The sequence below is a fragment of the Pinus tabuliformis genome, chromosome 1_1 (genome assembly GCF_031772625.1).
Source record: "Pinus tabuliformis cultivar Carrire ecotype Pingquan chromosome 1_1, CPIR1, whole genome shotgun sequence".
Classification (NCBI taxonomy): domain Eukaryota; kingdom Viridiplantae; phylum Streptophyta; class Pinopsida; order Pinales; family Pinaceae; genus Pinus; species Pinus tabuliformis.
Window position 1 is genome coordinate 945,826,865 of NC_142297.1, and position 72,089 is coordinate 945,898,953.

Here is a 72,089-nt window from a genome sequence, read left to right on the forward strand (position 1 = left end):
ATGAACAATTAGTGACTAGGTGACTAAAATAGTTAGTCACCATAACTTTTCCAAGTGAAATACTACAAAAAATGAGCAATCTTAAGTGACCGAACTAAAAATAACTAACCTAAATCACTAATTTAGTCACGAGTTAAAATATGTGACTAGATAATAAGTAATACAACTAAAAATAACTAACATGAATGACTAATTTAGTCTAAGAACAAAAATACAACTACCTAACAAGTACTACAATAATATGAATCATTTTTTTATGTTAGTCATTTTAATTGTGTAAAGCAATCTAAACATACAAGTGATAGGGGATTGAAAAGTTGTTAAAGATTGGTTGAAAGGTTATCCTTCCTTAAACACTTCTTCATCCTCACATGGTGTATAGGTGAGCCAACTTTGTACTATGCATCTCTAATAATTTGTAATTCTAAATATATATTTTTTAATAAAAAAATTATTTTATGTATTCATTAAAAATATGTTCATTGAATCTAATTGGATCTAGTTCTAATTTGAAATTAATTTAAAGGGAAATTTTAATTTTTAAGAATTTAATATCAAATAAAAACAAATTTAATTTCATATTAACTGACCTACATCCATCTTAACCCCGGATCTATCAAGCGTTGAGAGGGGTCCAATCTCATGAGGTGAAAACGTTTTTTTCTAGAGCAAAACTTGAGGAAATGTTTTCACCTTGAGATATTAGATACCTCTCGGCACTTTATAGTTATAGGGTTAATGTGGATCTAGGTTAGTTATATAATACTATATAATATCTATATTTGTATTTGTGTCTCTTTATTATTACCTCTCTCTATCTCACCCCCCAAACATACACACACTCTATCTCCCTCTCTTCCCCTTCTCTGTCTATCTCTCTCTTCCCCTTCTCTCCCTCTCTATCTATATCCTTCTCTCTTTTCCCTCTCAAACTCCTCTCTCCCTCACTCTCTCTCCATGACTCCCTTGTCGCCCCCCTCTCTCTCCACCTTTCTCCCTCTATGCTTTTCTTGATCCCTCCCTCTCCTACCCCTCTAATTCTATCTCACTCTCCTCATCTCTATCTTCCTTCCTTTCTATCCCTTATCTCCCACCTCCCTCTTTCTCTCCCCCCCAAATAACTTTCCCTCTCTCTCTTTATCTTCCATACAACTCTATAACTATCTCCCCTCTTCCCTGTCCTTCTCCATCTCTCTGCCTTCCCCTTCTCTTCCTATCTCTATCCTCTCCTCTTATTTCTCTTCTCTCCTCTCCTCTTTCCCTCACTCTCTCTCCATTTGTCCCTTCTCACTCCTCTCTCTCTCCACCTCTATCCTTCTATGTCTTTGTTCTTTCCTCCCTCTCTCTCCCACTCCAACTCCATCTCTCTCTCTCTCTCTCTCTCTCTCTCTCTCTCTCTCTCTCTCTCTCTCTCTCTCCCTTCCTCTCGCTCCCTCTCTCCCACCTCACTCTATCTCCCCCCCATCACTCTCTCTTTCTCTCTCTCTATCCTACAAATTTTTCACCGTCTCACTCCTCTCTCCACCCCCTCCCCAACTCTCTCTTAAATTTGATCACAATGTATTGTGTTTAAGAAATTATCTAAATTAGAAAAACTTAATTGGTTGTAAAATATCAAACCTATATTTTGGATCAATCATGTCAAAGAAAATAAAATAATGAAAAAATTTAAAAATCCATGCACTATATTTAATCTATTATAATTAGTCAATTTGCTTTCTCTCATCGCTTATATCCTTAGCTATGATGGATTGATGGTTCTATATATATATAAAGAACCGACATAGATCCATCTTAGCTTAATTTTATTAAAACCTTATTTTAATTTCTATGGGAATCTTTTTAGTAGTCGTGAGGATACAGGGTTTAGATATATCTCAAATTGTAACATTTTTCATTTTAATTCAATTAAAAAAATGTTGTGAAATTAAATTAAAATAAAATATTTTTACTATGAAATAAGTTATGGTTTTTTGGCATATGGCATTGATAAACAGTGGTATTGTAACAAAGTGGATTTACAAGTTAATATCCATGGTAAAGTGAGGGTGAATATACATGGTTAACAATCTTGTCATATTGTTATAAAATATTTGATTGTGAAATACTTTATGTTTTTTGGGCATGTGGTATTGTTATAAAAATATTTTGATTGTGAAATAGTTTTTTTTTTTGGGCGTGTGGTATTGATAATCCATAGTATTGACCCATGGTATTGTAACAAAGGCTATTTTTTACAAGGTAATAATATCTACCCTAATGTGGGGTGAATAGCCACAGTTAAGAATCTTGTCATATTGTTGTAAAATATGAAATAAGTTATGGTTTTTGGACTTGTAGTATTGATAAGACATGGTATTGGCTCATGGTATTGGTTGTCAAATATCAAACCTATATTCTGGATCAATCATGTCAAAAAAAAAAATAATGAAAAACTTTTAAAAAATCATGCACTATATGTAATCTATTATAATTTGTCAATTTGCTTGCTCTTATCCCTAGGATCCTTAGCTATGATGGATCTATGTGTTTATATATATATATATATATATATATATATATATATATATATATATATATATATATATAGAAATGACATAGATCCATCTTAGCTTAATTTTATTAAAACCTTAATTTAATTTCTATGGGAATATTTTTAGTAGTCATGAGGATAGAGGGTTTAGATATATCTCAAATTGTAACATTTTCCCTTTTAGATTCAATTAAAAAAATGTTGTAAAATTAAATTAAAATAAAATATTTTTACTATGAAATAAGTTATGGTTTTTTAACATGTGGCATTGATAAGCCATGGTATTGGCCCATGGTATTGTAACAAAGTGGATTTACAAGTTAATATCCATGGTAAAGTGAGGGTGAATATCCATGGTTAACAATCTTGTCATATTGTTATAAAATATTTGATTGTGAAATAATTTATGTTTTTTGGGCATGTGGTATTGATAATCCATGGTATTGACCCATGGTATTGTAACAAAGGCTATTTTTTAATATCTACTGTAATGTGGGGGTGAATATCCACGGTTAAGAATCTTGTCACATTGTTGTAAAATATTTTCGTTGTTTATGTTTTTGGACCTGTAGTATTGATAATCTTGTCATAATGTTGTAAAATATTTCCGTTCTGAAATAAGTCATGTTTTTGGAGTTGTAGTATTGATAAGCCATGGTATTGGCCCATGGTATTGTAACAAAGCCTATTAACAAGTTAATAACAAAATATAAATATAACAAATTAAATTTTATTATTTTTATTAATTTAACTTTTTGTTATTAATTGACGTCATATTTAAATGTTTACACTCATCCCAATATCATTTTTAACATCTTCTTTTTAATTTAGCGTCTTATGAAAAAATAAAAAATTCTTATTAAAAATAAATCATTTAACCCAATTGCAATTTATATATTTTATTTTATATTATAAATATTTCTTTTATTTTTTCTATTATAAATATTTCTTTTCTTTTTCATTTCGAGTTTAGCGTCGGGTTCAGATAAAATATTCACAGATTGCAACATCACATTGTAGCACTGTTTTTTTCTCTTCCTTGTCTATATTTGCGTGGAAATTCCAGAAGAAGGAAGACCATCAACGTGATCTATGGATTTCAATGGATTCGAATCCAGATGGAGTTTGCATGGGCAACACCTTAGGAGAGCATAAACGATTAGATGGAGCAAGGGCAAGGTCACTGATGATATTTTGGTAATTTGTAGATGGGTATTAATTTGGACTTTGTTCTTCATTTTTACTAAAGAGGATTTTTGTTTGTATGGGTAAATAATTTCGAGAGATTATATGATCAAAGAATAAATTATCTACAGTTGAGGGTTTAATGATTATGATATTTTGGTAATTTGTACATGGGTATGAATTTGGACTACGTTCTTCCTTTTTACTAAAGAGGATTTTTGTTCTTATTGGTAAATAATTTCGAGGGTTTATATGATGAAATCATATTTAGAGTTGAGGGTTTAATGATTAAGATATTTTGGTAATTTGTATGTGGGTATGAATTTGGACTCTGTTCTTCCTTTTTACTAAAGAGGATTTTTGTTCTTATGGGTAAATAATTTTGAGGGTTTATATGATCAAATCATAAATTTTATCTAGAGTTGAGAGTTTAATGATTATGATAATGCAGATCTTGATTGCGGCCAACAATTCATCAAAAGACAATGCACAAGTAAGCATTTTGCATGTCCTTATTGTACAAAGGATTTAATGATTATGATAGATAATGCACTAAGCATTTTTCATGTCCTTATTGTACAAAGGGTTTAATAATTATGATAATGCAGATCTTGATTGCGGCAAATAATTCATCAAAATACATGGACAAGTAAGCATTTTGCATGCCCTTATTTTATAGATTAGTTCGTTCGTCCCTAATTTTTCTTGGGTCATAATGCATTAAATTTTATTTTTCTTTTCACCTTTTTTTAGTGGTTGATTGTTTGTGTAATGGACTCTACCATGCCCAAATTAAAACGGCTAAAGTGATGCAAGAAAAATTTCTGGTAGGATGCAAATACTAGACCTTCCTCAAACTTTGTTACATGAAATTAAAATTTTCTTGTAATCATGAACATAAAATCTTTTATGTTTCATCCTTAGATTCTAATCTCAATGCCTATAGTTTTAAACCATGTTACTATATTTTAAGTAGAATATAATTAGATCCATTAAACCTTACAACTCTCCAGATCTTAGGTTAATTTTAGCTAAAAAGAAGGAACCTGAATGACTTTTGCAATTTAGATTCAATTCTTATAAACAATGATTAAAAATGGAAGAACTCAATGGTCTGATAAATTTTACTCTCCCATAAATTTCGAAGAACTTTGGTATTATTCAGAACCTAAACAGAGAGTAGAAGAAGAAGAGGAGCCTGGATGAGGTGGACCCTGACCTGCTTGATACTTTTCAAAAGTTGGGCATGCAAATTGACCAACGTTGTTGTAGATGTTGTTTTAGACAATGTTTTCATTGCTACCATGCATAGGTAGACTCTATAGTAGTTGAAGTTATCTTTTGTACGTTATAAGAGGTAATTGAGGAGTATATTTATCTAGTTAGGAAGTAGCTTGGCAGGGTTGTTGTTCTTGCTGATAACTATTATGTTACATTGTATTTTTATTTTTTAGTGATAACTCCTTCTATTAAATCTCCAAGCACACTTTGTCACCCATGGAAATATCCACTTATTTTAGGATGAATGAGATGAGAGGACTCTTACTTTTGTAGATGAGAGGAGTTCTATGAGGTGAGAGGAGTTATGTGACATATATTGAAGCATGAACTATACCAGTTTATGACACCAATCATCTCCACGCCATTGTAGTGGATCTCTATTTCACCGAGGGAGCAATGATAGAGTAGTCCACTTTAAAGAATTGGTATGTTGGGGATAAGGAATGCAGATGTGGGATTTATAATTTTATTACGAAAAATATGTTTTTGCGATGGAGACACATCAAGGATTTCATGGACATGAGTAGAGACTGGTTCAACAATCACCTGGAAATACTCAAGCATTGTTTTGAAAGGCAATGATCAATTGGAGAGTTCTATTCTGTTGCCTTGAAAAATAATTGTCAATAGGGGGGACAAAGATGATCCATATAGGGAAGAATTGCAGGAGTAGGATTGTTTCTAAAATTATATCTATAGGCAAGTCAAGGAACTACTACAGAGGACTAGTGCAGGTGCAACCAAATTATCGCAATGAAAGGAATTTTTCATAGTGTGATTTGATGCTCATGAGTGACCAAGAAGGTGAAAATACTTATCGTTACATTCATGTACAATTTAGTTTCATTATAAAGTCTCTAATTTCATTTATTGATAGTCCTTCTTGTGTCCTTGTCCCTCTTAATTTCATTGTGGTAGGATTGGAATGGGTTAAAAAATGAAGCATATCATTGAGTCAAATAGACACGCACATGTCACTACATGTCATTGTGCATACTCTTTATTTTTTATACAACTAGAAGTGAGAAATATGATGTGTGCACACACAAAAAATCCTAACATGCATGATGAATCCCCCTCCAATTTTATTTTCTATGGTGACATTTTATTTGCTTTGTTTATACAGTTCATCTAGCCACATAGTGGCCATTATCGAATGTTGAGGTATATGTCATATAAATCTTTTATAGTCTACTTTATTTTATATTAAAATATTCATCGTTTTTCATGTCTTATACTCTACATTGTATCTTCTTACATTTTCAGGAGAGGAACTCAATATTGATGGTAAGAAGCAACAATTAAAGAAAGAGGAGAACAATAACACTGGAGTGACAAATGGAAAAAAGAGAGAGATAAGAGAATACATCTAGTGATACCCTTAGAGCCAATATCTTGCATAAGACATACTCATAGAGACCGATGGTCAAGCCTTTAGAGTTGGTGAATTCACTTGCAATGCTTTGGCAACACAATGGTAATGTTTTGAAATGATGAAACAATATTTCATGTGTAAATTGTAGTCCAACACATATTATGTTGGAAACTCATATTGTAATACTTGATATTTTATATAATAAAATTTATATGGTTGAAATTATTTTTATTTGCACTTGATATTATTTAGTCTTGTAATTAACATATGTAACTTTGTGTTATCATATTAGATAAACATGCACATTGTATGACATTTTCTTAAAATTTAGTCGCAAAATCATACTAATTCATTTATGGTTATTAATAATAAACACATAAAATCAATATAAAACTACTAAATTAGTAGTTTATATTATTTAATGATGAACATGAATAAATGAAATGAATAGAAACTACTAAATCAATTATTTATATAATGAATGTGAACATACCAAAAAAAGATAAATGACTACTGCAAATGATAAATTTTTTAGTATTAAATGATGACTAAATTTTTCATATATATGACTATTAGTAGCTAATTTACAACATCTTATAACACAACTAAATTTTATTCATATTTCTTTGGTCATTAATTGGTTTTAAATGATGACTAAAATTTGCATATATATGACTATTAGTAGCTAATTTACAGTATCTTATAACACGGCCAACGTTTCGGTCATATTTATTTGGTCATTAATTGATTTTCTCAAGGATTCATATAGTAATATATTTTGTTATATATTTGGTCATTAATTACAACAATTGATGACTAAACCAATGAAAAATTAATGACTAAATATACTACTAGATGGTAAAATTGAGGAAACTAATTAACGACTAAGCTAAAAATGACTAAAAGTTGGTCACGTTATAAGATACTGTAAATTAGCTACTATTGGTCACCGACTGAAAAATGGTCGTTCATACGCAAATTTTCGCTGTTTTTTTAGTAACTAATTAGTCATTTTGTACTAGTGTTTGGGACAGATTTGAATATTGCATTCACAAATCATTTTATCCTAAAATGAAGTTGAAGTTCAAACCCAGCTCAGCATAATTCGGTGATGGAGCCATGCAATCACAAGTAGGTATAGTTTCTTTCACAAGTGACCATTTGCCTTCCCCTCATTAAAATTATCCATCCCCACAGAGTGATGTGGGAGAACATACACACCCTTTTGTTCAACTGTCACATCCTCCCACTATCACCACTCTTCATTTTTGTACAAATTTGGTTGGTAAGCCCATGTGTTGTCACATGAACTTGTTACCTCAACATCTGTCTTTGTGTTCTGTTGATCCTCGAGATTGCACTGTATTGTGTTCTTCCGTTCCAAACTCTACACGTGTTGTGAACGAGGATCAAGCCATCGACAGATTTGGTGTCTCACAACCAACCTGCGTTTTCATTTACGATGAGTATGACTAGGAATATGAACATCAACCTATGGTGAAGGATGGTCTCCTTCTGTCCACGCCTCCTCCACTTTTTCCTAACATCTTTGATGATTCTACTATATCTAATTTTCCTTGTGTAAATCCATCCATGGATGCATCTACTTCCGATCATTTGCAAAACACACCAGATGTCAGTCCATCATTTGACCGCAGAGAGGAAAAATTATTCATTGGAAATCCACTTGATTTTTCATCTGCTTTTTCCTTAAACACAAAGGGTGAAATTTTTTTCTTCTCATCTACCCCTCTGTTTGATTCATCAGATCATGAGGATGTCGATAAACTCATTAATCTTTATGATCATAGCTGTCATGATATATTTACTCCCGTATTCGATCACGGTGTTAATTCTATCATTGTTGACCATTCAAAGCCAAACGTTTATGATGATCTATCTGTCGATGAAGTGGAAAACCCAAAGGCCATCGAGGCACCTCAGCCCGACCTGATGGTTATGTCGGGCCCTCGCTTTCTTGAGGTTGGTTTCACTTCTGATCACGAAATTGTTGAACCACCCAAGACTCCTCATCCCTCATCCGTATGAATTGAAGATCAATCTAACACAAATATTTTGCTTCCCCCACTAGAACCACAGGATCATCTCGCTCATGCATTACAGGGAAACTTACACAGAAAGCACACTTGCATGACATAAGTTGTCTATGCTTCCCACGTTTTCTTGCATATCATAGTGAAGAGAGTTCACCTATTTAACATATGCACACATTGTATCACAACACCTTGGTAAGTCCACAAAGTGCATGTCATGCACTTTCATGTTTTTATTTTATGTCGATGGATTCAAACTCAGAGTCTGTTTGTCTTCATTTTTATATCTTTTATGTTTGTTGGTTCGATTAATTGTGTTGTTCATGAACCATGCCTTCACCAACATGGGTCAACCAATGCGCCGGTGTCTACATTTGAAATATCACTTCACGTGATCAGACCCATGCACCATTAGCTTAGGAGTAAGAGTAGTTTTTTCTTTATGTATGGTTTGCTTGCATGCATGTTTGCTTTCTTTGTTGGTTGTTTGTTTGCTTTCCTTTATTTCTTGGTTGTTTGTTTGCTTGCCTGCTTTCTTTTTTTGCTTGCCTTTCTTTCACATTTGCTTCTGCTGTTTGCTCTTTGGTTTGTTATTTTTTTTCTCGTTTAAGTTCATAGGTTAGTTTCGCATGAAACCATGGGTGAATCTTGAAACAAATAGGGTAAAGTACAAGAGGACTTGTGCATCTATCAATATTGGGTAATATATTGTCTTCTCTCTTTATGCAGAGCTTGTTGTCTTCAGTTAATGATACACCAATTGAAAATATGTTTTGTTTGAAGTGAACCTTGGTGAAAACACAACGCTTGCGCGCTAACTAGTACTTCCTACTCTAGTCGGTTGTTTAGGGTTAACGCTTGGCAGCTCAGATAAGTAGAGTAAGGTAAGTTGTAAAACCTTAACAAGTATGTCAAAGGTATATATAAATGTTTCTCTGAAGGAACAACCTCTTCTGCTCTCAATAAGTCGGGACCCCTATTCCACCTTTGAAATAAATAAGTGCTTATGCATAGTGATTGAAAAATGAATTATGAAAAAATGAAAATGTGAAAATTTTTGAAAAATGAATAAGGTGAAGGAAGAGAAAGGCTTCCTACATAGAGAGGTGATGCAAGTAACTCCATTGGGGTACTGACCAGGCTTGCTGGCAGCGTAGCGATTCTTGTGTTCCTGTGTGACTCCATCGAGTACTGTCCAGGCCTGCTGGCAGTAGAACAACACCAGAGATGAAACTTAAAGACTGACTATCATATTTCTTGTGCACCAATATACCCTTCATCCCCAATTGAAACAATTCTATTGACTTGGATTGGAATGTGTGCTGACCGATCAAGAGCATGGCAGGTGCTACATCTTTCAATTAAGCTAGTGTGGAAACCAAGATGAGCTAAGAATCGAACAATACTTCCTGAGTTAGAATTTATTTTCATGAAACAAGGTCCATTCAAAGAGATGGAGTTCTACCAGTGTGTCACCAAGTGTTGTAATAGCTACAACCACACTCCAAAATTTTTCTTTAGCTTCTTTTTGGAGCCTCCCTACTGACCATCCTTAGTAACATTTCTTGCACTAACAAGTACTTATGCCCGAGTTGAGTTTCAGTAGTTCATCAGCTTGTGTTTTGACAACCTGTTTGTCTTCAACCCACAAGCTAACATTCTGGAGCATGGTCATTTGCTGGTTGTTATGCTCACCTAGAAAATTTCCAAATATGGAGGGGAACCAGCCTTCTTATCCAAAATTGCGCAATCCATCTAGGTTTCCTGCTACTCTCTAGAAATGCATAGAACACCCAAGCAACCTTCCCTCTAAAAATTTCAAAGAGCAGCCCATCACTAGGCTTGCTCTCAAAAATTGCCACTTTTGGCTGATAGCCAGGGCTTCAGTCGAGAAATTGCGCAGAGCCTGAAGGATAGCCAGACATGCTCAGCCCAAAAACTGCGCAAAAGTCACACCAAGGCTTGTAGTCCATTGCATGTGATACCAAGTTAACCAGTTCCCTTCAGCACTCAACAATCTTGATTTGCATGCATGGGCTACCTTTCTCGAAAAAGAAAAAAGAAGCCCTAGATTTTAGGGATCCATTTTTAATAGCTAGTGGTTACATGCAAAAGTCGTTTTAGAAGCCTCCTGCCAAGTGTCGCTTTTTCAAAGATTTGTGGCATGCATGTCATAAACCTCGATCTTATCAAAAATATTTGTTCGATGCTTCAGAGCTCATTCCTCACATTGATCCTAGAGCTCCACCATCCCACATCGCATCTAGGAGCATTCAACACATTCAACTTAGCTTTTGATGGGTAACCCTTCTTTTAATGTCTTTTGCTTCATTTCTGTTGCTTTTTGTATTTCGGTTTGTGTGAGTGTTGTTTTCTTGGTTTCAATGAACGCTTACTGTCATTTTAATGCATGTTAGCTTATAGAAGAATTGTTTCAAGTTTTCATTGCATCTCACTACTGTCACATGTATGACACTATTTCTGCACTAACTATCACCGTGCGGCAACTCGCTTCACGCACTTACTCTTTTTTCTTATTTTCTGAATATTGCACTCATTTTTTTCATGCATGATAATTTACTCTTGTTTTCACTGAGCTTCGCCATGCATTCAGCCCTTTTATGTTTTCAGACACCTGTTGGCAGGTCTGGGCTGCCTTGGCCCAGACCTTGCCTTGCCCGGCTTGCACTGCACATTTCTGAGAGTGAATGCTTTGCCTTCCTCCCAGAAATTGTGCAGAGCTGGCCCAACACTGGCCTCCAAGCTTGCTCAGCGCAATCTTGAGAGGCAGTGCCCTGCTAGCCCCTAGAAAAGTGCAAATGCATTTTTTGGGTTGTAGCACTTGTGTTGAAAGCAGCTTTGGAGATTGAGGCTAAGATGCAATGATAAGACAGAAGGATTGCGCAAAGGTAGAGGGAGAAACAGAAGATGGGGGAAACGTAAAAGGAGTTGGAGGAGTTGAAGCGACAACCCAGGGAATAACAAGAGATGCGTAGAAGAGGGAAGGAAGCACAACATGAACAGGAACAACATGAGGCGCAACATGCACAAATTAATGAAACTGCGCCCATACAGGTTATTGACTCATCCAAGTAGTTGGCACAGAACAGACAGGGTGAGAAGTGACAGGAGAAATAATTTTCTCAAGAGGTTGAATAGATGCTAGAGCAGATGGACACATATATGGTTAAGCCAGAGTTAGGTAAGGACATTGACCTCATGCCTTAGAACCAAGAGGTCACCCAAACAACTTCACCACGTCTGAAAGCAGATCAAGTACCAAGTGATCAAGGAGACACTGAAATCCTTGAAGACAATCCAAAGGCGAAGATGCACAACATATCTTTCGACGAGTCACAACACAGCGTTGTGAAGGCACGTAGAGTGCCTACTCTAGATGTCCATGTATATCTTGTGTCATTTGAAGAGAGAGTGATCATGTCCGATGTGTGCAGACATCTAGCTGCATTGGTCAATTCTACCAAGGCATATGCCGAAGCCACCAGATCGAGTGTTAGGTTCTTGATTGTTGAGAACGACCGCATGGCTAAGGAGTTACAAGGGGCTAAGCAGGGAGGAGAGCAAGTAACAACATCCACTAGAGAAGAGTTGAGGAGAGTGATACTATATGAAGTATCATCTCTCGAGACATTCATGTGGAAGATGTACTTTAGATTCATCACCGTGCATAGTCAGTTATCCATCTCAACATTTGGCAGTAGCACTGTGCTAGGAGAGCATGCATCTTGTCAGACTTACACACTGTTGATGATCACATAAAAATATGGACGATGAGGTACAAGGGAGCTCCATTTCACTTGCCAAAGATGATGAAGCTAAAGGCGATAAATTTGAAGGTATGCATCCAGAGTCAGATCTAGATCTATAAGGAACTCCCATAGTTCATCACTAGTTTGTAGGCTTGACATGCACGAGTGTTCAGGAGCATGGATGTCATTGTACACACGCATTCGATCCCATCCATTGGCACACTCACCGAGGTGAATTCCAAGAACCAAGTCCGACGGGAGATGGGCATGTACTCTGAACAGTTGATGCGCGTAGCCGCCAGTGTAAACTTGCAGATGAGCGCAGACACTATGCATCAATACGTTGTTGGTCCGATTGCACATAAGACTATGATGCGCATGTTATCTCACGAGTTGGACATAGGTGCCAAATCAGTGTACCCGAATGCAACGGAGGCAAGAGTTCACTTTCAGAAGTATGTCACCCATAGAGTACGCGGACACAATAGTAGACTACCAAGCTTGGAATTAGTTTGCCACCGTTGATCATCGTGAGGATGTCAAAGAGTTAGTCTTCCCATAGCTGTCAGAGTCTTAGTGATGTCTTGCATAACTTTCTCTAGCCTATTTTGTCTCACATGGGTACATGTGCAGATTGTAATGTAAACCTATTGTAAAAGTGAAAGACTAAGTGTCGATAGTAGAATGTAATATTCATGTAGTTTGAAAAGTCATGAGGGTAGGTGAAGAGTCACAAAGGGGAATGTCAAGAGTCACCCCACCCTTTTCTATTTATAGAACCTCATAACTCATTGCACAACCTTTTGGGAGTGAAGCTTCATATAGGCATAACTTAGAGAAAGCAGCTTGGAGTGTATTGTAACGAGCCTTGGCTTCTCCACAATGGAGATCTAGTGCATCTCTTCAGAGGAGCAAGCAACAATGAATCTAATGTTCCACTATTTGGGCCAATGGAAGTCTTGATTGTATGTATGATTGGATCTTTCACTTATTTAATATAACAACACCAACACATTCATGCATATATTGTTATTGTAGTTTGGCTATCCTGGTTACTTTAATGATGTATGTATTTGTAATTTACGCATGTATGTATGGGATATTCCATATGTGTTTGTATTATTCTTATCGAAGTGTGTTGTTGATACAATCCATCACTTTGGATCATCGGCTATCCTGTTTTCTATCTTGTGATGTATTTCTGCTCGTGTGTTCCCTTTCAAGTTACATGCTATCACAGACTTCTAAGGGGCACACTCACTCCCCCTTCCACGTGTTAGACCCTTGCACGCACCTTCCTTGACTTGTTGCAAGGTCACACCCTTGCTACCAACAAGGAAATCTTACTGACCTCTACGCACAACCGTGGTCAAGGCGATATTGTACTACCCACTGCTAGGACTCCTACTCCAAACGGTTTGAGGTCTAGTTGGGACTTCTTACTGGGGAGATCCCCTAACTTGTTGGCAGGTCCAACATCGTCAATACCTCTGTAGGACATGTTTCTAGAGGTCACAGGGGTGTGTTAAATATAACTCGATCATGGTCCTGTGAGTCTCATTCTAATGAGTCAAATCCTACAGAATTTAGTTATAAATATGTGAAATTTTTTCTTGAAAGCAACAATTTTTGGACGAATTAAATTCCATTCAAGAGAATTGAGTAGGGTCTCAATGACATTTAATCATTCAGCATATTGATGGTTCACTTGACAATAATTTTGGATCCTAGACTAGGATCTAAATGCCTGACTATTGACACAATGGTTTCTTGGTGCATTTAACCATATATTGTGACTAGTATTAGGAACATAGTGCCCTGTTATTTATACAACATGTTTCTAGTACACTTGATAGCAAGTTTGTGCCCACAATAAACAAATAAGTGGTTGAAAGTGACAATTTATATACTTGAACTATTAATCAAGAGCATTCTGCAGGAACCATGTGACTATTATTTAGGGTTTATTTGACAACAGGTATGCATCTCAGATCAGCTATAGTATATTAATGGCTCATTTGACAGTACATTCATGCCCCGAGTCAGGAGGCAGTGCAGGTTTTCCATTCTGCATGGTGATGGTTAATTTAGAAATGGTTTTATCGGGAGGTAAGTCTGTTTGTTTTTTTCCCTGTTTATACACACACACACACATATATATATATATTCTACAAAGGTTATGTAAAAATAATGGATTTTTGAGCCTGAGAGGTATTTATTCCATTAAAATCACTTAAACCTTGCCAATGTTTATATCCCTCATAAGTCAACACCATACCGGTGGGGTAGATCATATTGAGGATCAAACCCTATTGTTCTATGACAAGACCAAGGACTAGGTAAATGAAGGATATGAACAATATCGAAAGGGTTCAATTCCCTCTCAAAGGTAGGTGTGCAAAGGGTAATACGGATAGGACCATACCTATAGTTAGCTAATAAGACTTATAAGGAGTTCCTAGTTCCTCCCATACTAACACTACTAAATAATTCTTATCTTACCATATCATAAGGAATAAGTAATCCCTACTCTCACTAATATATCTAAATCCTATCTACTCTAAGGAATAAGACTCCACATTCTATTTCTTGAGCATACTAGCTCGTTCTAGTCTCTAACTGAAAGGATCATACTAGTTCCTACTCTTATCCTATTGACCATACATATTAATTCCTACCCTTCATACTTTAAATACATATATAGTTCTATATCTTATTGTTTCCTACACTACACTTTATACTTTGAATCTACAATATATATATAGATACTTTCCATCTCCTAGTAGTTAATATAAAGTCTTCTATACTCTACCAGGGTTTGATTCCCTCATTGTTAATGGAGAGGAGTAAGAAAATAAAGATATGGAAAGAAGGTCACTCTCATAAAAAAGAAAGTCGAGCGAAGAGTGAACTAGTACTGACTCCTTATTTGTAAATGATAAGGGAGGAGCTTGCTGTTAATTCAAGCATAAGTTGTTATCCTGTGTTTAATAAAGAGTGTAGTTCTCAAAATATATTTGAGGTTGATTGATTGTAAAGAACACTTTCTGAAAGAAGAGATACTGTAAGAGGAGGTTATACTTTGTGTACTACAATATTTCATCCTAACCCCAGTACTTTCAAACACCCTTGTGTAAAAAACCAAACAGTTGCAGTAGGAAAAAGTAACATGGAAGTGAATGTAGACCCAAAGATATGCATATAGATGATAAGATCCAGTTCAATTACAAAGCTCTGGTTGAACGAGCTGATAAAGAGCTTAAGCCTAAAATGAAAAAATCACTTGGATCTGCAGGAGGACAAGGATTCTAATGTCTCTATGAGTTTTTGAAAAAATCATAATTTACTATTTGGTTGTAGGGGTCTTTGTTGGAAAGCACTTCATTCGTGAATTACTATTTGTTGTGGGGGCAGCAGACAAGTGGCTTCCCTCCTTTTTTCATAAATCCATCTTATCAAAGGAGTCTTGAAAATGATACTTTCCCTACAGTCGAGTGATTTCATTCCTTACCTTCATGCTTCAAGTAAGCGATTTCATTCCTCTCCTTTTGGTCGAGCTTTGCCGAGGGCATCCTCTAGGAACTAATTTTTTGAAGTCTAAGAGGGAAGCTACTATTTGAAAAGCTACTGCAGATTTGTCTAGTGAAAATGGATCTAGCTCTGGATCTACTGAAGATACAAAGAAAGAATAATGTTGGTAATATTTTTCTTCTTATAAAGTCTGAGCCTAAACTAGTATTGTTTATGAATACCCCTACACCCTCTCGTCACAGTAGAATATTATATAGTATTATAAGCCTAGTATTGTATTAATTTCAAATTTAGCCTACTTATATTATAAATGTCAATCTCAATGATGTAATGAGTAGTTTGGAGCACCTCTACATTGATGTATAAAGAGGTTTTTGAGGACTGCTATAAAGAAAAGTTTTTATTTCTCTACGTGCACCCCTTAAAACTCGCGTTTTTATTTCCTTGTGAAATATTCTATGTATGGGTTAGTGTATTTGCAGTTTGAAGAGCCTATTTTTTCACAGGTCTTCATGGTTTTATCAGCGATTGTATTGAGTTGATGGTTGATGAGTTAGCCCCTGCATTGGTTGGTTAGGCTCTGTCCTATGGTTGATCCTCACAAAGCTTGTGTAGGTGGTTGGTTTTATTGCCTTCTATTTCTCTAATGAATAGAAATTGAATCGGATTAATTTTGGAAATGTTTTATTCCGTTTCAACCGAAAGAAATAAAATACCAATCAAAGTGATAAAGTGATTTTCTCTTAATTATAAAAGAAAGAGATAGGAGTCAAGATTTGGATATTTATTTTCTAATTTGTTCAAAGGCCACCTTAATGGATCGTATATAGATATTAAAAAAAAAAATTCAATCTAGTCGCAAGTAAACCCTGAAAAAAAGAAGGTAAGTGCGAAAATCTTATAAAGATGCGTCTTTTCCTATAGAAAACCCTAGTGTTTATGGGTTCTGAGGATATGTCTGAGTTCTGAAACTCTATTTGATTTCTAAAAATAGCTAGCTAGTTCTCCTGTATTTCAGGTTCTTATAAAAGAAGGCAAGGGATGAAGCAATTCGTTTGTTCGTTCGATCCTTATGTAAAAGAAGGCCAACGGGGAGCAGGATAATGAGTAAGAACGACGGGTTCAGAGGTTAAGCTATTAAAAATCCATGATCCGATCTGCTCGTTTCATATTTTAGGTGGGGAATTCCAAAAAGCTTAACCAGATATGAGTTTTGAGAAATCTAAACCTCATTTGTTTTGGTTCTGAGGCATAATAATCCACGGGGGCCTTGAAGTCGCATTTTGATTAAGTGAAATAACTGTTGAAGAGAGCATTAAATATGATTCCCATCCATCCAATCAGGCAGAGTACTGGAAGGGTACAAGAAACATAACGAGGGAGCAGAAGGTTAGGTGAAAAAAGAAAACAAAAAGTAAAGGTGTGGAAAAATTCCTAAAGTAACTTTGTTTTGGTAAATTCTGAAAAGATTATGAGATGGGTTTTTGTCTATAAGAAACCTAGGGTTGTGGGAGGGGGTAAAAGGCCTAATTCCCCATCTTGTTCAGAAGATAGCAAAAGTCTTGTCAGGTTCTTTCTCCATCCAGTTGTGTCTCCGACTGAAGTTCTGGCTATTGATAATATTTCTGAGGCAGCAATTCCAAGTTTCCCACACCCACTGAATATTCTTGGCTTAAGCTCATCATGTTCTATGTTGAGAAGGTAATGCGCATGAGGTATGATACATGTTGTTGAACAAGATGCTATAAATCTTGGTGGTTGGGTAAACAAGCTGCTCTAAATCTGATTGATCCCTCAAATTGTTATCGAAGACCTACCCACCCCTTACAGTCTAAGCTCTATCTTGTTTGCAAACACCAACCTGATCTCTCTAGTTTTCATTATGTTCCTAAAGAAGAATATAAATTCCTAAAGGAGCTCCTCCCTCTTGCCACGAAGCGGGTTGTTAGTAAGGTGATGCGGTAGGGTAGACACATGACCTATCTAAATCTCATGGGTGGTGGTAGGCAAGTGTACAATGAAACATCTTAAGGATCTGAGTTCATTGCTATAGGATCTGAGTTCACTGCTTCTCCTTGTTGGAAATAATAATCCCAACCACCACAATAAACAGCCAGACAACAGCCATACATGTCAGACACTTTTGCAGCCATACATGTCAGACACTTTTGCAGGTTGCGTCTTTGCTTGAAGACATTTTTGCAGGTTGCATCTTAGCGTGAAGATAGAAGGACCGAAGCCAAACGCGAACCATTCAGAAACTCATAAAAGGAATTTAAAGAATTTATGTACTTAGGTAAACTGATATGGACAAGCATTAATTCAACAACCTTTCCCACACTCCAGAAACAACTGTGCGACTTTGATCACACTCAACAACAACATCAAAATTAATTTTGCTATGTCATGAATTAAATGTAAAATTGTCTGTTGAGTTAAATATGAATGTAAAATCCATTTTTATAGCAGGGTAGAAGAGTGAGACTATGTAGATAGGTTAGAGAGCAAGTAGAAAAAGAGCGCAGTCTCTGTGGAGAAAATTGTGGAGCAATTTTTGGTGGGCGCATAAAACAGTTGTTACTGTGTTTTACTGTGTAGTGTTGCGCATAAGTTTAAATCTTTGTAAAATCTTATTTTACTTTGTAAATGAGCCGCAGTCTCATGTAGATGTATTTTCATGTTGAAGAAATGAATACTAAGTTTTGTGTTGCTCCAAACCTATCTTGTTAATTTCACTGTGAGTATTCTTTAAGTCTCTGAAATAGTTTAGAGGTACGAAAAATTCAAGCCTGGAAAATAGTCTCGCGGTGCACGAACCTAGTTTCACGAAAGTCATAACTCTTTTCCCCTCCCGTCTGCGAAAACGAAAATTAGATTCCCGAAATATTTCTAACATGGTATCATAGCGGGTTAAACTCTGTTAGTGTAAAAACTAGTGTTTTTACTAACAATGAATTTTTTTGAGAGCGGATTGTGTTTAGCATATTTACCAGCAGGTAGAAAGTTTTTTTTACGCTCAGAAATGGCAACATCAAGCAAAAGATTGAATAATCCTCAAATACCTTAGTTTAATGGCAAAAATTATGATTATTGGGCTATTACAATGAAGGCCCTGTTTTCTTCTCAAGATATTTGGGATTTGGTGGAGAATGGTTTTCAAGAACCAGCAGATGCATCAGCATACAATGCGTTATCTCAACAAGGAAGAGATGTGCTAAGGGACAACAGGAACAAGGATTCAAAAGCCCTATTTTATATTTTTCAAGCAGTTCATCAAAGTATTTTCCCAAGGGTTGCAGCAGCAACGAAGTCCAAGCAAGCATGGACATCCTCCAGACAGCCTACCAAGGCATGGAAAAAGTCAAAACAACAAAGCTGCAAATGTTGAGGAGAGATTTTGAAACACTTTTTATGAAATATTCTGATAATATAGACTTGTTTTTTTACACATGTAAGTGGGTTGGTTACTCAAATCAGGTCTCATGGTGAGACACTTTAGGAAAGAAGAATAGTTGAGAAAATTTTGAGTATTCTGCTAGCAAGGTTTGAGGCCATTGTTGTGGCCATAGAAGAGACAAAGGATCTCTCATATTTTTCAGTGGATGACCTTAATGCATCACTGATTTCTCATGAACATAGATTAAACAGAGTAGTAAGCTCCTCAATGGAGCATGCCTTCAAGACACAAGTATAATTTGTTCAAGGTCGAGGCAGAGGAAGATCATATGCTAGAGGAAGAGGAAGAAGCGCACACAGAGGTGGAAGAAATAGCCCTTCAAGCTCAAATGGAAGAGGCAACAATCAAAATCCAAGTCGAGGCCCAAGCCAAAATCAAGCACAAGGTCAGTGCTGGTATGATAAATCTCAAGTTCAATGCCATTACTGTAAGAAGTATGGTCATTATGCAAATGAATGTAGAAATAAGCAATATGATATTAGTAACAAACCAAGTGTAAATTGCACAAGAGAAGATCAGAACCATGATAGCATGTTTTTAGCTTGTAAAGTAGCACAAGAAAAACAGAGTGATATATGGTATCTAGATTCGGGGTGTAGCAACCACATGTCAGGAAACATAGAAATGTTTTCTGATCTAGATGAAAGTGTGAAATCTGAAGTGACATTAGGGACTGATAGCAATGTCTCTGTCATGTGAAAAGGAAGAGTTAATATCCTAACAAAGAAGGGGGAGAAGAAATACATCTCTGATGTTTACTTTGTCTCTGGTCTGAAACATAATCTCATGAGCATTAGACAGCTCATGCAAAAAGGCTACAATGTCTTCTTCAAAAATGATGTGTGCACAATTTTGGATAGGCCTCCAAGCAGATAGATGATTACAAAAGTTTAGATGACAAACAATAGAATGTTTCCCCTAAAGATAAAATCTGATTTGCAGAAAGAAGGCGCACAAGCACAACTATCTATGAACTCACAAGAAAATGGAAGAAAAGGGGCAGCTGCCACACAAGTAAACTTTCAAGCAGAGGTAAAAGATGAAAACTGGTTATGGCACTTGAGACTTGGATATCTCAACTTTGGAGGTTTAAATTTGTTGCATAGGAAAGGCACGGTGAAGGTTTTACCACTCATAGAAAAACTAGACAGCATATGTGAAGGATGTATCTTGGGCAAGCAACATAGAGAGACATTTCCAGCAGGAAAGTCAGTGAGGGAAAAGGCACCTTTGGAGATTCTCCACTCAGACTTATGTGGACCAATGCAGACACCATCAAGTGGTGGCAGCCACTATGTATTGACCTTCATAAATGACTACACAAGGAAGACATGGGTCTTTTTCCTAAAACAAAAAAGTGAAGTGTTTGAGCACTTTCGACAATACAAGGTTCTTGCTGAGAAGCAAAGCAGGCATTTCATCAAAGTCCTTAGGATAGACAGAGGTGGAGAATACATCTCAAACAACTTCCTTCAATTTTGCAGGGAGCATGGAATTCACAAGCAGTTTACAACAAGATATACACCGCAGCAAAATGGTGTGGCAGAAAGGAAGAATAGGACCATTATGGAGATGGCAAGGAGTATGTTGAAGGCAAAGCATTTTCCAAATGACTATTGGGCTGAAGTTGTCGCTTGTGCAGCATATATCTTGAATAGATGTCCAACCAAAAGCGTCCAGAACATTGTTCCTAAAGAGGCATGGAGTGGAAGAAAACAAAATGTCACTCACATGAGAGTTTTTGGATGTGTGGCTTATGCACATGTCTCGGATAAGTTGAGAAAGAAGTTAGAAAGCAAGGGGGAGAAATGCATATTTGTTGGATACAGTGATGAATCCAAAGCATTCAAACTCTACAATCCATCAACCAAGAAGGTAATAATCAGTAGAGATGTGCAGTTCATAAAAGAGGAAGCATGGGATGGAAGTTTAGAAAAGATAATCAATGTCAAAGCATGCATACCACATGAGGACAGAGAGGAATTAACAGCAGCAAGTAATTTCTCAACAATGACAACCTCTACTCCTATTCAAGCGCAGCAAAGCAGACAGCAAGCAACGCCATCAACAAACAATAGGAAAGTTTCGCACAGCCAAGCAAGTGCTTCTCCAAGCACACCACGAAGCACGACACCAAGTGGCATGTCAATCCCATCTTCAACAAGCACAAGAAGGCCAAATTTGAGAAATTTAAATGAAATTTATGAGAAAGATGAAGTTGATAGTAGCGCAGGTCTGAATTCCTTATTTGCATTATTTTTCCATGTAGATGACCCAATCCACTTCGAAGATGCAGTGAAAGACGAAAAATGGGTTGCGGCAATGGAGGAAGAAATAGAAGCAATAGAAAGGAATGACACATGGGAGTTAGTGAGCCTTCCAAAAGGAAAACATGTCATTGGAGTGAAGTGGGTCTATAAGACCAAAAGCAACATTGAGGGAAAGATTGGAAGGCACAAAGCAAGGCTAATTGTCAAAGGATATAGGCAACAGCATGGAAGAGATTACGCAGAGATGTTCACGCCAGTCGTGCGGATGGAGACAGTGCACACAGTTGTGGCGATTGCCACGTAGCATAAATGGACAATGTATTAGATGGACGTAAAGTCACTGTTCTTGAATGGAGTGCTGGAAGAGGAAGTGTATGTCGCGCAACTGCCTGGTTATGAGATTGAAGGCCAAGAAGACAAAGTGTATTGGTTGAAGAAAGCTTTTATGGGTTGAAGCAAGCACTGCGCGCATGGTACAACAAGATAGATGCTTACTTGTTGGACAATGGTTTCGACAAAAGTGATGGTGAGCCTACTCTCTACATGAAAGAGAGCGAAGGTAAGATTCTCATTGTCATCTTATATGTAGATGATTTGATCTTTACACGCAATGATCATTTCCTCATCGCTGATTTTAAACAAGTCATGAAGAGTGAGTTTGAAATGACTGACTTGGGATTGCTAAGATATTTTTTGGGCATAGAATTGAAGAAAACATAAAACAACATTTTTATCTCTCAAGCAAAGTATGTGGCAAAAATTTTGCATAGGTTTAAAATGCAGAATAGAAAGTCCGCACCAACTCCAACCGTCGTAGGGTTGAAGTTGAGCAAAGAAGATTGTAGTAGCAATGTCAATCCGACATTATACAAAAGCATGATAGGTAGCCTGATGTATTTGACCACCACTAGGCCAGATATAATGTATGTAGTAAGTTTGGTGTCAAGGTTCATGGAGACACCCAAGGAGACACATTGGCAAGCATCGAAAAGGATTCTGAGGTATGTCAATAGGACAAAACAATATGGTGTTCTGTACAGAACAACCAGTGATTTCAGGCTGGTTGGTTACACTAACAATGATTGGGCAGGCATTGTCGATGACAGAAAGATCACGTCAGGATATGTTTTTCATTTGGGTTCCGGAGCCATTTCATGGGCCTCCAAGAAGCAACCAATAGTGTCACTATCAACAGCAGAAGCTGAATATGTCGCAACAACAACAACAGCGTGTTAGGCAGTTTGGATGAGAAGGATGTTGAGGGATCTTCATCATGACCAAGAGGGCACGACAACTATTTTCTGCGACAACACCTCAGCAATTGCATTGTCAAAGAATTTTGTCTTCCACAAAAGGACCAAGCATATTGATGCTAAATATCATTTTATTAGAGAGTTGATTAACAATGATGAAATTGTGTTGCAGCACTGCAGGTCACAGGAACAACTTGCTGATATTTTCACAAAGCCATTGGCAGGAGAAAATTTTTCTTATCTCAGAAACTGTTTGGGAATTTTCAATGGCAGCAGTTGTGATTAAGGGGGAGTGTTGGAAATAATAATCCCAACCACCGCAATAAACAACCATACATGGCAGACACTTTTGCAGGTTGCGTATCTGCTTGAAGACATTTTTGCAGGTTGCGTCTCAGGGTGAAGACAGAACGATCGAAGCCATACGCGAACCATTCAGAAATTCAAAAAAGGTATTTAAAAAATTTATGTACCTAGGTAAACTGATATGGGCAAACATTAATTCAACAACCTTGCCCACACTCCAGAAACACCTGCGCGACTTTGATCACACTCAACAACAACATCAAAATTAATTTCGCTCTGTCATGAATTAAATGTAAAATCGTTTGTTGAGTTAAATATGAATATAAAATCCATTTTGATAGCAGGGTAGAAGAGTGAGACTATGTAGAGAGGTTAGATGGAAAGTAGAAAAAGAGCGCAAGTCTCTGTGGAGAAAATTGTGGAGCAATTTTTGGTGGGTGCGTAAAACAACAATTACTGTGTTTTACTGTGTAGTGTTGCGCAATAGATTAGATCTTTCTAAAATCTTATTTTACTTTGTAAATGAGTTGCAGTCTCATGTAGATGTATTTTCATGTTGAAGAAATGAATACTAAGTTTTGTGTTGCTCCAAACCTATCTTGTTAATTTCAGTGTGAGTATTCTTTAGGTCTCTGAAATAGTTTAGAGGTGTGCAAAATTCAAGCCTGGAAATAGTCTCGCGGTGCGCAAACCTAGTTTTGCAAGAATAGCTTCACGATAGTCATAACTCTCTGCCTCTCCCGTCCGCGAAAATGAAAATTAAATTCGTGAAATATTTCTAACACTGCTACGGGCCAATCTAATATTGGTTAATTCACCTACATACATATGGTGGTGCGTAAAAAGTGAGATCCTACCTGATCATGGTCATTCATTGGGTCAAGTGGATTAGTTCCGCATAACATGACGGATGTAGAGGTCGAACTCGTAACAGGTAATTTCCACTGCTACTGAGTCAATAATGTGATTTAACTTACAAAGGAAAATTTTGTTTATTGAAAAGTTGATACTAGATTTATGACAACGAAATTGCTAGAAGTATGGAAGTGTGAATAGGAAATTTAATTTAGTAATTTCTACAACTCATTACAAGGATACCTTAAAACATCTGAAAGCTGATTTTGGTAAATGACTATGGGTGAATCCATAGTAGGATGGCCAATTAAGACTGAGTATCCAATCAAAATAGGAAACAAATTAAAAAGAAAGGGGTTACTGAAACCCTGTAGAAGCTATCTAGAAGTCAAACCAGTGGCATTTGGAAATTATCATGCAATATCGTGAATTTTGGAGATTTAATATGGGCAGGACTCTGTAAACTATTCTCGGTAGCTTTTGTTTCTTTTGTTAAAAATTGACAACCTAGATAATCCGGCTAAACCACGAATATATATATATATATATATGTGTGTGTGTGTGTGTGTGTGTGTGTGTGTGTGTGTGTGTGTATTATGTGTGTTAAAAATGTTATTATACAAAAAATAAAAAGGGACTATCTATATTGCATTGAAAACTCACAACATAATCCAAACAATTCGGTATGTCAAACACAGTAACAGAAACCCAAAAGAATAATAATATGTTGTAGTAAATAGTATGCAGGACAGAGTACATGTCGTTTTTCGATGGGTTTGTACTATGGTGAACCTGTAACCCTTGACTTGTTCGAAGGTGACCTTAGAACAAGGATCAGAAACAACGATGCGTACATACCATGTTCTTATGAAATCACCATTCCAAAACAAGAACTTACATTTGATAACGGACGTTGTTGTGCTATATAAACAACCGTTGGAAAGGTACTATTTGGGGAAAACCCAACTATAAAAAAGATAACTTAAAACAATTACAGTCTCTTCGAACAACGAAAAATCCAGAGATTACATTACATTCCTGTAATGTAACCCAAATTAAAATAATGCTACTAACAAAGATTACTCTCAAGGGTTTGTAACCCGAGGTCGACAAATTCTGCAACCAGCAGAAAAGGAACAACTCTAACACTTTGTGAACAAACTGCATGAGGAGACAGGGTAAAAATTTAAGCTAGCACCTGGAGCATAGAGAGCAGAGAGAAACACCGCATTAGAGGTACCCTTGACTTAACCAAAACTTTTGGAGAGTGCCTGGAGTTGGAAGCAGAAAACTCAACTGTATTATCCAAACGCTGTTAGAGGTTTTTTTTGTTGCCATAAGTTTTTTTCTAAAAACACTGTGTGGTAGTAAAAGAAAAATAAAGGAACACCATTACCTGTAGAATCTTTCCAAAGGAGAAGCAATACCAGAATTTGCCGCACAGGAGAAGTTAATCTGTGAACCAAACCCTAGGATAAATAAAGGAGAAGATACCTAATTGTAACTGACCGTAACTTACCTGTCTTCTCCAATCCGATAATAGTGATTATTTTAATCATCTAACATCAAAATTAACGTAAGTGGGATGGGAGGGCCTTCTTCTTAGAGGAGAACCCCTTAGGGCATAATTAAAATCATATAAAACTAGCATTTGCACCAAATGTTCCAAAGGAAATGCCCTAAGGCATAAAATGAGAAGAATCATGACATATGATATTAGAGAAGTGGATATTTTGTTGACCATTAATTAAGGAGCCTTGATTATTTAGTATATCATGATATTGAGTAGGTTGAATGCCTAGGTCCAATCCTTTCAAATAAATGAATCTTAGAGAAGTGGATCTTTTGTTGAGCATTGATTAAATAATTATTTTAGTTGACATAGAAACTTTAATTTGCTATTGAGAGGTACCATGGTGAACCCCTATGGTAGAACCACGAGCTTTCCTTTATTTAGCATGATATTATGCGAGACTTGGTTATGTATTTGACCAGGTAGAGGCCTAGGTTATGTATTTGACCAGGTAGAGGCCTATAAATAAACACAAAAGGATTTTTAACTCTATTCCGAAAAAGTGGAAAAAGGTTATTTTTCAATATTGAATTGTCTCACTTCATCAAAAACTTGCAGTGTTTTAAATTAAAATAAATTTATACCTAAATAACTATAATTTTAATATTAAAAACATTGTAAAAAAATTAAAATATTCATGTAATTGAATTTTATTTATTTTATTGATTTTTATTTAAAATAAATAAATATATAAACTAAAATAAATTTATATATAAATACCTATAATTTTAATATTAAAAACTCTGATTTCCTCTTTGTGTAGGAAAAGAGCTTCCAAGTTCCCTATCGAATTTAATGAATCCATACATACTTCCATGGTGGTGCACTTCAGAATATAAGTATTTAATTATTTAAGGAGTATAAAAGTTTTATTTATTTAATGTTGCAGATATAACCAAGTGGGAAATTCGCATTCAAAATTAAATAACCATGCCAGAAACATTAACTCTCCATATGAGATACGTTTCAAGTTAACCGTGAGATTTGGAGATACTCAGTGGACTTAATCCCATTGTCCATGATACATACTCGAGTTTGCACTGGAAACAGTCACACTAAAGAAATTTGGAAGGTGAGAGTTTTTCATATCCATGATGCTAATGAGCATAGACTCTTATTTGTTGGAAAATAATACATTAGAATTTCTCCATGTTCATGGTTCAAAACCCAACTTCACACTCACTGAATAATGTTAATAGGCAACCTGGATTTGTGAGCATTGTGAAAATAATATGTGACTCCATTTCAAATTCACTTTATATTGCTATTTTTAATGGACTTGTGTGAATTCATCTCCTTTGCTTACAAAGTCACTATTGGTATCCTCTTCGTCTTAGCTCTTCTCATGGTAATGAAGGGGATCATTAAAGATCCAGAGCAGTTGGAGGATTTCTGCATTGCAAACACCAAGTCTTATGTTTTTACAAACAAATTTCCTGATCATGATCCCACTAAAGTTAATTCTCAACACTTCCTAACATCATTCATACGCATGCCAGTGAACACATCAAGCAGTCCCACAGGAGCTAGCTTCACTAGGTTTAATCCACAAAACTTGTCGGGGCTCAACACGCTCGAAATAATGTTGGTTCACATAAACATGGCTATGGGAGGTTTAGTAGGTCCAAATATCCATCCTAGAGGTAGGTAAATATTGCAACTGTCTAAAGAGGTATCCTATTTTATTTAGATAAAAAGAAGCATGATGTTTCCCTATTTTATTTATTTTTGACATAGTCACTTACCAAGATAAAACATAAAGGGTAAAACTAATTTTAACATATATATCATTGAAATATAAAATAAAGTTTGGGATGGTTTTGATATGTAATGGAAATTTTTTTCAAGGTCTCACTTACCGTGGAAGAGTGATGAGTGATGGGAAGCTTTGATTTAAAGAAAGGGGTCCAAGTGATCAATAAAAGGAGATTTATAAAAGGAGTCATGTTAAGTCAAGATTTGAATGACAATATATTGATGTAAGAATTGATATCAAGTAAAATAAATTCGAAACCAAGTTAAGTGACTCACATATTGATGTGTAAAAGGGTGCATGTTCTATGGTACCTAACACCCTAACAAATTATGTAAATTCATTACATGAGAATTGAAGTCTAGTTGAAAATGTGGAGTTAAAATAAAAATAAGGCCATGTTAAAGTTAAAAGTCAAATTAATGTTTGGGTCATGTCCATGGTGTGTCAATTAAATTTTTCAAGTCAAAGTCGTATTTTTTTTTTTTTATCTTGACATCACTCCATCGAAGACACATATTTTTTGTAAGTAATTGCAATTTTCTTGTTGGATGGAGACATTCACCTACTAGAAACAATTTATGGAGGTGTAGTGGAAGATTTAGATTAAAAAGCATATGTAGAAGGAAATTTAATTTACTTGACTCAATGTAATGCTTGATGAGTAAAGTCTACCCCCATTGAAGAGGCAGTGGCCCTAAAAAACCACTTTCCATGAAGTAATAAGTTATGCTAAATAACTACTTGTTATGATTGTTGTGAGAGAAAAAGGTTTGTGGTCATCCAAAACCACTTGACGGAATGTATGTTTGTGGTAATTTGGAACCACCTAAGGTTTCTGTGGTTAAGGACAAGCCAAAAAATCCAAGTTGATGATTATATTGGTATATGGGAGTTAAGGGTATAAATATCTGTTGATAAACTACGTAAGAGAAAAGGTTTCCTATAGAAATAGTGGATACAGTGGTAGAAAACCCATGCATTTAGGTGGATGGTAACCTTTTTATATGGACTTAAACAAACACATTATTTATGTGTTTTTAGGTATAATATGAAAATTGAAGATAAATGAAGATGAAATAATAAGGCCAAAGAAGAAAAGTGTAGAGGACTGAAGATGAAGATGGGACCAATTCAAAGGACAATTGAAGATATTCAAATCACAATAATTTGTTAAGGGGGGTTATAATGGAATAACTCCTACTTGTGAAGTAAATTTAATATCTAAATTGTGAAATGAAAATGTAATGATGTAGACCAAACATAGAAGTCTATGGAAGATTGAGATATTGGGAGAAATGAGTGAAAATAGGGATGAATATTTATCGAGCGATATATGGAAAGATTTGAGCATATATTCATGTTGGTGGTTTGAAAAAATTTATCATCCATGATGTATTTGTTATGCTAGCCATAATTATATATAGTGACCATCTTGTACAATATAGATATACACTAGAATGTTTGGTTGCTTCATGATTGGCCATTAGAGCCAATAGAGGGTGGCACCATCAAATGAGGATTTAGAATGCTTTCAAATTGCTTGCTTTAATTTGTTAGATCCATTGGGATTTCTCTAAATTTGCAAGGTTGTTAGATGTACTATTATTGACAAAGGTGTAGTTACCATTTTTCTCACATATAAAAATTAATATTGGTCGTTGCCCTCTTCAAATTGTGTGGCAAGGACATAATTTCCAAATTTTAGTTTATATGGCCAAAAATATATTAATTGGAAAAGGATATTAATTTATAAATATTTTGGGGAAGACTTTTTTGGAAAGGATATCGATTTTTAAGTTTTTTGAGGAAGACTTTTTAGGAATGGATATACTAAATGTTGAAGTTTCTAGGCAAGGTTTTTGTTTGATTTTATTATACATTAAACAATAACTTCATTTTGGTTCCTTCATTTGTTCAGTAGGTCATAGAAATTTCCTAATTAGAAATAGGGAATACGGGTTTCGATCGTCACCTTCATGGCACAATGTGGATCCCCTTGGATGTGTAGAATACAAAACAAACACCCCTAGTTAATGTTCTAGTCAACACAAGTGCCATCAATCCAAATAATGCAAAAATATAAGGTTTGACTTCCATATTTATCTAGAAAGCACAATTGAGGTCGATATCACACTTTTGATGGATTGAATTGCCTAAGTTTAGATGTTATATCAATATGTCATTACTCCAGGAGATGGAACATAAATTTGTTTATTATATTTTAGTTTTTGTAAATAAAAATAAAGAGTAGAAGAAAGGGAACATTTTATACAACGAACTTTTAAATAAGATATGTGAATTTTCATGTTTCTATGTTCATATATTACTCTAAGTTTTAGAAGATAATAGTCATGATGTGGATATGAAAATTCTAGAGGGACCCCATTGTTTGGACATGTGCACTATTATATTTATGTGATTTACTGTATATACATTTCACTATTTCCAACGTATAGATTTATTCTTGGGAAATACTTTAAATTCTTCTCAACTTTCTATTATTTATCAATTGTTTATGTTTTCTTTGAGGTCTCATATGTTTGATTAGTTGTATCTTTGCTTTAACTGAAGCTTGAATCTGCCTTTTAGTCACAATTCAGAGTGGTCATCAAAGTACTATTACCAATGCTATCTAATCACTGAGTTGTGATAAACTGCTATAAATTTCCTTTATACTAGTGGAACCATAGTGGATACTACTTAGAGTATTGAAGCTTGATTGCACGTCTTCCATATTTCTTAGCTAAATAGTAATTATTGGATGAATGTTTGTTAATCTTCTTTTAATCATTAACTACATAGTGAACAAGGTATTGTTACATAAGCCATTTACCCATATAGGCAATGAAATATTGCAACTTGATTTCCTACAAGTGAAGCTATTATAGACTTAGATTAAAGGATTAGGCCTTATTTCATTTGAATTTTTATGTTGTTAAGTTATAATTCATGTTTGTAGAAAATTGATAATACTTCTGTGATGCCAATCTAACAGCTTAGTCAAAAGCTCTAAAGATTAATGTCATGACAGTATTACCCAATAAATAAAAAACACAACATATATTTTTAAAAATCATCCCCCCACCCACGTTATATATATTAATCACTTACGAATCTGTTGCAAGCACAACTAAACTGTTTAATATAGTGGTGGCATCGTCCATATGTCTGCACTGACGTTGCAAGAAAAATTAAACTGTTTAATATAGCCCCGGGTCCTGCCATTTTCCATACGTCTCTCCTAAATTGCCCATATGTCTGCAGTGATGTGGCAAGCAAAACTAAACTGTTTAAAATAGTGGTGGCATCGTCCATATGTCTGCACTGACATTGCAAGCAAAATTAAACTGTTTAATATAGCCCTGGGTCCTGCCATTTTCCATACGTCTCTCCTAAATTGCCAACATGCTACTGCAAAGTCAACAAATGAATGAAAAATCCACCCTAAATTGTCTGTAGTCTTTTACCAAGTCCTCGGAACAACAAAAACGTGGTGGGTCATATATTTGTTTAAACTTTAGTTTTGGCTGCCTCCCCAAATTATTCATTACGATGCAAGCGCGCTCATACATTTGTTTTATAACTATAAATTCTCTACTTCATCGTTACAGAACCCACCCTTCAAATATTGACATTTGCTTGTTGGAATATAGAGACATTCATGGAGTCGCAAGAGCAGAGCCAAAAGCCTCATGTCGCAATATTCCCTGGGTTTGGGTCGGGCCATCACATCCCACTGCTCGAGCTTGCAAAGCAGCTGATTGTGTACCATGGCTTGACTGTGTACCATGGCTTTTCTGTCACCTTCTTCACCGCCAAATGGATGGACGGCTCTCCTCACCGCACCCTGCCATCTTCGTCAGGGGACATGATCCACTTCATAGAGCTCCCTGATGTTCAGATCGAAGGGGATCATGCCGAGATGAACATTTTTGTACGCATGCCCTTACTATTGGAGAAAGCTAAAATATTAGTGCAAGATGCTCTCACATCCTTTTCGTTTCCTATCTGCGCTTTCATCATCGATTTTTTCAGTACACCCATGTTGGATGTCGCCTCCAAACTGGAAATACCTTGCTACATATTCTCTGCTTCTGGGGCTTCTCTCCTCTGCATCATGCTCTACCTTCCAACACTTGTCCACAACATTGAAATTTCCTTCAAAGATTTCGATTTCCCAATCGAAGTGTCGGGCCTTCCACCGATTCCCGGAATAGATTTCCTAGACCCTCTTCTAGACAAATCTGATATTTCATTCAACTGGTTCATTCAACATTCCCTTCGGCTTCAGGAAGCTCGTGGAATTTTGATAAATACATGCCAAGAAATGGAACCAGAACAAATAAAAGCTCTCAAGGAAGGAAAGGTTCTGAGCGTTGTTCAAATGACCCCTTCCATTTATCCTGTTGGGCCGCTAATAGCTTCGCCTTTGTCGGAATCTAAAGAGAAGTTTGAGAAGGAGGGCTGCCTCAAATGGCTGGACCGCCAGCCCGCCTCGTCAGTTCTGTTCGTTTCTTTTGGGAGCCGCAACACCCTGTCAGAGAATCAGATTCGGGAACTAGCTTTGGGGCTAGAAGCAAGCATCTTACATGGAGTGCCAATGATTGCTTGGCCTCCCTTTGCTGAACAGAGAATGAATGCCTTCCTTCTCGTGAAGGAGATGAAGGTGGGCATTGAAGCGCAGAAGGGAGCAGATGGATTGGTGAAGAGAGAGGAAGTGGAAAGAGCGGCGAGGGAATTAATGGAAGGAGAGGGGGGAATGGAAATGAAGAAGGGGATGGCAGAATTGATGGGGAAGGCCCGGTTTGCAATGGCGGAGGGAGGGAGTTCATAAGCCGCGCCAACGCGGCTTCTGTTTGGAAGTAAATGCATGCCACTAAAACACCACCTGCTACTTGAAACTTGAAAGGTCTCGCTTGATATGTCACATCTGGTTGTTAAGACGGTTGACGGTTCTTATGGACTGTCGCGCCTGGCATTGCTCAATTCAAATCAAAGGCTAATGATTACCCAATCATCTAACAACAAAATTGAATGCCACATATTTTGACACGACAACAGTTTGAGGAGTTCATTTCAGACGAAAACGCCTTACGGCGTAAATATTAAATAATTTTTTTCCCTTTAGACACACGTCAATAATGACAAGTCAAAGCATCCATGGTCACTTACCAAGGGATATTTACAACCGGGTTGCATATGTATATTTCGTAGAAGAAAATCACTAGATTTTGTTTTGATTTCATAGGTATATTTTAAGGAAAAATAAATCATATGATTATGATGAACGGTGAATTCGATCCAAAAGGAAAACAGACTCTCAAACACAAGAATATCCAGTAAAAAGTAATACTTTGAATTTGACTTGATTCGTATGTATAGAAGTATATGTTACAGTCATGTATATGCTCGTAAAAAAGATAGATGTGTAGTCAGGACGACTCGCGAGGAATTTACTCTGCCAAATTGTAAAAATGTCAATTTGGTAGGGAAATAGGCTCTGCGGACATGGATGCAATACAGGCCCATCCTTTGCTTTGTAAATGTAATGCCATGAATTGGTCTGATCATGTAGAGAGAATACTGAGACTGTTCAACAGTGCCACCCTACTAGAGATGAGAAATCTGACGAAGTCATTGATTCTCTGGTCGATGTCGGTGACAGCGCTTTCCAAATCTGTCGTGGACATGCTGAGGGCATGGATGGAGTCCCTGATTTCATCCTGCATGTTGAACGATGACTTTGACATCTTGTTAATGATGTATCTGTCCAGTAAATTGTTGAGATTTCCAACTGTAATATCCGCCCTGTTCATCTCATGCAAGAGGAACTTGAACGATGATGACGTCTTTCTCTGCATCTCCATAGCTTCCTTTAACTTCCGTTGCATCATGTTGGCCATGCTGTTGATGTCCATGAGAGGAGGAAGACTGTTGGGACTGATCTTGTTCTTTTTGTTAAGAAAACCTACACCTGCCATAATGACGGGCATGATGTGTTGAAGGAAAGAGCAGCCACAAGTGCAGTGCAGACAAAAATGGTAATGGCCTTCGCTTCATTGATGGCTGCTTCAAATCCTGGTCTGCTCGTTGATGTTGCTGTTGCTGTTTTCAAATGAAGGTTGTGGGCCATTCTCTTCAAAGTAGACATGCATTTGGCTAATTTGGCTAATTTGGACTCCATGTCCTTGTTCTTCCTTAATTCCTCTATGCAATTGCCAAGGGAGTTCTATATACCTCTATGCAATTGCCAAGGGAGTTCTATATAGTGATATGGGGTTTAAGGGTAAGTTTGTTGGGTGAAACCCACGAGATGAGGGTTCAATTCTCATTGAGTATATATATGACCGGTTGTGTCTTGGCTAGAAGAGTAGGAAACCCGGGTTCAATTCTCATTGAGTATATATATGACCTGTTGTGTCTTGGCTGGCTAGAAGAGTAGGAAACCCCACGAGATGAGGGTTCAATTCTCATTGAGTATATATATGACCTGTTGTGTCTTGGCTAGAAGAGTAGGCAACCCCAGATATAAGTTTCAATAGAGCCTAGGTTTATAGTGGCAGCCAATTAGATTTGATCCTGGGTCTGTTCAGGATAACTCTCACCAGTTACCCATTATTCTAAATTAAAAAAAAAAAGTTTTGCCAAGGGAGTTCTGTGCTTTCACCACTTGATTATTCATCATGTGATCATCATGACTTAATACACTCGGAATCTGGGAATGGGCATGAAGTAAGCCAGGGAGGGCTATCTGTACTGACATGTTCTGCTTCTTTATTTCTGACATGCTCTCTTTCAACAAATTGCAGACATCAAGCAAATTGACCAGGTCATCCATATGTTGGCTTAACCATTTTGCGTCTGTATTATTGTCCATCAGCATGTGCGGGTACAATTCCTTCAGACTGGAATAGATAAAAGCCACGACTTCCAGCGCTTCTCCAAGCCAAGCTGCAGAAAAATTGTATGACTCTGTCTCCTGTTGTTGCTGCATAAGTATTTGCACCTTAGCTCGAAGTTGGTACTTAAAATCAGCCACGATCGGGTGCACTCTACAGGTCGGCATGCTCCTTGACCTCTTATGCTTGCCGTGATTACGAACAGCAGCAGGAATCAATGAGTGCAGAGCCGCCCCAAGAGAAATGAGGACAGAACTCATGATTGCGATCAATGCTCAATCGCTTAATTTCCTCCCTCTCAGGAGCCGGATCTGCTTCTCTCTCTATGAGACTGCGCTTCTAGTTTCGCGCTTCTCGGAAAATCTAGGAGGTATGTATTAATATAACTCAATTTCACACATCCGTGCAGATCAGGGAGCGCGAGGATAGCTAAGCATGGTCGACAGAAAGAATAGCGGAGAGGAGGAAGCGTGAGCCAGCCATGCGTGTTCCTTTTCTATGGACCGTATGTCTCCCTGCCCGGCAAAATGCCCAGCCAAGCCAAGTGGAGACGGGAATTTTATATATGTAGTGAAGGCCTCATCAGTCTATTGCTTCCAGAGACATGAAGAATCAAATAAGATTAGAGTGAGATTTAAGCAGCACTACATGTCTCTGCACATGTACATGGAGGGCACAGCAGCTAAATCACGTTGTTTCATTTATATGATATTCCTAGTTAATAATTGCTGGCAGTATAAATGTACGTTGTGTGGGTAGCCGGATGACAATGGAACGAAAAGGAAAGGAAGCCACTGGCTGGTCGCTCGGCAAGGAAACCAAAGGAAGCAGAATAAAAAATTTGCACAAGACGTGCGCAGGGGATTACTCCACCCCTCACACCGTGAGATATAGCGTTGATGGATGACCGTCTTAAACAACACTAGATAAATCGATCGATGTTTATGTTGGATTAAGTGGTTATCTCTAAAACAATATCTGGATGTTTATTTACCTATGATTGAAAAGGGTATATATATGGTTCGAGGGTCATGCTTTTGAAACGCAATTAATAAATTGCGTTCATATTTCCATTTTAGAACAACAACAAACATTTTATCATAGGTTACCATGTAGAATTATGCATTATAAGTTATTAGGCAGAATTGATAGGTATTGTAAGTGAATTTCTTAATTTCATGATGTGGCATAATAATGTAGGCAACAGATAATTTAATTAGTTAATTGATGATGATTATCATTAATATTCATTAAAATCAATATCGTTTATTAGACTCGTAAGAAATTAATTGAAATTCTTTAATATATTATGCAATGTTCGAAGTTAATTGAGAGAAGATTTTTTACATTATCATAGTTTTGTTGCATCATCATGACAATTTGTTCCTATCTTAGCAAAGCTTATTTTCTTCTTAACACTAGTCAAGACAAACAAACTAGTAAAGATCCATCCTAAGCATGGATTTAGCAAGCTCTAAGAGGGATCAAATCTCAAACCACTGTTATAGTGGAATCTCTCTCTCTCTCTATATATATATGTATATTGAGATGTATCATTGTTTAAATTGTGTTTTTGAATACATAAATGGATTTAATGTTTTGAAAGTCTCAACAATAGTCAAAATTGACCAAAAAATATACTCAAACGGGGCTAAAATGTAAAATAGTGAAGTAATTTGAAAGGTTTTAACAATAAGAATTAACTTTTTCCATTACTTTATATAATATATACATTGTTTTTTTAATATATACATAGTTGATATTGAAATCTTTTACTTAATATAGGTAATGAAATATTTTATATATAAACCACCTTGTATATAGTATTTTTTTAATAATATATTTGTAGATACATGCTAATATTACTTCAATGAATTAGGCATCTTTATTATTATTCTTATAAGGAAATAATTGATGTTTTTTATACTTTTAATTAATTTTTCTATTTTTGTGCATTGAAATATTTTATTATGGCCAATTATATCTATATATATATATGAAATTGATTTTAAAATTAAATTAATTCACATTCATATTCAAATAATTTATTTAAATTTTATATTTAAATATTTAAAATATATATATATATATTTCCAAGGCTCAAAACATAAAATATAAGATTTTTTTTATTATTACTATTATTATGATGTTTAATTATTGTATCTTGATATAAAATTATGTTACTTCATGTGGATATATAAATATTTTATTTATGGTTGAGAATGACAGTGAACGATTTTTACTTCTCCTTCACACTACGTCGTAATATCAACTAAGTGGCAGTAGTGAGATAATTGAAATCAACTAAACATGTATATTCATTAATATTTTTCATTATAGTCAACTTCATATTTTTATTTAGATATATATTTTTCTGAAGGAGCATAAGTTAACTCCATGTTGAGCATGGATGGAATCACTCATCACCCTCATATTGGGTTGTAGAATGCGCCTTTGAGCCCAGCAATTATGGTTTTCAAGATTGTGGTTGATCGCATCCTTATAATATTTTAGTTTCATTTTTCCTTCTAACTCTTTGTCCCTCCATAACTTCCTAAATTTAAAAGTAATATTTTTTTTAATACTATTAATATTATCCTTATTCTACAAGATGATCTATTCATTTATCTCTCAATGGTCTAGCCAGGATTGGGCATCCTTATGTCATTCTTGCTTGAGCCGAAGGTGGGGGTTTTTGCTAGAGTTAGAAGCAATTTCAGGAAACCCCTTGGCTTCAATGTTGTACAATTTCTTCTAATGCAGGAAAATTCAAAATTTCCCACACCTTCAACTTCTCTACTTCCGGGATATCAATACACTATTGACATCAAGGTGTCCATATACCTTTAAGATGAATTGGCCATTTTTGTTTACTTGCCACAATTGCGGGTTTTTTTTTGCAAAAATAGTGATCCAGATATCATAGGGATTTCTCTTCAATAGTACGATGGGTCGAAGGATACGAGAGCAAAGGAGAAATATATATTATTTGTTTTTGGTATCAAGATCAGCTAAGAAAATGTCAAATGACATATTTTTTTAATAGATTTTGTTTTGTAAAAGGGAAGAAAGTTTTTTTCATTTCTTGATTATCTTTGGAATTATTGCATAAAGGTTGGAACACACAATATTTACGCATTGGTGGAAAAGGGAAACCAAATCTACAACCAGAATGTTTGTGTTTTCTGCAAGTTTTTGTGTGATGATGAGTCTGTATTTGAACCATTTGATTTTGTAACATTGTCTAAGAACAAGTCAAATATAAATTAATGAAAGAAATAACATCAGTTTCAATTGAATGTTGATATATTGGTGCATCCTTAATCTAAAGTAATTCATGGTCATGTTTTGTTCCTCTACTTTGGAACTCTGTGATAAAAAAAAAAAACCTTGCACTTGTCTGAATAGTTCATTATTTTTTGTGATCAAAGTAAGTAGTGTTGAGATTCTATATCTATAGCTTTGACTAAAACTGACTCGGAAACTTCTGATCAATGTGTCAATGCATTCATTGGAAGCATTGTTAGGGTGGTTTTCTAAACAAATAGAAGTTTGTTTCTTCAATGCATCTATCAATGGATCCCAAAGATGCTCAAAACTAGTAAATGTGACAAAGAAAGTTGGTGGAACAAGTTGTCATATCATTGCAAATATGTCTTTTCGTATGCTTTCAAAGTAGTCAAGAGATGTGTGAATGCTTCTGAGACATTGATACAAAATTCTAGATTGCAATATTTTTTGAAGATTGTTTGGATATTTGACATCTCTAGCAAGTAGTTTTTTTCCTTTTAGCTCTCCTTTGCAAATGGAAATCCAGGATGACCTGGAAACTTGGTTTATCAATATATGAATTGCTTTAAAAAATATATATTTGTAATATGTGTTGAGAAATCTTTAGGCATGTGCAATAGTTCCCATTATGCAATTTGTTGATATGAGAAGCAATTCATGACATCAATAGGTCGACTTGAGCCATAAAACAATGTTGGGAAGTTAAGTTCTTCATGGAACTTGTCCTAGAAGATACCCAATGGATGAAACCCCTTAGAAGGGGAAATTTGTATTATTTTTGTAGAAATATCTTAGATTAAATGGGTCTTCAAGTACCCATGTACAAGTGTTTTTAATTCTGGCTCTAGATCATTGTCAGAAAATGGCGAATTTGGTTTGTCTCTTCTTGGAATATTACTATCATGATTTTGTCTACAATGATCAAAATTCTCTTGCCATTCATTGTTGATTACTATTTGTTCATTTCTATAGAGAGTTGTGTTGCACAAGTCATGTAAAGCAGTCATCACCTTGTCTGGTAGAATATTTCCGAACAAATAAGCATTTTGGTATTCTATTTTTCTCTTTAGCATTAATGCAACTATCATGCAATCGTTAATATTTCTAGGCAGAGCTATTTGAACTCTGTCCAAATTGGCATGAAAATTTATGATTGTGTTGGTCAACCCTTTCTGTGATTTTTTGTAGACAGGTTGCTTTATTTGTACAAAGATCATTCTTGGTGCCACTAATCTCTCTTCTAAAGATGTTAATTACGCAACATAGAATTTTTTTTTGGTTTCGAAAAATATGTAAAGGTGATGCAAATTTAGTCAATTTTCCATTGATTATTGTAGTATTACAATATTTTCAAATTTGTTGATTGGTTTTGATTTCTTTGACTTCATCTACAATTGTGAGGTTATGAAAAGTTAACAATGTGCTCTTCTTAATCAGTCACATGGCTTTTTTGAAATGCAATATATCACAATTACAACATGCATGTGTAGGTGTGCCTTGAATTGATTGCAAATATGGCTAAATCGCTTTAATTGACTATACTTTTTTTTTTCTCATGGGATAGAAAAGCACCATATGCATGTATTGTATGCTTCAATTAATTCAATCAAGTAGACTAGTTACAAGATTTATTGGAAGGAGAATCAAACACTAGTTTGATGTGTTGCTTTCCCAATGATGAACAAAGAGAGCCGTATTTTTATAGTGAGCAATGTTTAGGAACTTCAATATTTTTTTTTCATTAACATCTTATAGTGAGTTAACTGATTGTTTATTTGGAAACAAGATTTAGAAGCATTAGATTGTTTGGATGGAACACTTGAAAGGGCATTGAAATTTTGTGTTTTCAACACTGGTTGGAGAGGTGTCTCTATATTTTTAGCATCACTAGCACTATAAACATCATTAATTTCAAAAAGTGAATGAAAGTGTGCATGTGATGTTGATATTGGCACATGCATAAGACATATGACTTCAGATGAAGTCTTTGATGAAGAAAATCACAAGGAAACATCTTTGATGTTTGCACTCCAAGTATATATGTTAACATTAAGTATTTCACATATCCATTGGATAGAGAAGTGTTTTTCTTCTATGTTTTCATCTACATATGGAATTGATAGGTTAATAATATGACCTTGCCAATCATTGACACATTCGTCTTTATCAATGGGTTTGGCATCAAGTCGTTTTTCCAAGCATTTGATAGCTCTAACATAATTATGAGTGTAGCAATTATAAAAAGTTTGTGAATTTATTTTTTCTTGTGCCAAACATGTCAAACCAGGGTGAAAATGTACAAATATAAGTGAATATTGAGTCATATGATAATCACTGACAATGTGATCATGAATCAAGAATCCTTGTTATGATATGATTTTATTAATGGACACTATGTCAAATTGCATAAGAGAGCACTCATATGTAGGAATCCATGGAAAAATTGATCTAGAAAATGGAGAAGGAATCTCCATTGTGCGATGTAGTAGAAGTGGTTCAAAATGTCCACATGATGTGGGATTTTGGTTATGTAACAAATATTAAATCGATAACGATGGATATCTTAATTGAAGCAAAGATGGTTACCCATTTATAAATAAACAAACATTTGTTGCAATTAACAATCAATTCAAAAACCATTTGATGCAAAAAGAATCTCCGCGCAAGCTAATTATTGAACCGAGAGAAGTAGAAGTAGGTGTATACAATCATTGTAAATATGTCTCAAAATCAGTAACTTCGTGGAGATATTCAAGGTATTCAGTACTTAATTCATTATAGATTGATTGCAAAGAAACATCACATTCATGACTCAAGAAATGGAAAAAGTGATTTACAATTCCTTCCCATATTTCAATAGATGTATAGAGGAAGTTAAGGAGAACAACAAATGAGTCAAAAATATAGTCTCCTGGGTAGTAGAAGAAATATTGCAATCTATATAAATGGAATATGGATAATATGTGATCAATTTCCTGAACATGTGACCCATGCAATGCAAAAACATTTTTTTGTTGCCATAAATCCCAATGAGAAAATATGACAAGTTGCCTAATGCAATTTTTCTCTTGAATGCAAGAAGCACATAATACTCTGAGTATTCAACCAACAAGTATTATTGAAGAAGGTCATGAAATTTTCTATATAGAATGTACCCTACACACCCCTCCCCTCCTTTTTTTATTGAAAATAGAACAAATGTTAGTAATTTGCTTTTCCACAAAGAATATGAAGAAAAACTTATAAATAGATAAGGAAATTTGCATTGTTTACATGTATCCAAACATTGACCACAATAATATATATATATGAAATTTTGATTTTAAGCAAACACTACACATGAAGCATATTGGCATTAACTCTAAACTACAGATTTTACCTAAAAGAAGAAGGTAGAACCAAAACTTCACCATGGAACTAAATCAATGCATTTCTTAGCAAAGACATGTTCTCCAATGACAAATGATATATTGAAAAAAATGTATAATAATGTGTTTGACATAGGCAATGAATATATCAAGGAAAAAGAATAAAGGAACAATAACACGTATCAAAAAATTGTTCAAAGTATATAATATTCTCCTGGAATTAATTTTAAAATAGTTTTTCAATATATGTTATATAAGTGTCTACAAAGTTTTTAATGAGATATATTGAAAAAAAATGTATAATAATGTGCTTGACATAGGAAATGAATATATCAAGGAAGAAGAATAAAGACAAAATAACATGTATTAAGAAATTGTTCAATGCATATAATATTGCCCTAGATTTAATTTTAAACAGTTTTTCAATAAATGTTATATAATTGTCTACAAAGTTTTTAATTGGTTGTATTATTCAAGTACTTTGTGTAATTAGTTATGACCCACATTATAAAGGACCTATGTTATAAATTCAAGTTCTAGTTAAATTGTATGGAACCTAACCAAGGAAAAAGAGAACACATTATTTTAGTTCAAGTATTATTCAAACATTACGAATCTTTATGTTCAAATTATTCGTTGTTGAATGATGTAAAATGTTTCCCAAAATTATTTTGATTTAACAATGAAAATGATTTTTACAATAATTTTGATCTAGAACACGTGTTTCCTCCGGCAAAACACTCGTTAGTTATTGATTTATATAATTCTGACACTTAGGAGTTCGAGTTTCCCTCAACAACACACTAATTATATATTCGATAATATTTGTGCGTTTTGGAATTGCTTTTTGAAACATAAACATAACATTTGTGTGTACGTCAATAACATTTCACATCAATATTTAAACATTAATTATAATTCAGTAAAAAAAATGCACCAACATGAGAAAATCAATAATGATGACAGAAAGAAGAAAGAAAAATTGGAAGCATGCAAGCGAAGAAGAAAGAAGAAAATCAAGGTGAGAATGTTATTGTCATGGGTATATGTTTTGGTTAACTATGTTGCAAATTCGATAGAAATTTGTACTAACTATAAATTTGATCTAAAACTTATGTATATACCAAAAATTTTCAATGAATTCTATCTATCTATGTTCAAAATATATTTTAAATGAGAAAAAAAAATCAAAATAAAAAGGTCACAAAATTTCAAACAAATACTCTACAGTGTAAAATAGTAGACAATACACACAAAAATGATTTAACACATAATTCAGACCATGATGCACATAATGTAAGAAGAGAACTATAAAAATCAGAATTCCTAATTAATATTTATCATGTACCTACCTCTACAATGAAGCCGAAAGCATAAAATGAAATTGCATTGACAATTTTTTCACTGAATCGAAAAGGAAGAGACATAGAATTTCATATTCCACCATAGCAAATAACCTCGATGTAGAGAAGGATACCTGCACTAAATATACTTAAACCATCAATTGAATCTAAAGACTCTGTGAGTATATTTCTGAGGTGAATCCCTTCATGTACTATATTATTCAATCCCTTTAAGTGATCTGTTATAATTTCGATGGAGATTCATCGCAAAAATTCCCGATGAAGACATGTTGGAGCACAAAGAGCCTCATCATAAAAAAGTGGGGACAAGCTTTTGGAAAAAAAATGACAGGAATAATTCTGGTTGTGTAAGACTTTTTTCCCTTGGAGTTTGAATAGGAAGCAAGAGTGGCTCATCATGAAAAGCCTAGAGCCCCAGGATTGTTACTTCACAAGAATCCAGACATAGTTTTGGTCTGATTGTTACTACGAAATTTCTCATTCCCCTGGACTTTTTCCCCGAGCGTTCAAAAAGGTATTAGGGTCGCTTATTATAGAAAAGCCGGAGTTTGTGGTCCTATTGACAAAGCATGTCTTTATGTGCAAAGCTTCTATACAAATGGATGACAAAGAAAAAACAAATTCAAAAAGAAACATATAATTATCGATTTTCCTTTGAAGTGTAAAAGGGTAAAGATGTTTTTCCAAAGTTGGTTGTGTAAACTAAGAATGTGGCGATTATATGAAAATTTAGAAATTGCACTTTTGTAACTATGAATTAAAGTTTTAGAAAGTGAGATTGTATGAAAGAAAGTTTAGAAATGTCATCTTTGTAAACCTTCAAAATCAAATGTGTGACATTAATAACATAAAATTTCACCTTTGTAAGGCTTCAAAGTGAGAAGTATCACATTAATAAGATGTGTTGTGATATCACTAATTTAATTTGATGGTAAAACATTGTGTTATCACTAAAGTAATGATATAAATCAAATTATCGTTCGAAAAGATTTTTTGGCAGAGTGCAAGCACCTTGTTATAAAAACATCGGGGTCGAGATTTATTAGGATGGTCACACCATTACAATTGTTCGAGCATTTATGACATATCCATCAGGTTGAAAGGTCTCGGTGAGAGAGCAGAAAGAAGGTGCATACATACTACACTCCTTGACTTAGTGCATACAATGCCCATCACACTTGACCATGCAGCCCCGCGAATCTCAAGAGGTTTTTGAATGTTCCATTGCTTCCCTATATCTATTCCATGAAAACTTAATTTTCTTTATTTCTTGAAATTTTTTAATGTGTCACCACTACCGTATGTCAACCTCATGGAAAAACACCCTTGACATGTCTATCCATTGTGAATCTGTCTAACATCGCCTCGATTCTATCTAGGAAGGCTAAAGTTATCTTAGGTATGAGTGCACCATGCACACTAGGGATCACAAAAAGAAATTCTAGGGTGGTTTGGAATTTGAAATTTTTCTAAGGGAAAACACCTTTCTGGACACTATACTTTATAATTGATTTTTTTTGTTGTTCTTGTTCTCTGATTTGTGTAAGAATTAGGTTCTATATATGTAGATTATGGAAAATTGTCCAATTTTAGTGAAACAAGAAGCTCCTCACACAAAATATTATCTACCTCTACCCGTCTTAGGTTTAAGGGACTAAGGAGAATCAGATGCTCTCCATGTAATACCATTGTTGGGAAACAAGGAAATGTGATTAGGGTTGACAATGGTATGTATGTTTCAGAATCAGGTTGAAGATGAACATGTCCTTCTCTTCATCGAGGTTAATATTTCTCCTTTTTTCATTCAACCTACATGTTGTAAAATTTCAATGTATTTTTGCAGGTGAATTGAAATACATACCTAATCCTACGCAGAAAGTCAACCCTAAAAGTATCAACTGCATGATTTTTTCCTGAGGAAAGGATGCATCAACAATACTATAGCGAATTTTTCCTGAGAAAGGAGAGAAACAATACCACTATCGTCTCTCTTACAGGGACATGTATCACCTTTTATCCCTGTCTCACCACGCGTTGACAAAATTCAATTCACAACCATATCCAACTCTACTCAATTCATAAAATAATTAGGTGTATGATAATATGCACTATTTTTACTTTTGTTATTATGAAAACATTTCATTAATGTACTCTCCATCATATTTTTAAATATTTCCAAAATCTACACTTTGATCTAATTTGCTTGCATAATTTGTGTGTTTTTGTCACATACCCCCTTGGGCACAATACTACCAATAATCCCCTATGCTCTGCTAAATGCGGGATGTGGACTTTTATGTTCAATTACTTGACTTACATTCCAACACAACTTTTATGCCTACTTTACAACTCAATAAAAAGATTCAGTCATGATCTTTCAACATAATACACTTCTTGCATTCGAATTTCATTCCTTTGATAACCCAATACAAGAATTACTGGAACGTTATCATGAATACACTGTAGCTAGCATGATCATAGTCCTACAGTCATAGTAGAAAGTATTTACTGACATATATCTTATACATTATGAATAAATATCTAAAGCGAGCCTCAGTGGATGCAATTCATCCCATGATGCATAATGCATAGCCTAAACAACCTGAACCACAAGCTATACAATTTCACACCTTAAAACATAATTATTCAACTTACATAACTGTCTCATGCATAATTACTCACTATCTAAGACAAGATAGCACATAAGTTTAAAGATGTGACAATCATAACAATTATTGCATAAAACCACATATTATGTTCCTTTACTAATTTTATCTGGAATTACATTTATATGCAATAGTTGTCACACACGCCCATATATGATAATCTCATAAACAATGTTAATATAGGAAATTCTTCTAATGCATAGTGATCACGTGAAAAGTATTCAATCATTTCATAAGAAAAGAAAACCCAAGAAATTTCTCTCTTATTCTTAAATAATTGAAATCATAGAGAGTAAGGAGCCAACAGACATAACATCCCATGCAAACCAGATTATATGAAAGAATGTCACTTGGAAAACTAATAATTTCCACCCAACCTAGAATTGAGTTCTTCCAGTTCACCCCCGAGTCGAGAGTTCTTGCCATGGATCAACTCCCCCCTATTGATCTCTTTAATGGGTATTTAATACCCTCTTTCATGATATGGTTTCCATTAGCAGAGTCCCTCTTTTATGGATCTTTTTATCCATTTACCTAGGCTTTTCTCAGAAAATCTCGCCTTTCTCTCCCATGAGGCTTTTCCTCATAAAAGATTTCCTTTCTCTCCTATAAGGCTTTTATGTTTTTCTTAAACTTAACATATTTCTCCAGCTAAGTAACTTAATGGATATTTATCTCGAAATCCATTAAGCTTATCTAGAATTAGATCTAGAAGTGTTATCATGAAATAATTATCCATTCCCATTCACCAATGGGATTTTATTTGGAAAGAACCTCATCTCTTGGTGTCTCGTTTTCCAAGTGTTTTATATTATCTTTATTTATTTAACAATAAAGTATTTACTTTCATTGTTACACCTTGGACCTAGATTTTCTTAGCTTAGGTTAATAGAGTGTTACATACAACAGAGGGGTGTTACATACTCCCCCACTTAAATTTACATCGTCCTCAATGTATTATTGCATCTTACAATATTTTTTTCCTTGTTCACAGGCAGTTATTTTCTGAATTTACAGGATCCCGTGGCCTTTCCATCTGAATCATATCTTCTGATATATATTGGTTACAAAGGAGTTCTTGTTATAGACATTTTTGTGCCTAACAGAATGAAGCATGAAATGTCAATAATCTGAGGGATCCAAAGTCCCTAAACATGTTGTTCTTACCCCTAGAGGAACAACGTCAGCAAACCACAGCACTAAAAATCAGTTCTCCACCTGAAAACACTCAAAAACAAGCAGTTTCTGGATCATGTCAGCTGCTCCACTGAGCATCTGCGCTGAATGTCAACTGCTCCACTCTGTACCTGCACTGAATGTCAAAACTAATGAAGGCTACCTGCGCTGGGTGAGATTGGCCAAGTGGCACAGTCATTCTGCAAGGTGTCAACTGCCCAGGAAGCTTCCAAACTGACACTTGGGTCAAGGAATTCGCCTTGTGATGAGTAAGAGGGTCTTGATCTCCAAGTGGAAGCAAGAATCTCCAAGTGGACTCAAGAACTGAAGATTAACTAAAGTGGGAGAGGACACTAGTCAGCTTCATGCCAGCCTCAAGCTGACTCATCCTTTCTCCAAATCTCCTATATATAGAGCTCTCTCATGAGGTCTAAGGAGGCTGGAATTTTGTGCAAGTAAGGAAGTGTTGTTGGTTTGTGTATAGAACTATTGGGTGATTGCTTGAAGGAGGTGAAGAGGAGATTTCTTTCTGCTGGGAGGTGTTGCTGGATTGGATCTATTATGGTTGTAAGTCTCTCAGAACTTTACTTCTTCCATTAATAAAGTATTTGAGGTTCTTCTATATGCATGTGTCTTTATGGTGAATAGATGCTTGTATATTTGATTTATGCTAATCCCTAAATCGATTATGGTTGTATGCTTCTTGTAGTTTCCTTTTCTTGTGCTTTTACAGGATCTTTGGGTAGCTGGGCCGGTGAAAGAGCAAGGAGCTAGGAGCAAGCAGCAAGGAGTGAATATTGGACCAACCATTAGCGCAAGATAACGGTTAGTGGATCATCCTTCTCTTCTCTCTCTCATCTCATAAAGAAGTAATCTTGAATAGCTTTGCATTCAGTTGTTGCTGAGGTACTATCACCCTTAGAGTGGGATAGGGTCATTCCGTATTGGATACTTTTCCCAACAACAAATTGGCGACTCCGCTGGGGATCGTATCTTGTTGGTTACTTGTGTTTTTTTCTATTCATTTTATAAACAAAGAGAGTACCGAATCGAACTGTATTTGAATCTTTCGAATGCAAAGTAGAGGGCAGCTACTCTAGCTCAGTTTCTGGGCAAGTTTATAATTTGAAGAGCTGATCCACAAGGACTCTAATAAGCTCATAGTGATAGCTTTTCATCCTCATTGTCATCCCTTAGTGTGTCCTTGACTGATAGCTTCTGATTTGAGCAAAAACTGTGAATTTTTGAGCAATCTGTGACCCGGAAACCACCAGAAACGAAAGTTTCGTTCTTCAGTGCAGGTTGTACAAAGGCTGTTTGCATTTCAGCGCAGTTCCCGAAGGGGCTACCTACGCTGAAGGTCAAACAGGCAGTGTTCCACCTGCGCTGGACCAGTCCTGCCTTGTGCTATCGGGGTTTCCTGTTGTTTCTTGCCTTGTTTTCACTCTTGTTTTTGCTGTTTGTTACCAGTCAGTAGGCCTATCTGAAACCAACTTTCCTTGTCACTATTCTGCCTCAGTTGTATAAAGAAACTGTGTTTGTTCTTTATGTATTTCTTGTGCATTTACAGTTTCCCATAACGAAAGCGAACTATTCTTGCTGTGACCTCTTAGATCTAGACCTGTGATAAAGTGTCGTTTTGATCTTAAGAGTTAGTTTGTTTGTTGTTCATAGCTGATTGAGCTTTTGCTTTCGTCATTTGGTTTGAATTTATATATTTCTAGTGTCGAAACAAGTAAATCTTAAGGTGTCTTTTGATTTTGGACAAGCTTGTTTGCTTTCACTTGAAATTGAATTCAAAATTATACAACAGCTTTCTTTTTGCATTTCACCAACATTAAGAAAGAGAAAAGAAATACTTGCATTGTGCATATGCATTATGACAGTTTGCATGTTGATTTAGGGAAAATGAATTAGTGTGTGCTCTATGATCTGTGTGAAAGTTTGTTATCTTTCTTTTCCCTCAGTAGTTAAGGTTTTCAAAGTTGAAAGATTGAAAAGCTTGCTTATCATCTTAGACTGCATTTAGGAGTGTTATCATACATCTCGTGGTGATCCATAAAGGCAAACTGCTAAACAAGATCAACCTTAAAATAAATTGAATTTACATAACAACGCATTGAAACATAACGCAAACGGATAGAGGTCTAAGCTAGAGACATGTTCCGGCGTCGTTAAACGTGATATCTTAGCGTTGAGTGGTTGGGTGATTCCTCCACGGTGAAGCGATAAGTATCAATACGGACTTGTGCTCCCACGTACCGTCGCGTATATATTGGGAGACCCCTATAGGATCAAAGCCTTTATCCATAGGAAACCGTGTCGGCCGCCCTACTGATCGCAATGCAGTGAACACAGCATTCACCAAGATCGACCACCCGTACCGTAAAACGTATTCTGTGGTTTTGCGAAAAGTTTGGCACACCCTCTGCCTAGAACACCAGAGCAGTTTCTTTTGGCCTTTTTCAAACTCTATAACTGAAAAAGTCCATCCGAGCATTTGTCACTTCGGGCTCGTTAAAACATCGAAGGAGACTAGAGTCATATTTAGCTTTTTCTCGACTCTTAAAAAGTGAAAAAGCAAGTTGTGTCTAAGCGTCGTTATAAAATTTATTTTAAACGGAACATAATCACCTCCTATTCCCACGTTGATCTTAAGTTGAGAACATGGAACGCCCCAACCAAGGAACTCCACATGATGGAAATCCTAGTCCATTCTCCTCTTGGGGAGAAGTTGGTGCGCCCCACATGGCCACATTGTCGCTTCCAGGACTGACAATTGGCCTGCCTATTTGGCTATTCTCAACTAATGTAGTTCAGATCACCATGGTTCCTGAACAGTCAAGTCAACAGTTAGATCAGTCTAGAGCTGCCCACCAGCCTTCCACTTCTTATAATTCTTTCTCTAATCCTTCATCTTCGCAAGGTGGGGCTGGCAAAAGCTAAGCTCCCATGGAGAAGAAGGAAAAGAAGAAGAAAGAGAACAAGAAGAAGGAGCCTAAGGCGACTGGGGGCAAACAAAAGACATCTGACAAAAGCCCACACACAGCACAGACCAGGCCTAAATCGCCATGTGTCATATGTAGAGGAGACCACTTCCATAGAGATTGTCCCTGGGTTCCCCGGATACTAAGGGACTGGTCACCTCGTTTGCACAATTCAGGAGCATCAACCTCTGATAGCCATGTTGATTGCTTACCGTCAACCAGCGAAAGTGAAGGTTCAAGACAAAGAGGGGGAGCAAGATCCCCCTGCAGACTGTGTGAAGGCGGTCACGCCATCCACCGTTGTCCCTTCTTAGACGAAGCGAAGAGAGTTTTGGAAGATTGTCCGGTTTCACCGGTAAGGCTTCCTCCTGGATACAACAAACTCGTGCCAAGTCCTTCGTTGGTTGAAAATACAGCTGGCCCGCTCAAGTGGTCAGCTGAAGCGTCAGTCATTGAAAATGAACCTACTGAATCCAGACCAGACGAAAGTCTAAAGGTCAATACGGCAGTTGACCCGGTTCTTCCTTCAGAGGTTTCATCCTTAAATGACACCGTCACTGAAGATTCATCTTCAAATGACACCCTCACTGAAGAGAATAAGGATGACACCATCCAGATTCTTTTCATCAACACAGATTCTGATGAGCATCAGGGCAATGCGCCCATTCCTTTATCGCAGGAAGGAACATCATCAGGATCGTATCCGGCCGTGTATTCGGTCCCACCACCAAGCAACCTGGTTGTGTCCTTTGATTGGAACCAACTAGGCAGACCCCGGTTACCAGCCAGTATACCATTCAGAATCATAGTCCAAATTTATAGAATGGTGATGGCTAGAACTATCATTGATGAAGGGGCATCTGTGAGTATCCTTTCCTCTATTGCTTGGAAAGCATTGGGTTCCCTGGCGCTTTTGCCTCAGATAAGAAATCTCTCGGGTTTTGATAAAGGAACCAGTCGACCATTAGGGATCCTCCCCAATGTACCTGTTAAATTGAAAGGGAAGACCGTTCAAATGAATGTGATGGTCGTTCAAGGACCCTTGGATTATAACCTACTCCTTGGACGAGACTATATATATTGCATGGGAGCTATAGTCTCCTCACTCTTTAGAGTAATGTGTTTTCCACACGAAGGAAGAATGGTCAAGCTCGTAGACCAACTTTCATTTCCGGGATCACGCATCGCAAATAGTCAAATACCAACCCTCAATGGTCTATTCACCCAAGAAATGTCTCCACCCCCAGTCCTCCTTCCCGATGAGTGCGAGTGATTAGGAAAGATGGGACTGGAACCCAGGGGGCATGCATCCTGGTCTGCTTCGGGCAGAGGAAACCCTGGGTATAAGGTAGAATTTCCACGAAAGAATATGACTAGTCCGTGCCCCGTCCGAAAGAAGGAAGAGGGGTTGTTCTGGAACAGGATTCTTTTGTCAAAGTTATGTGTTTGATGATTTCTAGTCATTCACCTTTGTCTAAACAGGTACGCAATACCAAAGAAAGAGATTCCTTTGCGGCAGAAAATTGTAACCATCTTTGGGTAAAAGGCAAGCCTCACCCATTAAAACAAATGTTTTGAAGGATAAGTAGGGGCAGCCTCCAAAGAAAGAGATTCTTTTGCTGCAACAAATTGTAACCATCTTTGAGTAACCTAATGATAGACATCGCCGAAGAAAGAGTTTCATTTGCGGCAGCAAATAAAACCATTTTTTGGATAACCTGAAAGAGGCATGCCTCCCTCAATAACATTAATGTTTTGTCTTTGAGTAGTGTTCTTCTCTTGTCGCAAGTAGCTGTTCTCTTGCGATCTTGCAAAAGAGCTGTCAAAAGTTGGGCCGATGGGAAGACAAGTACCGCGTAAGACCTGTTAAAAATAACGAGAAGACAAGTATCGTTAACATTAGACTAGCAAGACGACAAGTAGCTGTGAACACCCAAAGAAAAACAGAGGTGAGGGAGAGGAGGGGCAGCCTTGAAATTGTATTTTATACCTGGGGGCATGCAAACCTTTTGGAGTGCAAGCAAAGAGCAGTTATTTATCTGCTTTTTGGATTAGTCGTTTCCGAACTTGCATAAAGAAAGGATGTGGGGCAAAGGTCAAAATTTGCCAAATTAGGAGCATAGCTTCGTGAGATAAAGCTCCATAAAAAATAGCTATCTCACAAGAGACATTTCTTATCTTATGACTGGTATTTCGAGCAGTTTTACCGCGGAATTTATGCTCGTTAAAAAATAGAAAAGCGAGATCCGAGCAGTTTTAGCGTCATAGTTCATGCTCGTTAAAAAATAAACATAAGCTTTTGAGCAGTGTTTTGGCGCATTCAAGCTCTTTAAAAAATGAACCCAATACCGGTAAATAACCATTGTGATCATAAATTTGTTAGCCATAAAAGCCTTGGTCGTGTTTGCACCCGCCACCTCCATGCTATTTGGCCTACTGTTCACTTCCATATGATTGTTTACCCATTTTGAGGAACAGCTGCGAAGAGTGATTTCACTTAGCCATCCTTGTGACACTGCCGTGATTGGAAAATTCCAACCTGTACCTGGAATCTGCTGCTATCCCTGTCTATCACTCGTTCCTCAAAAGACGAGTCTTCTTTGAGCTCTTTTCTCCTGACTCGTAAAATATGAAAAGTTTGCCGAGTTTTGGCCTTCCAGCTCGTTAAAGTGACCGGAAGAGCTATCCCTCCTCTAGATTTTAATCCTTTTGGACCTGAGGGATTATTGCACAAAAAGGTCGAGCGCTTGTTTTATTCGGCTCATTAAAGTAATCGAAAACTCATCCCTTCTGTATTGTTTTATACTTTTTCGGACTTAAGGGATTAGATGACGAAAAAGGAATTTTGGAGTTAACTTTCTATACCTTTTTAGACTCTCTAAAAATGAAAAGGACCGAGTTTTCCTTGTCGTTAGACTCGTTAAAATGATTAAATAGCGACAAACTTGTCTTTAGACGAGAACGAGTTTCCCTATCGCTAGGCTCGTTAAAACATAGCGATGGGCTTGCCCGAAGGGTAGGTTATAGAACAAGCATATGTTATCCTCCTCAAGCTTGACAAAAATAAAGAGGTACTGGTCAGAAATGACTGGGGAAAAAATTGGGAGAACCTCAAAGCTTTAATGGTAGCAAGTCGCTCTTGAACATGACACTTTGTCCTCCATATCACATCGGGTTGGGTTGTTTCATTCACCGGTCTCATCACCATGGTCCTCGCCAAACCATCCACATTTGGGGTAATGCTACCGATCCATCACATCAGTGTCGTTATATGTTCAGAAAGAGTCAACCGTGTCCCATCCACTGCCATACATTATCCTTCATCCACCCATGATCGCCACCCTGAATCATATTTCACAGATTGTTTTCACCTCCACTAAAATCATTAACTCCGTTCCGTGTCACTGATGTGGGATTCATTAAGGCCCTCCTTTGACGGATTGCTTCTTGTCGACTTCAGCTCATTATCCAAGAAGTTGATCTAGGAACAAAACCCCCAGTACTTTGAAGCTTGCATGCCTCAATGGCAAGTTTCTCGCTTCCGACGACAGGTATACATCAATGACCTTCAACCAGAAGATTTTGCGTGGTGTTCGACGCCAAGTCCTTTATTCACACCACGTGAATTGTACTGCAATACCTTGAGGGTCATTCTCATTATTGGTGATTCCTCTCGCGCTTGTTAACGGTTTACATTATTGACCGGTAATCAAGCGATGTCTTTCCATGTTCGACTTCAGCGCAATTCTCACATGGATCGACTTGTACTTAGAGTGAAGATCGAACGAGTTTGAAGACCCCGGATCTAGTTTCATCCATCCGGGTTGCGATATATATATTCAGGATATAAAGACATTTGTTATGTACATCATTGCAACAGATGATCATCCTACTCAAAGGATGATAATTTCAGCAGAGAATGATCAGTCTACCATCAGACGATCGTCTGTTCTATGTACCAAAATGAATTTATAAAGCTGAGCATGGGAATGCCCGCCTCAGCTAGATCATGAAAGCAGAATGAAAAATAATGTATTGTATTGTATTTTATTACAGGGCACCTCTCAGCGATTGAATGAACTTCGGATCCTCCTGATAAAGAATTTCACCCGATAAACGACCTCATACTTTAGGGGGCAACCGTTATAGACATTTTTGTGCCTAACAGCATGAAGCATGAAATGTCAATAATCTGAGGGATCCAAAGTCCCTAAACATGTTGTTCTTACCCCTAGAGGAACAACGTCAGCAAACCACAGCACTAAAAATCAGTTCTCCACCTGAAAACACTCAAAAACAAGCAGTTTCTGGATCATGTCAGCTGCTCCACTGAGCATCTGCGCTGAATGTCAACTGCTCCACTCTGTACCTGCGCTGAATATCAAAACTAATGAAGGCTACCTGCGCTGGGCGAGATTGGCCAAGTGGCACAGTCATTCTGCAAGGTGTCAATTGCCCAGGAAGCTTCCAAACTGACACTTGGGTCAAGGAATTCACCTTGTGATGAGTAAGAGGGTCTTGATCTCCAAGTGGAAGCAAGAATCTCCAAGTGGACTCAAGAACTGAAGATTAACTAAAGTGGGAGAGGACACTAGTCAGCTTCATGCCAGCCTCAAGCTGACTCATCCTTTCTCCAAATCTCCTATATATAGAGCTCTCTCATGAGGTCTAAGGAGGCTAGAATTTTGTGCAAGTAAGGAAGTGCTGTTGGTTTGTGTATAGAACTATTGGGTGATTGCTTGAAGGAGGTGAAGAGGAGATTTCTTTCTGCTGGGAGGTGTTGCTGGATTGGGCCTATTATGGTTGTAACTCTCTCAGAACTTTACTTCTTCCATTAATAAAGTATTTGAGGTTCTTCTATATGCATGTGTCTTTATGGTGAATAGATGCTTGTATATTTGATTTATGCTAATCCCTGAATCGATTATGGATGCATGATTCTTGTAGTTTCCTTTTCTTGTGCTTTTACAGGATCTTTGTGTAGTTGGGCCGGTGAAAGAGCAAGGAGCTAGGAGCAAGCAGCAAGGAGTGAAGATTGGACCAACCATTAGCGCAAGATAACGGTTAGTGGATCATCCTTCTCTTCTCTCTCTCATCTCATAAAGAAGTAATCTTGAATAGCTTTGCATTCAGTTGTTGCTGAGGTACTATCACCCTTAGAGTGGGATAGGGTCATTCCGTATTGGATACTTTTCCCAACAACAGTTCTACGAGCAAATCTTCTTCCATTACTACTTGTAACATTTGTTTCAAACAATTTTGTGAGAGATTTTAGATGAAGAAACTCAACTTTGTTTACCACAGTTATTGTCATAACTTGATATTAAATACTATTATTTGAATTATGGGTTATGTTGCCCGCCATGAAAGAAACTCATGTTCTTCCAATGCCTTTGTGTTCTTGTTGAACACTTACCTCCTGCAGTTTTCCTGCATTAGTCACAACAAGACAAACTAGCACATTTGGCTGATCAACATGTATAAAATATCATAACAGGTTAGCTCACACATAACCATCAAAATCATAACTCATATATAACCATCATAAATCAGGATCATATGTCATATGTATACTAAGACTGAAACAAAATATTGATACTTATCCTTAGTTTCCACCTTTGTCTTGCCTTTGTATGCACTCTGGATCGGTTGCCACACCAGGCAATCATCTAGTGACTTCTCCTCAACCATGTGCACCTACACATGCTATGCATGACACACATACCGCTATACATGTGATATATCATCCTCCACTTCATGCATCCATACCAGTACCATATGTATCATTTGTACAATATAGTACCACCTGTACACATGTACCCAATACCAAATTCCCATAGCATCACCTGCATGACATATAATTCATCCACATGTTTTCATTCACACCACTTTTAGGTAACTCCAATCAAACCATGTTTGTTTTATCGATTGGAGAATAAGGAATTCATGGACCTGTTTGACTTCTGCAACCAAAGCATAACTATTTTCTTTTTGTCAAAGCATTCAAGTGATTTTATTTAGCTAATATTTCTCACGTATCTTGTGGTTGCGGGGAATTTTCAACAAATGATAACATAGATGCATAATAGAACTTTATAAAACCCGTAACTTTGAGTTTTGGGATTGAGTCTATCCCATAGACGAGGTTTTAATAACAACAGAATATGACCTCTGCTTAATCATAAAGCAATTGACTATTATAGTTATTCTAGTATGCACTCCAATGTTATATTTGAAGTTAAATAACCATCTTAACCTTGTCTTTAGCCAAGAAAACAATTATTTGGTACTTAAAATTACTCCACACATAACCTATTTATGCCATCTGCTTTCCTCGTTGCTCTTTTTTTTTTATCCCAAGATCATCAAAGCATCATCATGTATGTACCCACATCTATGCATAAATCATAAGTGAAGGTTACAATGTTCGCCATTCCACACCCTCCAAGTTTTTAGGCATTATGTGTACCAAGGTGTGAACCTATGTCATCTACATGTTTACATCTCACCTTAGGCATTAGATGACCACTGGAAGACAATAGAATATAACCTATTTATCCATTATCAAATCGGTTTATGAAATAGTTGTTATGTTTTCTTATTCAAAACCAGACAACACTATTAATGCAATCTGACAGTTAGAATTCTCTTGATAGGAAATATGCATCTCAAATTGTACAATTGTCAATTTATTTGAATAGATTGCTAGATATCCCATTACCTTTGTACACCACATTCTTGTTTACCAGTACCACTTAGCCATCCAATATGGTTAAGGAATCCTAATGATTTAACAATGAGTTGTTGCATGGTTTATTATTCTCTCTATTCTAGAACCTTTTATATGTCACACATTATCTATTGCATGTATTATTTTATTACTAGCATAAGATCCTTAGATCATCATAAGTTGCATTAATGTGAAACCTTTTGGGTTTATCAACAATTTGTCTATTAATTCAGAAAATCATGTTCTGAATCTAATGTACAATTCTTGTTAATCATTAGGCTTCTCTGATTTGCTCTATTTCTACTCCAAGTTCATTCAACACAACCACATCAAATCTGTTTATCATTTCATAAAGCATGTATAATCTTAATCTTATCACTTCCCACTGTTGGAAATAATACTGAGAGGGGGGTGCGAATTAGTATTATTGGGCTCATTTTTCCTATTGGGCTCATTTTTCCTATTGTTCTTCATCAATCCACCATTTTTCATAGTTTATGCATGTTTTTTGAGTATATTTATGTTAGTTGAACGAATTAGGATAGTCACCTGACCATGAAGACTAATACGTGTGCATTGCATATTTTTGGACAAATTTTGGAAGAAAGCCAAGCATTTATGAGCCAGATGATAGCCAAGCATGAAGGAACAAGGGTGAGGATTTGTAGGAAGGGTGTCTCCTGCACTAAATGGCCCCTTCCTTGAATTCTCCACCCTTAGCTCGGAGTTCAGCAGGCCACCAAAAAGGATTCCCAAGGGCAGCCGAGCAGTTTTGAGTAAAGTGACTGATCACTGGCAGTTTGAGCAGCCGAGCCCCTCGAGTTAAGGAGGGCTATTAGAGACCCTCGTAGTGCATAAATAGGAAGGCTTCTAGCCTTCATAGGTTATTTTTTGAATATTTTTATTCTACACTATAGTGCTATTAGTTTTTCAGCTCATTTTGTAGCTTCTGCTGTGCAACTTTCTTTGTGACATGGTTATTTTTGAATAATGGAAAGCAGTTTCATTTGGCATCAGTTCTGAGCTTTTTCTTAGGATCCTACAGCTCTTGGGTTTTGGCCCAACCCGAGCGCCAAGGCCTCCTTCATGTACTGTTATATGTTTTTAATGTCTTTGCAAAATAATTTATGTTCAATAGATTACAGTCTTGCTCGGTTACCTAGGTCATTGTTGTTGATTAAAGAGGTTTTTCATGTTCAAATTGATTTGATCGGTTAATAACAGAGAAGATCTTCAGAAAAAGGCTATCAAGCGCCCCTGATCTCACCTCTCCCCTTGTGGGACCATGAGCTGAGACCAAGGCGTCTTTGTCGCCATCAAAAACACTGTCTTTGCTTCATCATGCAATTGTTAGTGTTGGATTCTCATTTTCAGAAGTTGATACTCGTTGTGGTTACATGCTCAACTTCATGATTGCTTAGTTTGCATAGCTATTTCACTTGATTTTGTCACAAATAAACTTCTGTTCATTTTCTTTGTTGATATCTAGGTCAGATTAGGTTAAAGTAGCTAGGTCTTTTGTTTTCTGAGTCTTTGATTGAATAGTTTGGAAACTAACTTGCAGAGCACCTGTGATACCTCTTTGCCTACCCCTACTCCATCAATACCGCCTGCTCCATCCTCTAACTCTGATTCTTGCCTCACATTCGCTACGTTCCCTCACTTTGACCTAATATCCATATTTTTTGTGCTACATTGCTCTCCCCCTCCTTGAACAAAATCAGCCATCCTTATCACTCACCCGCTCGTTCGCCAGGTCCTGGACCCCTCCACATCATCATCCAACCTTTGTACCCACTTCTTCACCTTTCTTCCACCGTAAATCCTTCAAAATTCCCTTTCGGAACATCCTATAGAAACATCCTGTAGAAACCACAGAACATCCTGTAGAACCCCTGCAGACTTCCTGTAGAAGCTCGCGGAAGCAGTTTCTTGAGATTCGAACACTGTGAAACTCTCAGGAAGGGTGTTAGGGACCCCTTAGGCCCTATTATAGCCATCCCAACCTCCTGCAACCGCCCTTACCATTTCCTTCCATCAGTCAACCTCTGCACAGTCAAAACAGTTAAGCACATGCATAATAATTTTACAAAATCATTCGAAAATACAAAAAGATGTTGCTTTTCAAATTTCATGGCAAGAGTAGCTTAGTCACATTAATTTTACCTTTCTAGAAGTCAATGGCATCCATTTCTGTATCTTTCATCCTTTTACTTCCACCAGTAGGGTTAGTCGGTCAAACTAGGCTTTGTTAGGGTTTGCGTTCCTTTCTAGCTTTCAACTTCTTTCTGCAAATAGATTAGCCTCTGGTTGAGTTGTTTTTCATCCATCACCATTAAAAGATTCTTCTGAGAGCTCATAGAAGTTGGCTTAAGCTCCTAGTGGACTTGTGCCAGCTGATCCAGTGACAGTTGCGGCAAGAGCTAGTACTTGTGCATATAGCACCGTCGCTTCCAAGTTTGTTACGAACTACCGGGTTGACAAAAGTAAAGAAGGGAGTCCCAGGAGTTGTAGCATTATTGTTGCAATACAGGAGCCCTTGCTGGGGAAGTGTCAGAGTATTTGTGATTGCTGCTTTTCTTCTATTTTCTACTACAACCTTCTACTAAGTAGTTTATTTCATTTCCATTCTGCAATTTCATTTCTGCAAAAATAGATTAGACCTTTCCTGCTTTCATAGATTAGCATTTCAATTCTGCAATTTCAATTCTGCAAGCGTAGCCTAGAATTTCATTCTTGCAGTTTCATTTCAGCAAAATAGATTAGTCCTTTCCTGCTTTCATTTCAATTCCACATTTTCATTTCAGCAAGATAGCTTTTAGTTAGTTGCAATTCAATTTATTTCGATTTTGCAGGTACAAGCAGAAAAAAAAAAAAAACAAAAGAAAACAAAAATATTTCATTTCATGCCTCGTAGGAATAGAGACAATACCAGAAAATTCCTACCCAACACCCCCACCACATCACTGAGTCACACTTCTCTCTTCTTTGGTGGCAGTGATCCAGAAGAACCTACAGGTGAACCTCCAGAGATATACGAAGATCCTATAACAGAAGAAGAGCAAGAAAACATTCCTCTTGAGACCATGGCTGAATACAGAAACGATAGAGAAGATGAGGAGAGAATAGAAGGTGCCTTTCCCATCCGAGAGACCAACGGGGACATGAAGATGAAAAACATAAGTCCCTCAGCCTTACCTCATTTCCATGGATTGACTACTGAAGACCCTGATACCTTCCTATTTGAGTTTGTTGTCCTTTGTGAAACTTATGACTATGCAAAAGATGAGCAAAAGTTGAAACTCTTTCCCTCTACCCTCAAGGATGCAGCACTACGCTGGTTCATGGGGTTACCCGGAAACAGTATCACGACTTGGACTCAGATGCAGCAAGCCTTTAACGACAACTACCGGGACTACTGTATGTCAAAGGAAACAAAGGGAGAGATATTTCGGATGACCATGGGAAGTGATGAGTCTTTAGAAGACTATGAAGAAAGGTTCAAACTTAGTTATAAAAGGGCCAGGTGCACACTTGACCCCGAATCTCTGAAGCTGGTTCTACTCCGAGGAGTCCTTGAAGACCTTCTAGATACCCTCCATTTGCTAGTTGGAGGAGACATCTACCAACTAACTTATGAGGACATAAAGACTATGTTTAGAAACCACTCTAGGGCAGGCCGGAAAAGAGGTAGGGGGAATCCACTTTCAGCTAGTGCCACGTTCTCCATGCATGAGTTTGCAAATCAAATGGAAGACCTCAAAAGTGAGATGAGACAGACCATTGCCATGCAACTGGATACCTTTCGAATCCAACAGAAGAAAGAGGAAGCTGAGAGGGCTTTGGCCATTTTTTGTCCCAGATGTACAAGGAAGCATCCTAAGAACGAGTGTCCATTGCACTTAGTGGAGGTATGTTTCGTTTGTGAGGAAGACCACCCCACGAACCAGTGCCCAACCTTACATGGACTTAAAGCTATGTACCAAGGGACTAAAGGGACCACTGAGCCACTCTACTTTCTCAACCAAAGGAGGTCGCATGGATTTTGACGTTACCAGCAAGGGATGCAAGCAACATCCCAAACTCATTACAATCCCAACCAATCCACTCATATGCCTTCTTGGGACCCCCTGCTCATCCTTCCTGGTCCGCGCCTCCAAGTTGGTCTTATCCATCTCAATACCATACTCAACTTGCTGCTCATTCGTTTCACTCTCATGTCCAGCCACAACCTTAGTGGAATGCACCTCAACCGGGGTGGAGGCCCCAATACAACTCTCCTCCCGCTATTTTGCCTCCACCTCCTACTCAACCAAAACCATTACTTTCTTCTCCTCCAAGACAACCCCAAATGCCTTCTCAACTGAACCCGAATGCCAACAAAATACATGCCCAGCAGGTATACACTGGAGAGACAACATGCCCTACCTATGCTGTGGAGATTCAGGAGATCAACCTTCAATCTGGAAAGGTCCTTCCAGATCACCAACCTCCTCCTCTGGGAGAAGAGGAAGGGAAACAGGAAAGTGAACCCAAAGCCGTTCCACCCTTTCCTGAGAGACTAACAGTAGCCACGAAACCAAACCTATAGGAGAATGAACTTCTGGGAGAACTTAAACAATTGTGTGTGAAAATCCCACTTCTCCAGGCCATAAAAGATGTACCAATCTACAACAAATTAATCAAGGAGAAGTGTTTCAGGCACCCAGGCAGGCGCAAGAGAGATGCCCCGACTATTAATGTCATAGGACAACTGTCCGATCTGATGTTGGGGCAAATAATTTTTCCAAAATATTTGGATCCTGGGAGTCCTGTAGTTGATGTCCACATCAATGGCACCATAATCCCCCACACCTTGATTGATCTAGGGGCTGCCATTAATGTGATGATCAGGGACACTATGCTTAAACATAACCTTCAGAGCTCCTTAAGGAAGACCTCGACAGTACTGCAGTTGGCAGACCACTCCACTGTGACTCCTGAAGGGATTGTGGAGGATGTCCTGGTCTCTACTGATTCTTGGGAGTAGCCTACGGAATTTTTGGTCCTTCAGCCAAAGGCAAAGCTCACTAGATACCCCCTTATTTTGGGGAGGCCTTGGTTAGCTAGTACGGATGCTTACATTAGTTGTCGAGCTGGGAGCATGACCATCAAGAATGGGCCTATGTCTAAACAGCTAGTCCTATACCCTCCTACCCAACTTCTGCTAGAACATGACTTACCTCTCTGGTTGGAGAAGGAAGATGAGGATGAATTCTACTCTGCACTAGTGTGCACAATGGAAGCCACCCGGGAAGGTCCTCAAACCGAGGATGACCTAATTGGGAATTTGATTCAAAATCCACCTCCCGGGGTGCTGCCATTAGAAGAGTTGGTGGAAGGTACACAAGCCAGCGCTTTAGTGGATTTCTGTGTGGCTAATCTGACCTCTCCCAGAGTTAAGAATGTGAAGTTTGTCCCTGAAAGAACCTTGAAGATTAGCTCATCCTTATCTCCCTCTCAGGAGAAGGAGCTATGTAGCTTATTGAACCGCCATTTGGAGGCTTTTGCCTGGAGCTATAAGAAAATGAAAGGAGTCCATCCATCGGTCTGTACCCATCACATTTACATTAAATAGGATTGTAAACTAGTCAGGCAGCCTTAGAGGAGAATGAATCCAGCCCTTAAGGACATCGTTAAAGAAGAGTTGCAAAAGTTGTTGGATGCAGGATTCATCTACCCCATCTTGGACAGGGAATGGGTTTCTCCTCTGGTGCTTGTACCCAAGAAAAATGGGAAGTGGAGAATCTGTGTATATTATTGAGAACTTAACAAAGCCACCAAGAAGGACCATTTCCCTTTGCCTTTCATAGATCAAGTGCTAGATGGGCTGGCAAGAAAGAAGTTCTTTTCTTTCCTAGATGGGTTCAGCGGGTATAATCAAATCCAAATCAGCCCGGAAGACCAAGATAAGACCACCTTCACTTGTCCTTGGGGAACCTTTGCCTACCGGGTCCTTCCCTTTGGGTTATGCAACGCTCTTGCCACTTTCTAGAGAGCAGTATTGAGCATATTTGCTGAGTTGGTTCATGATTCGGTGGAAATCTATATGGATGACTTTACTCCTTATGGGTCTAACTTCCAAGAAGCATTGTCTAACCTGGGAATAGTTTTAACCAAGTGTATCGAGATGAACCTGTCCCTTACTCCTGAAAAATGTGAATTCCTTATGACTGAAGGGACCGCGTTAGGTCATACCATTTCTCAGCAAGGATTACAGGTGGATCCTAACAAAATTGCTATCATCCAAAAGGCTCCACCTCCTCAAAAGGTAAGAGATGTTAGGAGTTTTCTAGGCTTAGGAAGATATTGTAGAAGATTCATTAAAGATTTCAGTAAGCTAGCCTCGCCATTGTTTGGCCTCTTAGAGAAAGATGTTGAGTTTGAATGGACTAACGACTGTCAAGGGGCTCTGGATGAGTTGAAAGATAAGCTGGTGTCCACCCCAATCTTGAGAGGTCCATACTGGGCCCTACCTTTCCACATCCACACTGATGCCTCGAACAAAGCCATAGGGGCAGCCTTAGGGCAAGTTGAAGAAAAGCTACCATATGCCATATACTTTGTCAGCAAAAACCTATCCAAGGCAGAGATGAACTATACTGTAATCGAAAAAGAGTTCCTGGCTGTAGTCCATTCCCTACACAAGTTCAGACACTACATCACTGGTTATCAAACATTCATACACACTGATCATGCTACGATTAGATATTTAATGAATAAGCCTGATGTAAATGCTCATATCATTAGATGGTTACTCTTGTTGCAGCAATTTGATTTGACCATTGTGGACAAACTAGGTAAGGAAATGTTGTTGCTGACTTTCTGTCTAGATTGGATTTGCCTGCAGGTGAGGAAGGGACAGTGGATGACCAGATACCAGACGAACACCTGTTTGCTATTTCAGTACTCTCTCCATGGTTTGATGATATAGCAAATTACTTGGTCTCAGCACAGTTCCCTCCACACCTATCCGCAAGAGAGAAGAGCAAAATTGTGAGGAAAAGTGCCCCATTCACTTGGATCAGGGGCAACCTATTTAAACTTGGCCCAGTTCATATCTTGAGGTGTTTTGTTAGGGAGGAGGAAGTTTTCGAAATCCTCCTGACCTGTCACGATGGGCCCTGTGGAGGTCAGTTTGCAATGAAAATGACTGCCTTAAAAATTCTACAGGCAGGCTACTATTGGCCCACTCTTCATCAAGATGTCAAAAGATACATCAACCAATGTGACCGACGTCAAAGGATGGGGAAACCGACTCCAAGGGATGAAATGCCCCTCCAACCTCAAGTGACCTTCGAGCCATTTGAGAAGTGGGGCATGCATTTTGTGGGTCCTATCAACCCTCCTTCAAAGCAAAGGTCTTACATCATTGTGTGCACAAACTACCTGACAAAATGGGCAGAAACCAAGGCAATCAATGCAGCGACAAAAAAAAAAGTGGTTGAGTTTTTAAGGGAAAATATCTTCTACAAATTTGGCTACCCAAGAGAGCTAGTCACTAATCAAGGAAGTCAGTTCACCTCTAACCTGATTGAAGACCTGCACACTCATCACAAGATCAAGCACAGAACTTCCACCCCTTATCATCCGCAAGCTAATGGGCAGGTGGAAGTTACTAATAGATCATTGGAAGAGATTTTGACTAAAGTGGTGAGTAACAGCAGGAAGGATTGGGCAGATCGCTTGGTTGAGGCCACCTGGGCCTACAACACCACTTGGAAAGCTACAACAGGTTTCACACCTTATGAGCTAGTCTACGGGAAGAAGGTTCTGTTGTCCATAGAATTCAAGTACAACACATTGAGGGTGGTAGCTCAGCTCGACCTAGATCTCAGCCATGCACAACATGAAAGATTACTGTAGCTGAATGGATTAGATGAACAAAGAATGCATGCCCTCCTCCATTCCGAAGTAGTTCAACTCCAAAGGAAGATATGGCATGACTGGCACCTTCATGAAAAACAATTCCATCCAGGAGATTGGGTGCTGCTGTCTGACTCAAGATACAAGGATTTCAAAGGGAAGCTAAGGACAAGGTGGCTGGGACCATATACAGTGGAGGAATGCAACAACAATGGTTCAGTCCTTATTAGAACCATTGATGAAGAAGCCATCCCCATGCTCGTCAACGGGCATCGATTGAAAATTTATAGGAAGCCTCTTTCCAAGCAGGAGTTCACTGAAACTCTGGATAAATCAGTGATGGTAGTCGAGCAGGACCCTGTCTCTACTTCACCCACACATTGATCATCAAAAAAAAAAAAAAAAAAGAGAAAAAGAAAAAAAACAGAAAAGAATAAAAAGATCCCTGGGTGAAAACCTCTTAGAGGCGCCCAGGGCAGACAGTGAGGGTGAAAACCTCCTGGAGGCGCCTAGCTGTCTCATAAAAAAAAAGGGACAAAAGAAAGAAAAAAGAAAAACAAGACTAATCTCTATGGAATAATTGCAGGTTGCAGGGAATGTATTGCAGGTAAGGAAGGTCGCGCAAAACAAGGATAGGGGTCCACACCAGGCTACAGGACACCCTCACAAACACTTCCTCCATGACGACTCGCCTCTCCTAGGATTTGATCATATTCGTGGGTAGATTTCACCTTCTAGAGGAAGTTCTGCCTATTCTACAGGTAGTCTATGTCTTCTATAGGAAACATCCTATAGAACCTTCGGGCAAGCAAAAATCGATCTTGGAGGGGAATCTGAAGGTTGGAATTTGTTTGCTAGGCCTGTAGCCACCCCTGTTTCCACCCATCACCATATGGCACCCTGTTCCATCTCTTTACACCTCTATCACCCACCTGGTTATGTATTCCTACACAGTCATACAAGAAACCTTGTTTTCCTCTGATTGGCAGCAAAAAAAAAAATTAGTGACAAGTCAAGTAACAAAGTCTCACTCACCCTACATGTCCAAACTCCATCTAGAATCTTCATCAACGAATCCCTCATCCGCAATATAGCCATGCTCGTTTAGTCTACATTCCAAGAGGAGAAGCAGCTACAGGACATCCTATAGGAATCCTGTAGCAGCTGATCCCTCTGGAAGACATACTCTGGAGGCAGGGACAGCTGAAATCAACAAAGGGAACATGCAAAAGGCTCCTCCTGGACGTGAAAACATCTTCGGCAGCCAAAACCCAATAGAACCTGTGCATGCAGCGTTGACAACCGAAGGATCAGGTTCCAAAACTCGTGCATACAACATCAACAAATGAAGGAATGGGTTCTGACACCTGTGCATGAGGCAGCAGCAAGCAAAGCAGTGGTTACAAGACCCAAAGTCTGCATAACACTCCACGACTACACAGGTAAGTGTCTAACCTCATTCGTCACTTGCATAAAATATATTTCGAAAACTGCATGACTGTGAAAATGGTTCGGATTGAACGGGATCGGTGGCCAGTCAACTGGCCACTCTCAGCCAGTTACATAGCTTTGTGGGATCCGAACAAGCTCAATTACGTTCAAAATTGCCACCGAGACGTGCAGCCAACACGTGTGGAGTGTCCAGTCGGGGAGAATCGTCGAGACTGGCAGTGGTGGCGGCAGTTAATGGTAGAGGGGAGGTGATGGCAGTCAGGGACATGCAGAGAAATGATGGCTGTGACGTTGTATCAACGGTTTGGTTCGGCCACCTCATCCCCTCGCCACGAATTGCATCGCAGTTAAAAGATGCTCGGCTGAAGACTCTCACCACCCACTGTTCATTTGCACTTGCAACGTCGTCAGCCGAAGTACGCGTCCTCTGCTCCCAAAAACTGTTAACCAGTCGTTCTCCACTGGTTTTTCGGCCTGTTTCAAAAATCTCCTGTGCACTGAGCTTGTTCAGAGGCGCAGTGACATCCTACAGGAGCCAGAAAAAGTTCTACAGGAAGAATTTCTATAGGAAGGAGCGCTACAGGAAATACGGCGCAGCTTTCCGGAGCAGGGAAGCCTGGACTTTTCTTCGTCGAATTTGGAGTTCTGAGAAAGGTAGGCTCGAAAACACTCTTCCAGGCATGGTATGTTTCGAAAAGGTGGCGAATTTAACTGTTTCAAATTGGGGAGCCCGAGAAAAATCCACCTGTGAGTTGGAAATAACAGTTTTCCTGTGTGTTGCACGATATTTCTCAGTCATTTTTGCGTCAAAATTCTCCTCCACATTTCGTGTTACAAAAGAAAATTCTCCTGTAGGAAAGATACGCAACTGTGAGGGCTAGCCTGTGTATGAAGAATTTGAATTTGCATGTTTGTATGTATGCTGGGAATAAACATTGAGCTCTATACTCTGCCTGTGGAAACCCAATTTCTTCCTTCATAAATGGACAACCTAGTTCTGGGCAGCAATAGCCTTAAATCCAGTGAATTGGTGCTAATTGATAGTTGAAATCTCTTCTCAATGTTCAGGGGAGAAATCCATAAAACAACATTCCCTTTTCTGATCAGAGCATAAAACAGGGCACTCTCATCATGCTAGGGGGGTGTATCAGGAAGGAACCTTCAGATCCTAGCAAGATGCGTGAGCATCCGAAGGTGGTGGACCTCTTCACCCGTGCTAATTGGATTTCCTTTTCTGACAAAATTCAGGGTCATGACGATGAGATAACGGAGGAATTCTTAATGTCCCTAAAACCTGAATCAAAGACAGAGGCCACAGTGAATTTTATAGGTTTGACCCAACCAGTCACCCCTGAGCTCATCAGTCGTGTTACTGGTCTCCCATTAGGGATCCCTTGGAGCAAAGAAGAAAGGTCATTGAGCCAGGCAGCCAAGAAATCATTCTTCCTACCTGAGGAACATCCTGTAGAAGACAAAAGCGGGGTCCGAAGAGCTAGCTTACCGCCTCTCTGGAGCAAAGTCAGATTCCAAATCATGAAATACATTACTTGTGAAGGGAGATTCAACATTGTCTACGGCTATCATTTCGGGTTGCTGAATGAACTAAGACATGGAATGGATTTACCTCCAGAACAGAAGTTGAGCATCCCCTTTTTTCTTCTCCAGTAATTAAGTGAATGTGCCACAAAATTGAATGAAGGGACACCAGATCAGTTAGCCCATCATGGGCTCATCAAAAGTTTAGTAGAAGATGCCCTCCACACCTACACTATCTCCCTCTCTTGGAAAATTTTCCGAAACATGTCCAAAGATGACGATATTATAATTCTGGCCGAGGAGCTCACCTCATCCAGCAGTGAAGAAGGTGAACACACTGAAGCAAGAGAGAAAACCAGTGGTAAAGAAACACAGGGCAAACAAGCACAAGCAGGACAAAAAGAGAAAGAGGGAGAGGGCCAAATTTCTGAGCCTAAAACATAGCAAGGAACAACAGCACAAACACCAAGGGAAAAGAGACTGCAGAAGAGAGCAGAGAAGGCAGAAACATCCCAAGTAAAGACTGACACAGCCACAGAAGTCACACCAAAACAAAAGGGTGACACAGATCCTGAAATGGCTACAATACAGGCAGAAACAGTTGACATAGAGGCTCCTAAAGGAATCATGGAAACAAAACAACAACAGGGAAAATCACCAGAAATATTGGCAAGAGAGGCAGCAACCGTGCTTGCCGCCTTAAAAACACCTCCAAAACAAAAAGGGAAGTGAAAGAGGCATACCTCCATGTACTTTAAAGCAAGAAGGAGCACACAGATCAAGGTAGGCAGACCCCAACCACAGTCAAAGGAGCCAATTTTCATTGAGGACATAAAACCTAAACCAAAAGAAGGGTCTCCATCAAAGATATCCATCACATATGAACGAGAAAGCCCAAAAACTTCAACCTAGAGAGAGAGATTGAAGACAATGGACTCAAAGACAATTCTACAGGATGCTGAGAAGTCTCTACAAGAAACTCAGGCTAAGCTAAAAGAGATCGAGAAACTGGAGGAAAGAGTGGCCAAACAACCACAGGAAGAAGAAAAGACAGAGGAAATAGTGGAACCAAGCCCCCAGCCTAGCCTGGGCTCATACTATAACCTGTTAGAAGTCGGGAAGATAATTCCCCAGAAATTTGCGGTGCCACTCTTCTTTTCATTGGAAGTAGAAAGAATTGGGACTCACACTTGGATGAGGATTGCCAAGTCCAGAGGTGTGGCGGATATAGGCCACCTGGAGGAACAACTCAAGAAGTCAAGGGGAAAATTGGCCATGGTGAAGCATGTGGAAAGCATTCAGAGGGCCAAACTACAGGAAGAAAATGAGCTGCTGAAATAGCAACTACAGCTACAGGGAATCCATAAGGAAGATAGGCACTCCATTCTAGGAGAATAGCAGCAACAAGGAAAGCCTCCAGCAAGCAAAGAAACCTCTGATAAACAGTAGACAAAGGATGGGTTGCAGGCTGAGATCGAGGCACTAACAAAACAACTATAGGAGAAGGAGTTGCGGGCAACAAAGGAGATACAGTCTCTAAGGCAACAGGTACATGAGAAGGAAGCCCAACTGGCCTGCATGGCTAGTTGGGCAATAGAGGCCGTACAATGTAGGCAGCCTGCCAAGTCATACGCTTTGTACCTTAAATATCAATGGTTACAGTTCCAGATTAACACCTTGTCCCAAAGGGGCACTACTCCATTTCAAAACTACCATTAATTCATGGCTTTATGTGACAGTAGGTCATCAGAGGACAAGGCTAAATTATCAGAGTTTTATTTGCACAACCTAGCCCTTCCAAACATGAATTCGTGGGATCCCAATGCTGTGGTAGGAGATGTGCAACTTCTGGCCTTGATCTTTTGGTTGAATCATGAGGAAAAAGGGGTAGCAGAGGTCTGAGATATTATGAACAGGGAAATCAGTGAACCACTAATGATTAGAGCAGAGCCGGAGGATCCCTCAGCATTGATAAGCGCCCACCAGCATTTGGCCAACAACCCTCAGGAGTTACCAAATTACATTGAACGACAAGCTCAAGCTATTGACCACTTTGAGGACATGGAGAGATTGTTGGGGGATAACTGCCTTCATGCTTGCACCAGGAGGTGGAACACACTGCCCCACAGTTTGAAGATAAGAGAATACCACTCTCCAACCAGGATGAGGGAGGCCTTGGAAAGGGTACCCCTCTATAAACAGTCAATGCAAAATCTGCAGGCTAATTGGATCGGCCTAAAATTCAGTCCTCCCTTGCTTTTGGGATTATTGGAAGGAGTTAAGGAAGAATAGGAAAATAGGCAGTGGGAGGAAGTGGAAAGAAAAGCAGGATCTCATGACCGGAAAGAAGACATCACCTTGGAGGCCTGGGACATGAGAGAGGCAGTCAAAGCTATCAAGGATGATGAGCTAGATTAGTTGCTTAGAGGATGAGCAATCCATTTAGCAGAGGGATGATGATGAGCCCCAAAAATGGGTAAATTATTGGGCTCATTTTGCCTATTGTTCTTCATCAATCCACCATTTTTCATAGTTTATGCTTGTTTTTTGAGTATATTTATGTTAGTTGAATGAATGAGGATAGTCACTTGACCATGAAGACTAATATGTGTGCATTGCAGATTTTTGGACAAATTTTGGAAGAAAGCCAAGAATTTATGAGCCAGATGATAGCCAGGCATGAAGGAACAAGGGTGAGGATTTGTACGAAGGGTGTCTCCTGCACTAAATGGTCCCTTCCTCGAATTCTCCACCCTTAGCTCGGAGTTCAGCAGGCCACCGAAAAGGATTCCCAAGGGCAGCCAAGCAGTTTTGAGTAAAGTGACTGATCACTGGCAGTTTGAGCAGCCGAGCCCCTCGAGTTAAGGAGGGTTGTTGGAGACCCTCGTAGTGCATAAATATGAAGGCTTCCAACCTTCATCGGTTACATTTTGAACAGTTGTATTCTGCACTATAGTGTTGTTAGTTTTTCAACTCATTTTGTAGCTTCTGCTGTGCAACTTTCTTTGTGACATGGTTATTTTTGAATAATGGAAAGCAGTTTAATTTGGCATCAGTTCTGAGCCTTTTCTTAGGAGCCTGCAACTCTTGGGGTTGAGCCCAACCAAAGCGCCAAGGCCTCCTTCATGTACTGTTATATGTTTTTAATGTCTTTGCAAAATAATTTATGTTAAGTAGATTACATTCTTGCTTGGTTACCTAGGTCATTGTTGTTGATTAAAGAGGTTTTTCATGTTTAGATTGATTTGATAGGTTAATAACAGAGAATATCTTCAAAAAAAGGCTGTCAAGCGCCCCTGATCTCACCTCTCCCCCTATGAGACCATGAGCTGAGACCAAGGTGTCTTTGTCACCATCAAAAACACTATCTTTGCTTCATCATGCAATTTTTAGTGTTGGATTCTCATTTGCAAAAGCTGATACCCATTGTGGTTACATGCTCAGGTTCATGATTTCTTAGTTTGCATAGCTATTTCACATGATTTCGTTGCAAATAAACTTCTATTCATTTTCTTTGCTGATATCTAGGTCAGATTAGGTTAAAGTAGCTAGGTCTTTGGCTTTCTTAGTCTTTGATTGAATAGTTTGGAAACTAACTTGCAGAGCACCTGTGATACCTCTTTGCCTACCCCTACTCCATCAATACTGCCTGCTCCGTTCTCTAACTCTGATTCTTGCCTCACATTTGCTATGTTCCCTCACTTTGACCTAATATCCATATTTTTTGTGCTATATTGCTCTCCCCCTCCTTGAACAAAATCAACCATCCTTATCACTCACCCGCTTCGTTCGCCAGGTCCTAGACCCCTCCACATCACCATCCAACCTATGTACCCACTTCTTCACCTTTCTTCCACCATCAATCCTTCAAAATACCCTTTCGGAACGTCCTGTAGAAACATCCTGTAGAAACCTTAGAACATCATGTAGAACCCCTGCAGACTTCCTGTAGAAGCTCACGGAAGCTGTTTCTTGAGATCTGAACACTGTGAAACTCTCAAGAAGGGTGTTAGGGACCCCTTAGGCCCTATTCTAACCTTCCCAACCTCCTACAAGCGCCCTTACCATTTCCTTCCATCAGTCAACCTCTGCACAGTCAAAACAGTTAAGCACATGCATAATAATTTTACAAAATCATTCAAAAATACAAAAAGATGTTGCTTTTCAGATTTCACTGCAAAATTAACTTAGTCACATGAATTTTACCTTTCTAGAAGTCAATGGCATCCATTTCTGTAGCTTTCATCCTTTTACTTGCATTAGTAGGGTTAGTCAGTCAAACTAGGGTTTGTTAGGGTTTGCATTCCTTTCTAGCTTTCGACTTCTTTCTGCAAATAGATTAGCCTCTGGTTGAGTTAGTTTTCATCCATCACCATTAAAAGCTTCTTCTGAGAGCTCATAAAAGTTGGCTTAAGCTCCTAGCAGACTTGTGCCAGCTGATCTAGTGACAGTTGTGGCAAGAGCTAGTACTTGTGCATATAGCACCGTCGCTTCCAAGTTTCTTATGAACTACCAGGTTGATAAAATTAAGGAAGGGAATCCCAGGAGTTGCAGCATTATTGCTGCAATATTGGAGCCCACCACTATTCCAGACTTTAGTTATACCCAGATCATCATATTTACAGACTACAACATGCACCAATTATTCAGATACATGATCAAACCACATAAATATAATTCACTTCAAGCCTTAAGATCCTGATACATCATTAGATCTTATCCTTCATCAAACGCTAAGGTTCATCCTTGGTTTAGATCCAACAGTGCATCATAACCCAGTAACCTGCATACTAGATCTCACACATCATCATTTATTCGATACTTGCACACTTTGGCCTAATGATCTTCTCCTTCTTTTATAGTTTGTAGGCCTTTCTCAATACCATGGATCAAAACCACTTAGGACCAATACCTTGGACCTAATACCTAGGGTCAATACCTTGGACCCGATACCTTGGACCAATACCATGGATCAAAATACCATGGACCAAATACTTCGGACCAAAAATTTATTTTTCCAAGGTATACGCGCTTTTCCTTCGGTGAAAGCGCGTGTGTATGTATGCGCTACTTGTATACAATGAACCTGCATGTATATGTAGCTTGGTTAGTGGTGAACCTGCGTATACCTCTCTTTCTTCATTCTGTGAAGACTAATCTATAATTCTTTGCTGTTTACCTACTATAATATGATCTTTCATCTGAGTGAGTTGCCTTCTGAAAATTCCTTGAAGCTGCCCTGCATTTCATCACATCTGTAAACACTACTGTCATGCATTCTTTCACATCTGATATCTCTTCTCTAGATTCATCTAGTTCCCATATACACGAGAGTTGTTCTACTACAAGAGGGTTTCCATCAAGTACAACACATACATCATAATGCCAACAATCTCCCCCTTTGGACTTGATGGCAACAACAACCACACCAAGTCACTCTCCCCCTTTTTCATCAAGGGTAAATGGTCATGCTCCCCCTGAGTGCATAAGAAAATTCTGTAAAAAGATGTTCTAAA

The 72,089-nt window shown here is 37.8% G+C and overlaps 1 protein-coding gene across 1 annotated transcript; it reads left to right on the forward strand.

Annotated features, from left to right (window-relative positions):
• The first annotated feature begins 30,860 nt into the window (after window positions 1-30,860).
• On the forward strand, window positions 30,861-32,033 carry LOC149217605 (UDP-glycosyltransferase 72B1-like). Its single transcript, XM_089390306.1, has one exon. The coding sequence runs from the start codon at window positions 30,861-30,863 to the stop codon at window positions 32,031-32,033; it is 1,173 nt and encodes a 390-aa protein (XP_089246432.1).
• The last annotated feature ends 40,056 nt before the right edge of the window (window positions 32,034-72,089 follow it).

What these genes read in the sequence shown, in the direction of transcription:
- LOC149217605 (XM_089390306.1), top strand. Translation starts at nt 30,861, where the DNA reads ATGGAGTCGCAAGAGCAGAGCCAAAAGCCTCATGTCGCAATATTCCCT.